General features: G+C 36.7%; 1 protein-coding gene and 1 pseudogene across 1 annotated transcript in view; both read left to right on the top strand.

Annotated features, from left to right (window-relative positions):
- Position 1, top strand: part of LOC141674594 (peptidyl serine alpha-galactosyltransferase-like) — a 13,852-nt gene extending 13,851 nt beyond the window's left edge. Inside the window, exon 7 of the mRNA XM_074481305.1 lies at position 1. This exon is cut by the window's left edge and continues 26 nt beyond it. Coding sequence (XP_074337406.1) covers position 1 — 1 coding nt within the window.
- A 21,896-nt stretch (positions 2–21,897) lies between these two features.
- On the top strand, positions 21,898–37,845 carry LOC141671700 (peptidyl serine alpha-galactosyltransferase-like; annotated as a pseudogene).
- The last annotated feature ends 34,244 nt before the right edge of the window (positions 37,846–72,089 follow it).

The following is a 72,089-nucleotide window of genomic DNA, read 5'->3' on the forward strand; positions in this document are numbered from 1 at the left end:
AAGATCGTCAGAATCCAAAGTCGAACACTTTGATTTTTCCCGAAATCTACCAGATACCGAAAGAATTGATATAAGGTAACAGGATAAAAAGAATTTAAATTCAAGGATTATAAGAGAGGATCATAAAAGGAATATAATGTATTGAGAAAGGTTAAGGAAACCCAAGTAATAAGATCCCGGTATGATCTCTCAAACGATCAACGAGAACAAAAGTTAAGTAACCGTATAACAGATCAGCAGTCATTAGCCAAGTATTAGGATTTAATCAATAGGTTAGTGATGATGATGTCATCACACCAACAAAGAAGGACAAGTTGTAACAAGATGACATAGAAGGATGACATAAGCATGACCAAAAGGGAAGGAAGTTTTGGTTGATTATAAACCACACAAATTTTACCATGGTTAAAAGGTAATCAAACAAAACAAAGGAAACAACCACAAACAAATCAAAACACCAAACATAAAGTTGACCTTCATTATCCAACAAGAAAGCTCTCGGCCTTCCTTCATTTTCAAGGAGAAAAAAATCAAAATCCAAGATCCAAGCATTGTTAAATCATGAGGTAATTATCTAAGGTTCCGTGTACATAGATATAATATCCTATGAATCTAAGCTTCAAATTCCTTCACAATCTCTTCCATAATTCATGAAGAAGAGAGTGAATAGTGTTTTTCAAGAACTTGAAATTTTGATCTTGTTTTTTGTTTAGATAAATCTTTAGTAAGGATTTTCAGGTTATTTCAAGCTCTTACTTACTCCTACTCACAAGGAAGGTATAATCTCTTAACCTAGCATTGTTATTGAATGTTAAGAGCTTATTATGATAGTATAGTTCATGAGAGGCATGATTATTGAATATTTAGAGATTGGTTGGTTTTGTAATGTTTTTTGGAGTTGTAAATCTTGATGATTAGTTAATGAACTTAAGTAACCTCTTAGTTCATGATTGAGAATAGTATAAGTTGGAAATATTGAGTTGTTGTGGCTGTTGTAGTAAAATGGATGAAGTTTGGTTGTAGTGGTGATTGTGGGTTGAATTGTGAATTGATTGGAATGGTTTAAATTTGGTAATCTCGTAACATAGTCGTCGTCTGCCCGATTTTACTTTAGACTGTTTTTGTTCTTAACATCAGACCCGAGAACTCACTGTTCGTATTTGGGCCATTGCCATGATTAAGATAGTTCATGTTACGAGCTTTGTTTTGATATATGGTTCGCTTAAATCCGATGTACGGTTTTAGGAGAAATGACCGTTTTAAGTAACGGCATTTCGCGACCAAACCATACCCCTCGCCTTACTTGAAACCTTGGTTAAGGCCTTTAAATGACTATTGGAGTAAAAACATTATGTAAAGTGGATTAGGCAGTTCGTAGGGTACTCGCGAAAGAATCGCCTTAAACCCTTATTGGTTTAATTTATAAAAATGGTGGAATCGAGGGTACTCGCGACTTAAGTGAATCGTTAAGCGCAAAGCGAACGTTAGGGTCTAATTGGTTAAGGTTAGATTCTTAAGCGACTTTGGTTTAATTCCAACTTATATGTTGTTTATAGGTTACCAGACTCGTTCCAAGCCTTTTATCACCCCCAGTCGCTCAGGCAGTTTTCTACCCGTTATACTGTTGTTGTGATGTATATATGTTATATGCCTTATCTTGTGATAGATGCATGTTGGTTAATTAGCAAATTTTGCGATATATTGAAGCATGCTGATATGGTATATATAGCATGTCTGTTTCGTAATCTGGTTATCTATCTGTTGATTTCAATGCTTATAATGCCATAATATCTATGCTAGATAATAAGCAGTAGTTGCGTATACCTTTCGTATAGGGACCCAAAGGTGAACATTTCTAAAACCGGGAGTCGATGTTCCCGATATAGTATATATTTTATATATGTAGATAGATAGATATATAGATATAGTTTTTCAAAACTATTAATCGAATAAGTTTATTCGATAACTTTATTTTTATTAATGAATATTACTTTGAATTTCATTCGAGGATTTATGACTCCGTTTATTTTATTTAATGAATATTACTTTGAATATTCATTCGAGGACTTATGACTCTGTTTTATTCTATTTAATGAATATTACTTTGAATATTCATTTGAGGACTTATGACTCCGATTATTTCTAATTAATCTGTATTTTATTAAAGAATAATATGTCGATATCAAAGTTATTTTTGATATTCAATAAAGATAGTACTTTTGTATAAGTATATCTTTGGTTATTTAATACCCATTTCAAGTATGAGTTTTAACACTTCTACTTCGATTATTTTTAGAGATTATCCTTTTTGGGAATATATTTAAATAATAATATTCAGATATTTTCTACTATATTGGGACTGATTTATTTTAATATCAGCATACTCCAACATCTTAAAATGTTTCGAGTCTTCAAATGATTTTTAAAAGTTAGAGCGGATCCCAAACTCATTTTTATATTTAAGATCTTCCTTTCAAAGGGGATTTAAATACTCGCTCAAAACCTGAGGGATCCGGCTCTGTGGTGTATTTTATTCACAACGAGGTTGTTGTTGGATAAAGATTGATTACTTACCCAACGTTCGGAAGTAGTCCATCTATTGAGTCTCATAACAACATGGCTCAGTGGGCATCCATGAAAGTGTAAGTGGCTCAGTGGGATCCCATCAAATGCGTAAGTGTTGAGTGGCAGTCCTAGCATAAGGTCCTATTGCGGCCAAGTGATGACCAGTGGGGACTTCGTCCATCTACTAGTAAAAAGGTTACTTATTGGATCTCTTCCTAGTCAGCAAGATATCAGGTTTATGCCAAGGTTTTCTCCTTCCAAATTCATTGGATTTACAACTCTGTTTATAATTTTCATAACAGTTTTCAAGGAGTGTATGAAATGTATATATATATATAGGTGTATATATATATCGGGACTTAATGATATCTCGTAACTTCATTATTTATAATGATATTTTCAAGGATTGAATCTATTCAAATCTTATCTTGTAGTCTCATCTATGTGATGAACTTTTGAAACGGATTATACCTTGAACGGTGATAGTTCAAGTAGTATTCGGAAAAGATATAAGTAATATGGAGTATCTCGTAACTTCACCTTTTCAACTTATATCTGTTAATGATTATATTACATGACAAAATTTTCATAAAAACGTTGAGACAAGGTTAGATATATGAGATCACCTTGCAACGATATTTTTATACAGTTATAAACTGGAACTCTGTGTATATTATGCATGGCAGAGTATTTCAAAGATTTTGAAAGTATATGTAAATATATACTAATATTTTGCGACTTGGTCGCATTAAGAGGTCAAACTTCGTTCAATTCTTCTTGACCAAGACTTTCATGAGTGCTATGAGAATGCTCATATATTGTTAATCATTATACATATTATTTTGGTGGGCTTGTTGCTCACCCTTGCTTTCTCTTTCATCACACAACATCAGATAGACAAGATGACAGGACCAAGCTCCCAATTCACGAGCGGATAGGAAACGTTCCGCAGTTTCCTATAGGCGTTGATGTCGTTGTAGCTAAGGTAGAACTACCAATAGGCTAGGCTTTCAACTTTTGATGTACCGGACTTATGTCTTTATGAATTGTAATAATGGCAAAGCAATGTAAATTATTCAGAATCCTTTTAAGGTGTAATGGCATATAATTGTGGAATAAATGACTCGTGTTATTTTTGGATATTCATCTCCGAGACTATACCTTGTGGTGTGTGGTTTATTATGGGTCACAGTACGGAGTAATTGATTGTTTATTAAGATTGGGTGTTATTAAGGAAATGGAACTTGTGACACCCGGATCTCCGACCCCGGATTTGGGGGGTTACAGAAATGGTATCAGAGTTAAGCGTTATAAACCTCAGAGATGATTGTTCGGAATATGTGTATTAGTTGATGATAAGTTAAGCAAAACACTTAAGTAGAAATCTAGTGTTTGTAGCCTCAACGGATAAGACCATCTTGGCTATCCGTTGAAGGAGTAGCCTTACTTAGCAATAAGTTTGGTATTGTAGCACATTTCACTCTCTGGTTTCAAGCTGTAATTCTTAGATGTTGTTAGGAAATAATCAGTCATGTTGACTACTAATGGATGTACAAATAGGAGGGCTAATTGTAAATATTTCATGCCTTGTAATTTTGTATAAGTGAAGAAGTGTCAACGGATATGAAGACCTTCAACGGATAAGAAACAAAGCTTCAACGGATGTCTCTTAATGCTTCACGGATAATATCCATCAACGGATAAGTGCTTCAACGGATAAAGCTTCAACTGCTAGAGCATCAACGGATAAAGCCATCAACGGATGAAAGCTTCAACGGATGCTCAGTCTCATAGCAGTTGATAGTGACAGTTAACAAAGCTGACAGAGGCACATGGATTGACAGAGATGTGGTAGCCTATTTCAGGAACAGCAGAAAAAGCAGCCATTTTTAGTCTGGTTCAAAATGGAAAGTCAACAGATAATTCCATATTACACTGGATAAAAATGGAATAGAAACAAGTGGAGAACTATTTTCTTATTGTACTTTATCTTTGTCTTCACTTGTAAACTTGGTGATATATAAACCAAGTAGTAGCTAGTAATTAGATGTGAATTTTCCCTGAGCTGTTTAGAAATATCAAGAGAGAAAATCATCTAGTTTGTACTAGGAAGCAGCTGTGATTTAATTTTGAATCACAGATTTTCTGAAATAACACATCTCTGGTGGAACACAAATCCACCAGAAAAGTTTTTAAGTTCTTTGTGTTCATTACATTTGTGTTTGAATATATATCTGTCTGCATCAGCTCCAAGCAATTCACACACATTTGATCACTCAAACACTTAGCCTTACAAACTGCTCAAAACTTGAAAAAGTTTTGAGATTTACATTCAACCCCCCTTCTGTAAATCTCATTGTTAGTCCACTGGGAATAACAATTGGTATCAGAGCAAGCTCTTAACATATAAAGAGTTTAAAGATCTATTCTGCTAACATCATGAGTGCACAGAAGAACTCTCCTGTTACCATCATGAATAGGAAGGATATTGGTGTAAAGATTCCAGTCCTGGAAAAGGATAATTATCATCACTGGAAAGTGAAGATGCATTTACATCTTCTTTCTCAAGATGAAAGCTACATCAACTGTATTGAAAATGGTCCTCACATCCCTCACAAGGTAGCCACAGCTGCTACTGCAACAGTTGCTGTTGGACAGTCTATTCCCAAGCCAAGAGCAGAATGGACTATTGAAGACATGGAAGAAATCCGCAAGGATAAGAGAGCCATGAACATTTTGTTTAATGGCTTAGATCAAGATATGTTTGACAATGTCATCAATTGCCAAACTGCAAAGGAAGTTTGGGACACTGTACAAATCATCTGTGAAGGTACTGAGCAGGTCAGAGAGAACAAAATGCAGCTTCTTATTCAACAGTATGAATATTTTCACTTTGAAGAAGGTGAATCATTAAATGATACCTTCAACAGGTTTCAGAAACTGTTGAATGGATTGAAGCTGTATGGTAGAGTGTACCAAGTCAAGGATTCCAACTTAAAATTTCTTAGGTCTCTGCCAAAGGAATGGAAGCCCATGACTGTCTCTTTGAGAAACTCTCAAGATTATAAGAACTTCACACTTGAAAGATTATATGGAATTTTGAAGACTTATGAACTTGAAATGGAGCAGGATGAGCTGTTGGAAAAGGGAAAGAGAAAAGGAGGAACAGTTGCTCTTGTAGCTGACTGTGAGAAGATGGAAGCCAGGAATGAGGAGAAGACAATGCCAAGTCTCAAAGTTGGCACAAGCAAATCAGAATCAAGCAAGGGTAAAGAGCAAGTTGCTGAGGATGAAGACAATTCCAGTCAGGATGAATCTGATGATATTGAAGAACATTTGGCCTTTCTGTCCAGGAGGTTTGCAAAGATGAAGTTCAGGAAAAACACAAAGTTCACTAAGCCAAACAAAAACATGGTGGACAAATCAAAGTTCAAATGTTACAACTGTGGCATTAGTGGACACTTTGCAAGTGAGTGTAGGAAGCCAAATTCTGAGAAAAAGAAATTTGAGCAAGTTGATTACAAAAAGAAGTATTTTGATTTGCTCAAACAAAAGGAAAGAGCATTTCTCACTCAAGATGATTGGGCAGCAGATGGGGCAAACGAAGATGATGATGTGGAATATGTCAACCTAGCCCTGATGGCTAATTCTGATGAAAATGAAACTAGTTCATCAAGCAACCAGGTAATTACTACTGATCTCTCTCAGCTCTCTAAACATGAATGCAATGAAGCCATAAATGATATGACCAATGAATTATATCATTTGCGTGTTTCCCTTAAATCTCTAGCAAAAGAAAACACTAGGATCAAGGAGAATAATGTGTTTTTAAGTGATAGGAATGCTGTGTTAGAGGATCAGGTAATTGAGCTTGAAAAGATAAAACTTAAATGCCTGACTGTTGAGAGTGAACTAGCAGAAGCTGTTAAGAAAGTGGAAATTCTTTCTAAACAGTTAGAAAGTGAGCAAGAGGTAATCAAGGCCTGGAAAACATCTAGGGATGTCAGTGTTCAGATTGCAAAGGTCCAGGGAATTGAATCATTCTGTGAGGATGCCTGGAAGAAAAACAAAAAGAAGTTAGAATTAATTGATGGATTGTCAACGGATGTGGAATCAACGGATGATGAAAGTTATCCGTTGAAGGAAGAAAAGGAGCATCCGTTGAAGGCTCATCAATTAAAACAGGCAAGTTCTTTTAAAAATAAAAATCTAAATAAAAAGAATGATTCAACTCTCAAGAACTTTGTCAAAGAAGGAGCTAGCACATCCAGAGATGTTAGTAAGGTGAATATAGGACATATGACTTTAGATCAGCTAAAAGATCGACTTAAGTTGGTTGAGGATAAGAAGGAAACTAAAAGAAAATCTAAAAGAAATGGGAAGGTAGGGATTAATAAACACAACAATTACACACCTGATAGGTATGCTCCTAGAAAAAGCTGTGTGCATTGTAAAAGTGTTAATCACCTATCTGATAATTGCAAATCTGTTAAAAATGCTCCCATGCCTTCAAATCCCTCCATACCTAACATGTCTATGTCATCTCTGCATGCTATGCCTGTTATGTCTCACCAGAATCCCCATGCACATTTTGCAAACATGCCATACATTAACAATCCTTATTTTACTGCATTTAGTATGCCTCAAATGCCATACAGTATGCCTATGTGGAATAACATGCTTGCACAACATATGCCTTATCAAATTCAATCAAATGTGTTAAATGATTCTGTGACTAACCCTACACTTCAACCAACCACATCTGAGACCAAGGTTGACCCAAAGTTACCTAAGTCAAAAGATGCAGGAGGAATGAAGTCTAGGAAAAAGACTAACAAGGGTGGACCCAAGGAAACTTGGGTACCAAAATCAACTTGATTGATTTTGTTGTGTGCAGGGACAAAGAAGGAATCTATGGTACTTGGACAGTGGTTGTTCAAGACACATGACAGGAGATTTCACCCTGCTCACAGAGTTTAAGGAGAGAGCTGGCCCTAGCATAACCTTTGGAGATGACAGCAAAGGATTCACTATGGGATATGGCTTGATTTCAAGAGAAAATGTCATCATTGATGAAGTTGCATTGGTTGATGGTCTCAAACACAATTTATTGAGCATCAGTCAACTATGTGACAGAGGGAATACTGTTTCCTTCAATTCTGAAGCCTGTATTGTCACAAGTAAAAAGGACAATAAAGTGGTTCTAACTGGAGTTAGAAAAGGGAATGTGTACTTAGCTGATTTCAACTCTACAGATGCAGAATCCATTACTTGTCTTCTCAGCAAAGCAAGTCCAGTTGAAAGTTGGCTATGGCACAAGAAGCTGTCCCATTTGAATTTCAAGACAATGAATGATCTAGTCAAAAAGGACTTAGTTAGAGGAATGCCTCTAGTGGAATTCACAAGGGATGGACTGTGTGATGCTTGTCAGAAAGGAAAGCAAAAGAAAGTATCATTCAGTAAGAAGCTTGAATCTGCAATTGATGAACCACTGCAACTTCTACACATGGATCTTTTTGGACCAGTCAATGTATTGTCAATTTCAAGGAAAAGATACTGCCTAGTGATTGTAGATGATTTCTCAAAGTTTTCATGGGTTTATTTTCTTGGATCAAAGGATGAAGCTAGTGAAATCATCATCAATCATATCAAGCAAGTCAACAATCATCCTGATTTCAAAGTAAGGAATATTAGGAGTGACAATGGAACTGAGTTCAAGAATTCAACCATGAAGATGTTCTGTGAAGAAAATGGGATCATGCATGAGTTCTCAGCTCCAAGAACTCCACAACAAAATGGTGTGGTGGAAAGGAAGAACAGATCACTAATTGAAGCTGCAAGGACAATGCTTGAGGAGTCAAAACTCCCAACTTATTTTTGGGCTGAGGCTGTTAACTGTGCATGTTACACTCAGAATATTTCTCTAATCAATCAAGCAAAATGCATGACTCCCTATCAATTATTCAAGAGAAGAAAACCAACTTTAAACTTTCTACATGTCTTTGGTTGCAAATGCTACATCTTAAGGAATCAATCTGATCACAAAGGAAAGTTTGATGCAAAGGCTGATGAAGGAATATTTGTTGGTTATTCTGCTGGAAAATCATATAGGGTCTACAATCTAAGAACCAACATTGTCATGGAATCTGTACATGTTGTGTTTGATGATAAAAAGATTGATGGACTAACAGATGAGGGACATCATGAAGGACTCAAATTTGACAATATTGAGATATATTGTGATGATAGTGAAGATGAGAATGATGAAGAAGGCATCTCAAGAAGAAACCAGAGTCTGCCTTTGGATAATGCACAGAATGCTGCATCCGTTGAAAGTCATAATTCAGCTTCCGTTGAAAGAAGCAATGCAGCATCCGTTGAAAGACAAAGTGCATCATCCGTTGAAGTTCATAACGAAGCATCCGTTGATCACAGTCTGTCAACGGATAATCAATTCACCTCATCAGTTGATAGAACTCCCAATTCCTTTCAAAGGATCAGCAACTCAGGGGGAGTTTCAACAAATCAACATTCTATCTCACATCATGACAATACTGAGGCAACCTCATCAAGGGCTAATCTACCACCTCAAAGGAAATGGACCAAGAATCACCCTTTTGAACTGATCATTGGTGATGCTACATCAAAAGTACAAACTAGAAGGGCTACTCAAGATGAATGTCTGTATAGTAGCTTTCTATCACAGGAGGAACCTAAGCGAGTGGAAGAAGCTCTTTTGGATCCAGATTGGATTTTAGCAATGCAAGAGGAGCTAAACCAATTTGAGAGGAACAAAGTATGGAAGCTGGTACCCAAGCCAAAGAACAAGAGTTCTATTGACACAAAATGGGTATTCAGAAACAAGATGGATGAAAATGGCATTGTCATAAGGAATAAAGCCAGATTGGTTGCTAAAGGCTACTCTCAACAAGAGGGAATAGATTTTGATGAAACATTTGCTCCAGTTGCCAGACTTGAAGCCATCAGAATCTTTCTAGCCTATGCAGCTAATGCCAATTTCAAAGTCTATCAGATGGATGTCAAGAGTGCATTTCTAAATGGAGAATTGGAAGAAGAAGTTTATGTAAGCCAACCTCCAGGTTTTGAAGATCCAAATTTTCCAGACCATGTGTATTATTTGTTGAAAGCACTCTATGGACTAAAGCAAGCACCTAGAGCCTGGTATGAGACTTTATCAAAGTTCCTTCTAGATAATCACTTCACAAGAGGTACTGTTGACAAAACTCTCTTCTTTAGAAATGTTAATGGCTCTAAGATACTTGTACAAATTTATGTAGATGATATTATATTTGGATCTACAGATGATAAACTTTGTAAAAAGTTTGCTAAATTAATGCAAAGTAAATATGAAATGAGCATGATGGGAGAGCTAACTTACTTTCTTGGTTTACAAGTTAAACAAGTTAGTGGTGGAATTTTCATTAGTCAAACTAAATATATTTATGATCTTTTAAAGAAGTTTGACTTAATGGATTGTTCACCTGCAAAAACTCCCATGGCCACTGCCACTAAGCTTGAATTAAACAAGGCTGAAAAGTCTGTGGATATTACAAGTTATAGAGGCATGGTTGGCTCACTTTTATATTTAACTGCTAGTAGACCTGATATTATGTTTTCTACTTGTCTCTGTGCTAGATTTCAAGCTGACCCTAAAGAATCTCACTTAGTGGCTATTAAAAGAATTTTCAGATATCTCAAGGGGACTCCAAATCTAGGAATTTGGTACCCTAGAGAGTCTGGTTTTGATCTAATTGGCTACTCAGATGCAGATTATGCAGGTTGCAAAATAGACAGGAAAAGCACAACAGGCACCTGTCAATTTCTAGGGAACAAGCTTGTATCATGGTTCAGCAAGAAGCAGAATTCTGTTTCCACATCAACAGCTGAAGCTGAGTACATTGCAGCTGGTAGTTGCTGTGCACAAATACTATGGATGAGGAACCAGTTATTTGACTATGGTATAACTGTTGACAAAATTCCAATATTTTGTGACAACACAAGTGCCATTGCCATTACTGAAAATCCAGTGCAGCACTCAAGAACCAAGCACATTGATATCAAGTACCACTTCATTAGGGAACATGTGATGAAAGGTACAGTGGAACTTCATTTTGTTCCAAGTGAAAAGCAGATTGCAGACATATTTACCAAGCCACTTGATGAATCAACATTCACAAGATTAGTAAGTGAGTTAGGTATGCTTAACTATTCATAATCTATGTCATCTATGTAATCTGTCTTGTAGCCTGAAATGAATTTGCTGCAAGAACAAAGTTGGCTTTAATCAAGACTTATCCTGTCAACGGATATTCCCTATCCGTTGAAAGCCAAAATTGTTCTATCAACGGATATTCGTCATCCGTTGAAAGACAAATACATTTCTGGTAATTTTATCCTTCAACGGATAAAATGGTGTTGTTCATCAACGGATAACTATTTACCTTATCCGTTGATGTGTCACGTCAGTGAGTCACAGCCGTTGATTCTTTTACTCAACCGTTGATACAGATATACAGTGTTGTATGTATTTGTATTTACGGTAGTTTTCAGAATTTCTACAGTTTTATTTATTCCTGAACGGCTGTCACTTACTTAAAAGTATCATTTAATTATTTTATTTATGTTTTAATTCAAGAAAGTATAAAAGCCCAATTGAATTCTTATTTTCACTTTACGCTTTCTTGCAATTATCATTCTCTTTCTCTCTCAATTCTCAAGTTTTTCTCTGCAACCTCTACTCACAACAATGGCACCAGTAGTCAAAATTATGTCTCAAACAGGATTTGTTTATGAAAAGAATAATTTCATAGTCTTGGTTGAAAAGAATGAAGCCCATTCTGATTATCACAAGATGATGGACTTCATCAAGAACTGCAAACTGAGCTATGCAATGCTGGAAGCCCCAACCATCTACTGTGAAGTGATTGAGGAAATTTGGACAACTGCAGAGTTCAACTCCACAGATATGACTATTGCCTTCTCTCTCAAAGGTAAGGACTATTGCATTAATTGTGATGATATACAATCTTGCTTTAAGTTGCCTGAGAATAATGCCATGACACCACATACTGATAAAGATGTCTCTGCAATGCTAGATTCCATAGGCTATGCTTTTGATTCTGCTAGTTTAGGTAGTATTAGAAGGAAAGGCCTTAGGAAAGAATGGAGTTTTCTTGGAGATGCCTTTATTAAGGTTTTCTCTGGGAAGATTAGCAATTTTGATGCTATCACTTCATCTCTTGTTAATATGCTCTATATGCTAGTTTCTGATAGGTACTTTAATTTTAGCAACTGTGTTATGCTAGAATTAGGTTCCAGATTAGGCAACAAAGCTAATAGACCACATAACATCTACTTTGCTAGATTCTTTATGTTATTGGCTAACCATGTTGCTGAAGGTTTGGTTATATCCAATGAGAATAATAAACTCAAATGCTGGGCACAAGAGAAAAGGGTCCTTGCAGACCTTTTGAGAATGAACCTCAACAGCCAGGTGCCATTGGTATACTTGCCAATCATGAATGCACCACAGGTAAGTGAGGTAAATGTTTCTATAACTCCTACTATTTCCAACCCCAATGTTTCTTTGCCTTCTAGTGTGGCTATGGAACCTGTGTCTTTGTCCAAACAGGCTCCTACCAAAGCCACCAAATCTAAAGTTTCCAAAGTCAAGTCAAAGAAACCTACCTCTGTTGTTTCTCAAAAGACAACAGTTGTAACAACTACCATAAACCCTGAAGGGAGTGAACAGGGTGTGAGTGGTGAGGGGAGGGGTGAACATCAAAAAGCCCCCCAGGATAAGGTGGGAGAGGTGAGTGGTACCCAAACCAGCCAAGCCACAGTCTCTCAAAAGACTGTGGTGGTTCAAAAGGAGTCCAACACATCCCTAGTTGCATCCTCCCAAAAGGTTGTAACTATTGAAAATAGTCCCCAACCAGGGACACAGAACAAAAGAGGGAGGGACACTGAAGCCACACATTCACCATTTAAAGCCTTTTCAAGGAAGAAGAAGGCCAAGACCCTAGTTTCCACACAAGGGACACACACAGCACAGATACATCCACCTGTATCTGTGCCTTCTCAAATTCAGCTTGATGTGATTCCAGCAAATGTGGAATCACAGCCCCATTCTCTCAATATAGAAACACACCATTCATCAAACTCTCCAACACCCTCTCTGGATGTGGATATGATATTCACATCAATTCCTGATTCTCCCTCATTAAAACTCAGGGAGGAGCCCCACTCAAAACCTGGTGATCATCATCTTTTAGATGATTTGTTGGATCATCAGCCAATTCTTTCAGATGTAGTTGCAGAATCTGTGTCACCACACTTAAAATCAATCCACACAGATTCAACAATTATGTCACTTTCTATATCTACATCTTTTCCTTCTTCAACGGATATCTCTCATCCGTTGACAAGTGGTTGTTCTTCAACGGATAAGCTTAACAGCAGTTATCCGTTGATACCATCAGTTTCCACTTCAACGGATACTCCCTATCCGTTGATGGCCTCTACACACTTAACAGAAACAATTCCAACTGTAGAGGACATGGCAACTGTACAATCACTTTTAGGCTTGAGGGAAGGGAGTGATTTTTTGAGTGAGAGGCTGGGTTGCTCCCAGGCAAAAGGAGAGGTTGAGAGTCACCAAATGCATGCTATTTCTTCCAGCATGGCAAAAGTAAGTGAGAGGAGTGCCACCTTAGAAGGTGAAGGTGAGGGTGTGAGGGTGTGTGTGAGCCAGGGGGAGCCCCTGATGCAAGAACAGAGAGAAATTGAGAGAAAGGCAGGTACAGAAGCTATAAGGGTGGATCCAGCCATTGCTAGTGAGTTAATGAAAGTGGATGATGCAGATAAGGAAAGACAATTTCAGCAACATTACAAAGCTGTCATTGATAACATTTCCTTGGATGCTGACACTTTTACTCACCCTGTTTCAGCCTTTCAATTTTTGGCTGCTCAGGGCAATGTGGAGGCAGAACAGACACTACACATTGTACACACTTCAGAATCTCTTCTCAGAGACAAAGCTGCTGTCAACAGGCTGCCTTCTCAAGCTGGTGAGCCATCTGAAGAATTTGGAGTAAATTCTAATGATGATGACTCTAATTCTTTGAATGAGAGCATGAACTTAGGGGGAGTAGAAGGCCCAAGTTCTGCTCCTGCTCTTCCTGAATGGGCACTGGCCAAATCACCAACACCAGGAGAATTTGGTGTCACTTTGGTCAGACAAGTCATGACAATTCAGAAGGCCTTTCAGGAGACTCAAGATGCTGGTACCAAGGCAATTCTTCAAGCTCATCTGGAATCTCTGCATCTCTTGCAGTTGCAGCATTACCAGCAAAATCTAAGTGTGGATGAGCTCAAGCAGGACATTGCTGATCTGAAATCCTACAATGCTGAGAAATTGGATTCAGTTATACCCTATGGTACTATGCAAGATTTGTTGGGGAGACTGAGGAAAGCATCTGATGCTGACAAGAGGCTGGCCAGATTGGAAGATAGGGTTCAAATCATTGAAGACTCTATGGTCACCATTCTTCAGAATCAACAAACTCAAACAAATCTACTCATGCAGCTGGCAAAAGCACAAGGCTTGACCCCTACCCTTGATGATAACAAAAAGGGGGAGAATAAAGGGGAAGGGGAAGGAGAGCCATCTACAACAGTTCAGATTTCTCAAGTGCTAGTTCCTGTCATCACAACTTCTCCACCAATTCAAGTCAAAGGAAAGCTAGATGGAATTGATCTAATCCAGATAGCAGCAGCTGAATTGCAAGTCAAAGAGCAAAGGAAGAAGATTGATGAAAAGATGCAACTAATATTTGGTTCTACAACTTCTCAATCACAATCTGTGAAGCATAGCACAAAAGTGGAATCAATTATTATGGAACTCAAGCCAGTAGGGAGGCATAAGGATGGAGAAACTTCTTCCAAAGATCTGCAACCTATGGTTCTCAAGCCCAACAACAGCTTCAACAAGGACTCTACAAAGAACCCTCTAAGCCTTGCTCAAATGAAAGGAGTGGATTTTCCTCTTCCAAAGCCTGATGAAGACAAGCTTTTGGGTAGAAGTATCATAAAGCTCAAAGAGAACATGGATGAGGCTGTAAGGAGGAACATGGCTGTTATCTTTAGAGAGGGAAAGAGCATCTATGTGATGCAAGGACATCCCAAATTCTCAATAGCCAAGAGGGAAGAAACCAAGAGGTTGAAGGAAGAAGCCAAACAGCTAAAGGCTAACAAAAGAGCACAAGCAAAGCTTGAAAAACAGCTAAAGTTAAGTCAGGCTGAAGAACAGAAAGAAATTGAAGACAAAGGTGAAGATAGAGCTATGGGGGACATGGTTGGTACTGAGATGGAGGAAAGAAGTAAGGAAGAATGGCAGAAAGGGAATAGAAAGAAGGTCAATGCAAAGAGAAAGATGGTAGATGAGACTGAAGAAAACCAATCAATATCCAAACCACTACCCTCTATTCCTGAACCCATTGTGCCTGACCCCTTCATAAACATTCATGGTGAACCAATCATTCCTAAGGAGGAACCAATTGATTGGGACACCATCAAATTGCCCACCTTCCTAACCTCTTTTACACCATCAAAGAAGCAGAAAAGAAGAATCAAATCAACACCCCCTAAAGCCTCAATCAAATTCACACAGAAGCCTAAGCCTAAACCTCAAACCTCTAAAGATGATTATGTTCACATCTGTGACATAAAAGAATTTTCAGACATTGAACTCTATCTGGATGAGCTGGAGGATGTAAGGGGAATAGCTGCCTACAGACAGCTACCAGAAAGACTAGTGTTCAAATACAAAGGAGCTGGGGAAAGAACATGGCCTCTTCACAGAATTCTGAATGAAGGCTACTCTACCTTGATTAGAGTCTACTCAGCCATACAAAAGGATTCTGGCTTTACCAGGACTGCCAGGACTGAGATTCTCAACAAGATTGCCAACATAAGGAAAACTTGGAGGGAGCCCAATGCCTTGCCTAGAACTTTACTCATTCAAGAGAGAGGTATTACAATTCACAAATCACCTCATTGGTTGATGGAGTTCAGAGACAACAAAGGAGTCAGAAGATTTTTCAGAATTGAAGATCAGCTAAAGATTGCCAGTAATGAAACTCTCAAGGATATGCAGTCTAAGTTAGATATCAATGAAGAAGATGAAGCTGAATTCTACAGACAACTTCAACTTCAAATAGAGGAGAATGACAGGAGGCTAGGAAAGAAAACCAGGGATCAAAGGAAAAGAAAGTAATTTGCTCAGGCTAAAGGAGCACCCTTGGAAACAATGTATTTCTTCAATTTCATCTCAGCATATACACTTTTGTAGCACTTTTGAATTTCTGCTTTGTTACAGTTTATATATTTGTTAAGTGTTTTGTTATCATCAAGCTAAACCCAAATTTATGCCTACAGTTCTAGTAGACATAAATAGGGGGAGATTGTTAGGAATATGTGTATTAGTTTGATGATAAGTTAAGCAAAACACTTAAGTAGAAATCTAGTGTTTGTAGCCTCAACGGATAAGACCATCTTGGCTATCCGTTGAAGGAGTAGCCTTACTTAGCAATAAGTTTGGTATTGTAGCACATTTCACTCTCTGGTTTCAAGCTGTAATTCTTAGATGTTGTTAGGAAATAATCAGTCATGTTGACTACTAATGGATGTACAAATAGGAGGGCTAATTGTAAATATTTCATGCCTTGTAATTTTGTATAAGTGAAGAAGTGTCAACGGATATTGAAGACCTTCAACGGATAAGAAACAAAGCTTCAACGGATGTCTCTAATGCTTCAACGGATAATATCCATCAACGGATAAGTGCTTCAACGGATAAAGCTTCAACTGCTAGAGCATCAACGGATAAAGCCATCAACGGATGAAAGCTTCAACGGATGCTCAGTCTCATAGCAGTTGATAGTGACAGTTAACAAAGCTGACAGAGGCACATGGATTGACAGAGATGTGGTAGCCTATTTCAGGAACAGCAGAAAAAGCAGCCATTTTTAGTCTGGTTCAAAATGGAAAGTCAACAGATAATTCCATATTACACTGGATAAAAATGGAATAGAAACAAGTGGAGAACTATTTTCTTATTGTACTTTATCTTTGTCTTCACTTGTAAACTTGGTGATATATAAACCAAGTAGTAGCTAGTAATTAGATGTGAATTTTCCCTGAGCTGTTTAGAAATATCAAGAGAGAAAATCATCTAGTTTGTACTAGGAAGCAGCTGTGATTTAATTTTGAATCACAGATTTTCTGAAATAACACATCTCTGGTGGAACAACAAATCCACCAGAAAAGTTTTTAAGTTCTTTGTGTTCATTACATTTGTGTTTGAATATATATCTGTCTGCATCAGCTCCAAGCAATTCACACACATTTGATCACTCAAACACTTAGCCTTACAAACTGCTCAAAACTTGAAAAAGTTTTGAGATTTACATTCAACCCCCCTTCTGTAAATCTCATTGTTAGTCCACTGGGAATAACAATTAGGTATCAGAGCAAGCTCTTAACATATAAAGAGTTTAAAGATCTATTCTGCTAACATCAGTAGTGCACAGAAGAACTCTCCTATTACCATCATGAATAGGAGGATATTGGTGTAAAGAGTCCAGTCCTGAGAAAGGATAATGATCATCACTGGAAAGTGAGATGCATTACATCTTCTTTCTCAAGATGAAAGCTACATCACTGTATTGAAAATGGTCCTCACATCCCTCACAAGGTAGCCACAAGCTGCTACTACAACAGTGGCTGTTGGACAGTCGATTCCCAAGCCAAGAGCTGAATGGACTATTGAAAGACATGGAAGAAATCCGCAAGAAGAGAGCCATGAACATTTTGTTTAATGGCTTAGATCAAGATATGTTTGACATATCATCAATGCCAAACTGCAAAGGAAGTTTGGGACACTGTACAAATCATCTGTGAAGGTACTGAGCAGGTCAGAGAGAACAAAATGCAGCTTCTTATTCAACAGTATGAATATTTTCACTTTGAAGAAGGTGAATCATTAAATGATACCTTCAACAGGTTTAGAAACTGTGAATGGATTGAAGCTGTATGGTAGAGTGTACCAAGTCAAGGATTCCAACTTAAAATTCTTAGGTCTCTGCCAAAGGAATGGAAGCCCATGACTGTCTCTTTGAGAAACTCTCAAGATTATAAGAACTTCACACTTGAAAGATTATATGGAATTTTGAAGACTTATGAACTTGAAATGGAGCAGGATGAGCTGTTGGAAAAGGGAAAGAGAAAAGGAGGAACAGTTGCTCTTATAGCTGACTGTGAGAAGATGGAAGCCAGGATGAGGAGAAGATAATGCCATCTCAAAGTTGGCACAAGCAAATCAAATCAAGCAAGGTAAAGAGCAAGTTGCTGAGGATGAAGACAATTCCAGTCAGGATGAATCGATGATATTGAAGAACTTTGGCCTTTCTGTCCAGGAGGTTTGCAAAGATGAAGTTCAGGAAAAACACAAAGTTCACTAAGCAAACAAACAGGTGACAAATCAAAGTGCTCACAGAGTTTAAGGAGAGAGCTGACCCTAGCATAACCTTTGAAGATGACAGCAAAGGATTCACTATAGGATATGGCTTGATTTCAAGAGAAAATGTCATCATTGATGAAGTTGCATTAGTTGATGGTCTCAAACACAATTTATTGAGCATCAATCAACTATGTGACAGAGGGAATACTGTTTCCTTCAATTCTATACCATATCAGGCAGAATGCTATACCACTGAAGTATTTTGAGGAACTGGAACATGTTCTATTCCTACTTCAAGTGAAAGACAGATTAACAGATAATGCTGCAGGTTATTTAAAGTCACAAATTCAAAGACAGAAGAAGCTTTATTCTGTAAAGTCTGACAGCACATACTGTCCCAAGTACAGAGATCATAAAGGTGATATTGTCGAAATGAAGCCTAACTCTGCTAAGATCATAACTACTTTTCTGGGTTATAAGGTTGTGGAATTCAATTTAGAGTCTGGAAAGGCACATCTGATCAGACTAGATCAGGAGATAAGAAAAGCTAAGATAAATGATCTCAGAGCAGCTATTTTCAAACTGGTGAAGATACACCTGAATTGATAAATGCTAAAAGGAGGATGGTCAATGAACTTGAATATGTTGAGAGATGTCTTTGAAGAACTATCTTAGAACAACTCCTGACATCAAAGAGATCAGAAATTGAAGCAAGTCAAGATCTACAACTGCTTAAATTCTGAAGTGTATACAGACTGAAACTGTTATCAGAAGTTAAAGATGGTAAAGCTGAAAGGACTGTAAGTTATAGTAATCTAGTCAAATTCTCTTGCATTTGTACTTAATGTTTTTGACATCATCAATATCTGTTGAACTTGTATATTATGCTAATTTACAAGTTGGGGAGATTGTTAGATATATTTGTGATGTCATGTCTAATATGATTGTGTTAAGTTTTCAGATCTTACTTAACAGGACAAATCAGTCCTTAACTAGAAATCAGTACTTATACTGAAGTCAGGACTTAAGATATCAGAACTTAAGTTATCAGAACTTAATTATCAGAAGATATTTATCAGGAGATAATATCAGGACTTAAGGAACTTTCAGATAAGGCAGGCGGCTGATTGAAAAGAAAGAAGATAGAGACTAAGACAGAAAGAATATACATGAAGAAAGAATTTATGAAGAATAGAATACTTGGAAGAAAAGATACTAGTTGATATATTTTAGAAGCAGAATTATATTCCATATCAATTAGAACATTATCTTGTAAATGTGTAGTATATAAATACAAGCATATGGTTTACACTATATGTGTTATCTTAATCGAAGTTATTAGTCAATATAACCCTGAGCAGCTCTCGTGATAATTTGTTTCATTCACTGAGAGAGGACAGTTCCATATTGTAACATAGTTTATTGTGTTGAATAAAATCTGTGTTATGTTACTTGAGTTCTTATATTCGATTTGATTGTAGTAAACACTATATTCAACCCCCTTTACAGTGTGTGACCTAACAGATTATAATCTAGTGTTTAGTAAAACCGTACTTTACAACGACCTTATATACCCTCGGATTTTGGAGCTACTCACGATATTCATCAATTTAATTGAACTGCGTATTATTTGCTTGTTTATGATCTGTTGAGCAAGATTGGAAGCAGAATGTTATTCTTAGCAATGTTGTTTTGAATACTCAACATAGAACAAAGGACTTGCGAATAATCTATGTTCAAACTGGAATCAATATAGATTGATTATTGGGTATATACATGATGATCTTGGTATCTGTAGTGAAAAAGACGTCAACAGAAGTCTGTATGAATTTTTATTAAGATGTTCAGGCCATGGAGGAATAGGGTTGAAGTCATACGAAGCAGTTACTAGGATTAGTGGTGAAGACCTGAAAGATTCTAGTGAAGTTGATTGTATATGAATGAAGACTTAAAAATGTTATATGGAAATATTATATGTACGAAGGCCTGATAACAGAACTGGTCGTCTGTGAACCAGACCATATACTACGACGTTAATTTCGTGAAGTGGAAACTAAGTACTATCATTAGAAGGATGTTACGTGAGGGATTTCCCATCTGAATATGAAGGTTATATTGGTTAATAACGAAGACTCGGAGAGAAGACATGAAGGACGCGACCGTTTAAAGGGTTAAAGCATCTACAAAAACCAAGTCAAAGTGATCACTACCATGTAAGTCGGGGAGTCACCCAAGGCTACATCTATTACCTAGTAGGAGACCCCCAAGTACCTTATAATAAGGCTAAAAAATAAGTAAACCAAAGTGGTCTTGACCTAGAGGAGCAATTAAGAAAGAAATGATATCAAAAACTAAGTCAAAAGTGTACCTTGTTCACGTCTTGCACAAGTAGCCTCCCTTGTACATTTAGTAGGCGCAAGTTGGCTTATTATTTTAAGATAAACACTCTCTACATGCTATTAGGCGCAAGTAACATGAAAATCTAGGGCAAATTAAATATTCATACTCTTGATTCTCTCCTTGGTAGTGCAAATGTGTATAAAAACTAGGTACAAAGAGCCCTTGCGCAAGTAACATGTCCATAGTTCCTTGGAGGCGCACAAGTTACAAAAACTAAGACAAATCATCTCTTGTCCACCTCTAGGAGCAAGTAACACTTCCGTTGTACCTTGTAGGCGCAAGTAGTAATTAAAACTAATTAAATAGTATTCTTGCAAGCTGAAAAATAAATCATAAAACACAAAATAAAGTACATTCACACTTCAATCACACTATACAATCAAAATAATTTTAAAATTAAGAGTTTATTTAAGAAACAACACATATACAGCACATATTCACAACTTCAATCACACCATACAATCAAATAATCATAAAATTAAGAGTTAATATTCAGAAACAATACATATGCATACACACAGATATAAAAGGAATTTTTTTACTTTTACTCTATTTGTAAATATTTTGAAGCATTCTTTAAACTTGAAGAGAAAGTTTAGAAAATAATAATAATTTTTTTTTATTTTCCTATGACTTGTTGTGCAAAATTAATTCTTTTTGACCTGAAGAGAAAGTTCAGAAAATATTAAATATACTTTTTACTTTCGCCCTATTTGAAGTTTTTAATATTAAAATATTAAAATTTAGTAAACCTTTTGAAGTTTTTTTTGACTTAAAAAAGAAAGTTTAGAAGGATATAGGTGATTATATCTTTTATTAATACGATAATTTTTTTTTGACTTGGAGAGAAAATTTAGAAAAATATTATAATATATTTTTTACTTTTCCTTTGTTAGTAAATCTTTGAAGTTTTTTGACTTAAAGAAAAGTTTTAAACAATTGTAATAGATTTTATGAATTTTTATTTTAAAAATTGAGAAAAATTCGAAAATAGAAAAGGCGCTGTATAGATAACATCGACTTCTCTATAGATATATTGATGATGTAAAAGTTATTTGTAAATAGTGTTTTTGTGCCTAAAACAGATTCCCTTTTACTTTTATAAAGAAAACTGTCTTTTATTTAATTAATAATTTCACCATCAAATTTTATCAAAATTTTTATTGTTTTTACAGTTTTAATCATCAATTTGGAAGGGAGCCCAAAATTAGTAAGGAAAGCAGGCCCTAGCTAGCCTCCGATTCACATGGGTAGATCGGAAGTCCATTTTCATCCCAGTATGAAACACACGTACGTACGTACACGCGCACATGATAGATTAATAAGTTTGACTTTTAAACTAATAAAACATCAGTTTGTTTGTTTTCAATTATTTTAATAATGATATTCCTCCCATCTCCTCTGTCTGTCACCACCCCCAAAACAAGATTACAAAATAACCAATGTTGTGTATTGACCTTTGAACAAACCAGATGAAATTCAGATCGATACTCATTTGAAATCAAGGGGTCTTCTGTAATGGCTAAATTACGTGTGTTTATATTAGTATGTGTGTTTTTATTAGGTGGTTTCATTGGGTGGGCCCCGGCTCAGGCCCAGGCTCAGGCTCAAGATGATGAAGAAGAAGAAGGCGCCAAAGGAAGGAGGATCCACACATTGTTTCCGTCGAGTGTCAGAACTACTTCGACTGGCAAACTGTGGGCCTAATGAATAGTTACAACAAAGCCCAACAGCCTGGCCCAATTACCCGTCTCCTCAGCTGTACTGATGATGAGAAAAACTTATATAGAGGCATGGATTTGGCTCCTACTTTTCTGGTCCCTTCTATGAGTAGGCATCCTAGGACTGGAGACTGGTACTATCATTATTGTTATTATTATTATTATTATGCCTTTTCATCCTGTGTTTTTTTTTCTGTTTCAAGTATGCCAATATATATTATCTTTTATGGACACAAATATTCGGAGTTGTAACAAATTAAGTGTTCACCAGGTATCCTGCAATCAACAAACCAGCTGGGATTGTTCACTGGCTTAAACATAGTGAAGAATCACATAATGTTGATTGGGTGGTCATTCTAGATGCTGACCAGATCATTCGAGGACCTATTATCCCCTGGGAACTTGGCGCCGAGAAAGGGAGGCCTGTTGCTGCTTATTACGGGTAATACTTGCCTCTCATCTATACCTGTCTTCCAAATATTTTTCTACCTTTGAAATCTCACCAGTATACATTATTTACAATTATGTGTAAGATTGTCTGAGCATGATTACAGTTTAATGATTTTTTTTTTTACCTACGATGTTAATTCCCTTCTCAAGAATAAACTTTTAGATGTTTACCACATGTGAATTTCATCTTCATGACCTTAAAAGCTCTGTTTCTTCAGGAGTATCTAACTTCTATTATATAGACCCCGTGCAATGAATGTTAGGTATTGGTGGTTGGCTAATACTTAATAGGGTATAAAGTTGGAAGTATTCTTACATCCCTTATACTTTGTGTTACTTCATTTCTCTGGTAAATCCTTCCAAGTTTCAGGTAAACGGAAACTTATATTTTGTTTCTTTGCAGCTCATGCAATATATATAAATGTCACGGTTAGTTAAGTAGCTAGATTTTATGCTAAGAGGCTCCTATAGTTAGGAGCTGATACGTGCGCACCCTAGATTTATAGGTGCACACCTTTTGTTGATATTCAGACCAAAATAACCTTGTGTATATATATATATATTTAACTCAAACCTACTTTCATGTTCAATGAGGATAAATTTGGTCATTTAATAAATGGGTGTGCACCAATAAATCAGGGTGTGCACATATCAGCTCCCATTTTAGCAATAAGCGTCTTACTAAAGATAGTTGAGGACATTATTAGTGGCATAAGCCACTTCCCGGAACTCATTTAATGTGAGCATCTAGAGTTGCTGAAATTATCAAAGAAATATGTTAGCTGTTAGTCAAGTTTTAACAGCTTTATTTTTACCAATGTTGCATGGATTTATGAATAGCATTTCCTGTCCAATGATTAGCGCACAGGAAACTTGCCGAATAAACTACAGATGAAACAACATTCAGCATTTAATTGTCGCGTGCTTTGACATATCCACTAATAAGGGTTTCTTATTGTTTGATTTAATTTCCTCTATTATTAAATATGAAAAAAATTAGAAAAAAGGTTAAGTTCACAAGGCCTTGCTGCTACTAAGAGGAAAGGTTTGAGATGGTTATAAATTACTACCTTCTGAGTAATGTTTTTTTTGCTAAATCGAAATGAATAGAACTAACAAGAGAGTACACAGTCTAGGGGGCATACCCCGCAAGAAAAAAAAAAGAAAAGGCCTCAGCCAAACAAAGAAAGAACTAGCAACCAGGAAACAATACAAAGAACTAACAGATCTTTCACTAATATAACAGAGGAATTAGAGAAGGGTCCCTTGCAACATGCTGTTTGAAACCAGCACAGGAAAATAATTTCTCCCTCACCATGCGATTAATATTAATTTTCATTTAGACTGTTGGCCTTAGATGCCCCACTTTGTGAGTACTATTGTTCCATTCCTGCCAGACAAGTTATATGACCACTGAAATATATCAATGCGGCAAGGTATATAACTTTTAACATCCAATTATCACCAAACTACCATCGCCATCATCACTATTAATCTTCACAAACACCAAAAACACCGGAACCACAAAAATCAACTGCGTCATCACAACTAGCACCACCACACCACCATCATATTATTACCACCACGGCCTAATCTAAAATCAAGTCATCACTGAAATTTTAACCACAACCACCTCGAAATCACCAGATTAAAACTAAAAATATTAATAAATTTAACATCACCATATATAGAATCACCTAATTTTAGGCAGAATCGCCAAAAATTTAACACAAATCACCAAAAAATTTGAGCGTTAATTACCAATAAATCACAAAAAAAATCAGATATGTGAGCAACACTGCTGTTAAAGGAGGAGAAAGGAATGTTGTGTATACAAGTATCACAAGAATTCCAACGATTTTTTTTTGTCGCATTCGTAGTCAATTTCAAATCTAGGAAGAAATGTAAGCGACAACATAATTGCAAATCTAAGATATGATGCAGTTTCGAGGAAGATGATGTGAAAACTAGTAGCTAGAGCGGAATGGGCAGAGAGAGAGTGTGTATATATATATATATATGTAAGTAAAAAAGAAGCGGTGGTTGATGGCCGGAGTTATAATCAGAGTAGAGTGCCGTCGATGGGTGAGTGAGTGGGTGGATGGGGGACAGGGAGGTAAACAAAACAGATATTACAGGACAGATCGGGAAAGTGAAGGAAAAGAGAAACAAAATGCTGAGTTTAGAGGGGTTACTATATATTGGAGGGCTGGGATGTAGTCTCAGTTCTTATTTTAAGATGGATTCTCATTTGAGCACCTCCCTATATATATACTGTTGCTCACTTGCTCTAAATATGTGATTAAATTAAAATAGTTATGTGATATTTAATTAAGATTGATTTTAAAAATATTTAGGCCCAATAAAAACAAATATATAAAATAAGTAGAATTAGAAGATGCGTTTTAATGTAATTAGACCCGTTAAAATAGGTTTTTTGATAAGTAGAATTTAAAGATGTGTTTAAAGTAGAATATTAGGTTTTTATAAATATTAGGCCCATTAGAATAGGTTTTTAATATAAATCAGCCTTTACGCAGCTTAAATATCAGTGAACGATCGACTACCAAAATTTTTATGTTTAAGATTTAAAAGTACAGTACATTTTAAGAGTGTTGCTATGTATATTTTTATAATTCTATTGTGAAATCCTAGCTAAGATCTCAGTAATTCCGTAAATTCGTAACCTGTTAAAATTTCGAGTCCTTATTAAAGTCGGGTCTAATTCTGAGTCCAAATCAAGCATATAAACTTAGTGCACTGACCCAAATGCAACAACTTGAGTAATATACGAATTGACCACCACATACCCCCAAAAGATCATGATTTGTTTGTGTATTTGGAAAATGACCCCCGGAAAATCATGATTTTTTGGTGTATTTTGTAGTGTTACTGAAGTTATATACTAAATAAATTGCTCCACATACCATGATGGAGTGTTAAAACTCCTCCATATAAATTCTTGATGTCTTTGTTAGGCTCGAACAAAGAGCTTATAAGCTTAGATTAACGCCTCTCTGGTTATTGTCGAATAATATCGGTTGGTTTCTTGTCCCCACCGCTGGACATTTCCATTAATGAATGATACCACCAAACCCGGTGAAATTTCGAGTTTCTTATACTTTTTTGAAAATCGATCTAATCCTGAATTTGAATATAGCATAAACTAGTGCACATACCCAAATGCAACAATTTGGGTAGTCTAAAAGTTCACATATAATATAAACCCAATGCACTTTCCCAATATGCAACAATTGATAGTCCACATGCTCAAATGTAACATATACCCGATGCATTTTCCCAAATCCAAAAATTTGGATAGTCCACAAGCTCACACAGGTCCACCAAAAGATTAAAGTCTGTGTATTTGGTAATGTTAGTGAAGCTTATAAACTGAATAAATTGCCCAATATGCCACTGTGTGGGACGGCTGTTACCAGCCTATTCTAATTTAAACCTATTCTAATTTAAAGTAATCTTAGTGGTTATTATTGGCATCACTTTGTAACCGTCTAGTAGCTCATACGCTTCTTAAGGTTAACATTTTGGCAAAAATTTATCTTGAATTCTTGATTGTATTTTAATTTTTATATATTTAAGTACATGGAGATAAATGCATTAAATTATTCTAAAATTACATTTTACTCCTATATAAAACTATTTTTCTTATAATTGAGGCTGTGGATGTTAAATTAAATAGTTATATGTTTTTAGCTAATTAAGATCTTCATAAGTTCACCTTGGTCCATCAAATATCATACAAATTATAAAGTAATTATCAATGTAATTAAAGTAGAGGAAAACGACTATCTTTATCTTAGCAACCTTATCATGATTCATGTCCTTAAAATGTGCACTTCCTCTGTAGGTACTTGGTTGGCTGCAATAATCTTCTTGCTAAATTACATACTAAACATCCTGAACGCTGTGATAAGGTTGGTGGGCTTCTAGCTATGCACATAGATGATCTTCGAGCTTTGGCACCAATGTGGCTTTCTAAAACAGAAGAAGTACGAGAAGATAGAGCTCACTGGACAACAAACTTAACCGGTGACATTTACGGGCAAGGGTGGATCAGTGAGATGTACGGATACTCCTTTGGTGCAGCTGAGGTAACCATATATCCATTTTTTCCATTAAAACACACTTTCCTGGTATCTTTACCTTCCTTTGTATGCAATATCTTCTTTGAATGGTCCACTAAATTTTTCAGGTGGGGCTTCGCCACAAGATTAATGATAACTTGATGATATACCCGGGTTACATTCCTCGGACTGGCGTTGAACCCATTCTTCTACATTATGGCCTGCCATTTAGTGTTGGCAATTGGTCATTCAGTAAACTAGATCACCATGAAGATAATATTGTTTATGATTGTGGACGGCTTTTCCCTGAACCTCCTTATCCTAGAGAGGTACAAAGACTTCCTATTTACTTAAATCATTGAACTTTGTATTTAGCTATATGGACACACTCAGTCTCAATATGTCTCATTGCTCATTTGGTTTTATCTAAACTGATCCCTGTAGATAAACCTATATCTCTGAGTTTGTTTTACTTGTTATATTGACTACAAAATTTTATAGCTTACCTTGAGGTCGCTGCACTAAAAAAAATGGCTGAACCGCTTCAAGCTAAGTTGAACATGGCTTTTAAAATTTAACCTAAAGCCAATTTAACTTCTATTGCAAATATGGGCATACATTATGCATGCGTGGCGGTGTGAGTGTGTAAACACGGGAAATGGTCAACAGTGAAAGAAGTAAAGATAACTATTAGATATCATGCTTTAAGTAAAGTAGACTGAACTAATTTTAAATTAAGATAAATGAACAAATATGAAATTAAAAATGTAAAAGAAATATCAAGGTTTTGTAGTAAAACATAAATTCAAAGAATAATGGAAGTTCTCATTTATACTTCTGTAATGAACCATTTCCAGAAATAACAAACTACAATAGAATTGAGATAATAATTATACTGAATAGAGCTAGATTGGCATAGATCTGGTGATTAAAAAAGTACAAATGGAACAAGATAAATCGGGGCTTCGAGAGGCCCGTCTCTCCTAAGAACCCTAATTTAGAGATTACACAATTGATCGATGATAAGATTACTCAGCCCTATCCTCAATCACATATCCCCTCTTTTCCAAGTACAATTCCCTTCTTGCCCTTTGACTCATTCCCCTGTTGACTGTCACCACCTGAAACATTATTATTTCCCCTATTTGCCTCAATTACTCTTTTGCCCTTTTTCCTCTTATAAACCTTTAATGACTTTGAATTATTCGGGTGCATGACAATACCCCCGCCCGAAAGAGTCACCTTGTCCTCAAGGTGAAAAGCAGGAAATTGGTTGTTCAAAATATGGACGTATTCCCAAGTTGCTTCAAATGCTGGTATATTTTTTCATTTGATCTAGGCTTCCAGTCGTAATGCATTACCAACCTTAACTTGTCGTACTTGAAGAACTGACTCAGGCTCCACTAGCAATTCTAGTTCACTAGATAACTGCAATGGAAGCTCCTGGGATACAGCTGTTTGTCCAAGGGAACGTTTTAATTGTGACACATGAAACACAGGATAGATTTTGCAGATTCTGGAAATCGCAGCTGGTAGGCTAACTTGCCTATTTTTTCATGATGTGATATGGACCATAGAAGCGGGCAGCAAGTTTCTCATGGGTCTTCGGGCCAAGGACTGTTGGCGCCTGGCGGTATGGCTGCAATTTTAAATATACCAGATCATCAATCTCGAATGATTCTTCCCGGCGTTTAGGATCAGCAGCTGCTTTCATAATTTGCTGGGCCTTCATTAGATTGAAACGAAGATCATCTAGTATTGCATCTCTCTATCTTAAAGTAGTTCATCCAAGCTACACACTGGGGTTTGGCCAGTTCGAATTTGCACCAAATGTGGTGGATCCCGACCATAATGCCTTAAACAGACTGATATTAGTCGATGTGTGAGGGGATGTATTATAAGAATATTCAGTCCAATATAATCACTTGGCCCATGAAGTAGGTTTATTGTCACTGAAGCACCTCAAATAGGTTTCCAAGCTTTTATTGACGATCTTCGACTGTCCGTCGGTTTGGGGGTGATAGGACGTGCTTTTCTTAAGTGCCGTCCCATGTAATTTGAACAATTCTCTCCAAAACGTGCTAAGAAATATACGATCTCGATCAGGAATTATTTAGAGGGAAACTCATGCAAACGGACCACCTCCGTAATAAAAACTGTTGCTACCTTTAGGACTGTAATTCGAGCCGGGCGGCTGGGCTCGACTCGGCTCGTTTAGTTAAAACGAGCCGAGTTCGGGCAGAAATTCCGGCTCGTTTAATTAACCGAGCCGGCTCTACTCCACTCGTAAAATTAAATGAGCCGAGTTCGGGTAGAGTTTTAAGCTCGATTAAGTGTAAAATTAAACGATCCGGCTCGACTCGACTCGTGAAATTAAACGAGTCGAGTTCGGGTAGAGGTTTAGGCTCGATTAGTTAAACGAGTTGGCTCGGCTCGACTCGATTAATCTCGGCTCGAATTACGCCCGGCTCTAAACTCGGCTCGCTCGGCCTGAATTATAGCCCTAGCTACCTTGAAGGCATCAAAAGGATGTTTAAGCCCTACAAAATGGGCATATTTTGTCAATCTATCCACTACAACTAAAACAACATTAACACCATGCGACATTGGAAAACCTTCGACGAAGTCCATACTTATATCACTCCAAACCTGTGTAGGAATTGGTAATGGCTCCAACAGCCTGACTGGAGATCGTTGAGACACTTTATTTTGCTGGCAAATTGCACACTGCTTGATATAGTTAGTGACTTCCTTTCTGATTCCGGCCCAATACCAATCGACAGCGAACCGTAAGTAAGTCTTCAATTCTCCTACATGGCCCCCTACCACACTATCATGATATTCCTTGAGTAAGGATGCCCTGAACATAGATATCGCAAGAATCACACATCGACCTTTGTAGTATAGCATGCCATACTATATCCTGGGTGTTCTCGTGCAACCGTTATTAAATCATCTGTCAGTAATTGCAATACCTTGTCATCAACAATCTCCCTCTCCAACTTTTCCCAAGATATCACCGGTGTGGTTACCATTGCATTTAAAATGAACTCTCCCTCTGTTTCCCTCGAGAGTGCATCAGCCACACTATTCGAAGCACCACTTATGTACTGAATCTCAAAGTCGAAACCCAGCAATTTCGTGACCCACTTTTGATAGTCAGGATTGATTTCACGTTGTTCTGTGAGATACCTCAAACTCTGTTGATCACACCGCACAATAAAATGTCGTCCAAGCAAATACGGTTTACATTTTATAACGGCAGTGCAGATAGCGATCAACTCCTTCTCATATATTGATTTTTGTTGAGCCCTCATACCCAAATAGTTTGCTGAAATATGCCACGGGTCTGCCCTCTCAATTCCTTCAAGTTCCGAGGGGACTGCCATTCCAACATTGACTTCACCTTGGTTTGATCCACTTCAACCCCCTTACACGAGATCACATTGCCTAAATAACCAATTACAGCCTTGCCAAACTCACACTTCTTAATATTTGCAAACAATTGATTTTCTTGGAGTTTATCAAATACCAATGTTAGGTGGTGTTGGTGCTCAGCTTGTGACTTACTATATATTAGAATGTCGTCGAAGAAAACAAGTACAAACCTCCGCAAGTAGGGACATAACACATCGTTCAACAACGATTGGAATGAGGCCGGTGCATTCATTAAGCCAAACAACATGACGAGGAACTCGTAATGCCCGTCATGTGTGCGAAAAGCCGTTTTGGGTGTGTCACAAGGTCTGACCAGAATCTGATGATAGCCGGAGCGAAGGTCCAGCTTAGAAAATACCGAGGCCCCATTGAGTTCGTCCAACCATTCGTCAATAACGGGTATCGGGCCAGGACTGTTTCTTTATTTACAGCCCGATAATCCACGCAAAAGCGCCAAGACCCGTCTTTCTTCTTTACTAACAACACAGGGCTTGAAAACGGGCTTATCGAAGGCTTGATAATCACTGCATCCAACATTTTGCCTATCAATTTCTCAATCTCCGCTTTCTGGCTTTGGGGATACCTATAAGGCCTTACACTAACTGGGTCACTTCCCTCTTACATGATGATAGCATGTTCGTGGTTCCTCGAGGGAGGCAGCCCCTTGGGCAATTCAAATACTCGCTTATACTTCTGCAATATAGGGAGCACAAAATCAGGCTGTTTATCCACATCCTCTCCCTCTCTTTTCTGTTGGGTTGCAACCAGCTTCTCCACACTGTTAAATTCAACCCAAAAGCCACATACCTGCTTCTTCAAAGTACGTCTCATCGCTTTCAAAGATATTTGCGAATGCACCAATGACGGATCCCCAGCCAAGGTTATTGGCTCCCCTTTCACCTTGAACTTCATCACTTGGGACTTCCAATCTGTGAGCACCATACCCAATTTTTCCAGCCACGCAATTTCTAAGATCACATCTGAACTTCCGAGCTTTAAAGGTAGGAAATCCTCAGTTACTTCCAACCCTCCATCCAACTGCACAGTGACATTTCTACAAACTCCTCCACGTATAGCTTCTCCATTGCCCAACGACACACCAAACCCAACTGTTCCTTCTACTGGTATTCCCAACGCAGTCACTGTCCCTAATGAGAGGAAAATATGTGTTGCGCCAGGGTCGATCATTACAATCAGCTCCTTATTCCCAATCAACCCCCGTAACTTCATAGTTTTCGGGTTAGAGATTCCCACCACAGAATTCAAGGACACCTCAGTTAACACTTCTTCAGTTGGTGATGCTGGTGGTTCACTTTCCTCCCCTTCCGGCTCTCCTTCACCTTCAGCATCACACTCAACTCCCTTTTTTTACATTTGTGGCCAACAGCCCATTTGGCGTCACAGCGATAACAGAGCCTTTTCGCTCTCTTTTCCTGTAATTCATTCTCAGTTAATCTCTTCACGTCCCCGTGGTTCTGTGGGCTTAAATTAGAGTGTGGAGGTGACATCACTAAAGCCTGGGATTCTGCTGATAATCTGCTTCCCCACGCGTGAGATAGTGGGGGACTGGTTGGAGGAGCTAACAAATAAGGGCCAACGAGTTAACTCCCTTTCTGTAACTGGAGTAATTACTAAACCGAGAGGTACTAAAATTTATTCTCCTTGAGCTAGTCACGGGAAGCTTCTCCTCATCTCTCATGGCTTGTTCCATTGCCTGCTCAAGACACATGGTATTCATCAATCTAATTTATGCTTTTATATCCTCTCTCAGCCCATTAATAAAGTGTCCCATCAGCATATCCTCTGACACTCGCTCCAGTGGTCCTGCCGTTCCAATAAATTGGCAACGATACTCACTAACCGTCGTAGTTTGAACGGTAGACAACCATTGCTCGTAAAGTGAACCACCACTGAATGAGCGAAACTGTCGCAGTATAAACTCTTTAAAATTTGCCCATCGCCTAATGGGATGTCTTTTATTCTCCTATTAAAACCAACGCAAAGCATCCCCCTCCATAGCAATAACTACCGCTTCTAGCATCTCCTCCTTTGTCAATTACTTTGACCCGTACTCGGGATTTGACCTGATCCACCTCCGAAGCTGTCCCCATTCCACTTACCATTTATCCCCAAATTCGAACTAGGGCTTGTATTGAATAACTCACCTCGGTTCACACTGGGTTTCATATCGTGTAACGACGCCTAGGCAGCTTTGAATCCAGTTAGGGTCGACTTCATTTCCGTTTGAAATTTCAGTTGGTCATTCCTCATCGTGTTAATGAGGGTATCATGATATTCCCGGCTCCGATTCACTCTCCCTTCTAGCCTTCCAGACAATGCTTCAAACTCCGCAACCATATTCTTCGCAGCCATGGTCTGTCTCTCCATTAACGCCTCCATCAAAGAGGGACGCATCGCCTCCATCGCTCTGTCCACAGCCTTCGCCACTAACTCCTTCATCAACTCTTCTAAACAGTGTATCTTCTCCTCAATCGAATCAACCCTCTGTGGGACCGTCGGCGGCCCCATGGATGTGTCTCGCGCTGATACCAATTTGTAATGAACCACTTCCGGAAATAACAAACTACAACAGAATTGAGATAATAATTATACTGTATAGAGCTAGATTGACATAGATCTGGTGATTAAAAGAGTACAAATGGAACAAGATAAATCGGGGCGTTCGAGAGGCCCGTCTCTCCTAAGAACCCTAATTTAGAGATTACAAAATTGATCGATGATAAGATTACTCAGCCCTATCCTCAATTACATATCCCCCTCTTTTTCAAGTACAATTCCCTTCTTACCCCTTGACTCATTCCCCTGTTTGACTCATTCCCCTGTTGACTGTCACCACCTGAAACATTATTATTTTCCCTGTTTGCCTCAATTACTCTTTTGCCCTTTTTCCTCTTATAAACCTTTAATGACTTTGAATTATTCGGGTGCATGACAACTTCCATACAAATATCATTATTGTAAGTTTGCTGCAGAGGCTGATTCATATGAATAGATTACCAAACATTCATTTTATGCGATGCAAAAATTACTGAAGCTGTAAACAAGTAATTAGTGAATAATGACCATACAAAGGTATTTGATTCTTTGGATATCACCTTTTTACACTTCTTATATATTGGAGTAACCCATTGGTACAACTAAAATTTTAATGTTAGTCAAGTAAGATGAACTCCATTACAGTAGAGGGTGATTCATACAAGTACCTTGCCAGATATTGATTCTATGCAAAGTGGTTAATATTGGTCAGTTAAGGTCTACACAATTAATACTTAGGGATTTTTGATGTGGAACATAATATAGTTAAATTAGTTGTTAATTAGTATATAGTATTATTTAGGTGTAAGTACGTTTTTATTTAGTAATTATATTATCTAGTTAGGAATATTCTAGAAAATAAATATATATATATATATATATATATATATATATATATATATATGGTAGTAGATAATTAACAGGTATGAGTTATTATTAAAACGATTTGTTTCCTTTTATCGTTGATTTTACGTAATCTCCATGTTACTTGTTCACCAAGTCTCAGGAATACTTTATAAACACATGTAATCACTTTTTATTGATAGAGTTGAATGATTATGAATTAAATCTGCGGATTTTGTGTGTTTCTTGCTGATTCTCTGCGGAGATAGGGCCCATATTACCTTGTTTTACCCTATCCGTAACCCTGGTCCTACATCAATTTTAGAGCTATATGATAAATTTGCGTATAAGCTGAGAAAAATGTGATCATATCAATGAAGAGCTAAGTAATGGATGATAACCATACATTAATATTTTTTATTGGATATCACAGTGTGCTCTTCATATATATTGCTCTAATCAATAGTTGCAACTGACAGTTTTATACCCTTGATAAGTTATGTGTGATGAACTGCAGATTACTGTATTATGTTATAGGGTTAATAAAAAATGCAACAAACAAATAACAAATGAATCTGCCTACCTGCAGGTGAAAGCAATGGAAACTGACCCTAATAAAAGGAGGGGTCTATTTATGAATATAGAATGTATCAATACTCTCAATGAAGGTATACTGTTACAGCATGCAGCAAATGGTTGCCCTAAGCCAAAATGGTCCAAATACTTGAGCTTCTTGAATAGCAACACATTTTCTCAACTTACTCGTCCGAAATATCTTACTCCACAAACTCTACAAATGAAGGAGACTAAGGTCCAAGATCAGGTTTTAGATGAACCTGAGAAGCCACATCCAAAAATCCATACCATATTTTCCACCGAATGTATCCCGTATTTTGATTGGCAAACTGTTGGGCTTGTTCACAGTTTCCACCTGAGTGGCCAACCGGGAAATATAACAAGACTTCTCAGCTGTACTGATGAAGACCTGAAAGAATATAAAGGCCTGGACCTTGCCCCCACACATTTTGTCCCATCTATGAGCCGGCATCCACTAACAAACGATTGGTAGTTATACATTCCTGTTGCTTATCTATCCATTTCTCTTTCATAGGTCAAGTCTGAAATTGTAGTTTAGTTCTAAATCTTCTTGTTTATTTTTGTTTTTTTGGGTATCCTGATCTTTTTTAAATCTTGTCCCGACTTGGTGGCGTCAGTTATGTAGTGCCATTTTTACAATACGCAAGGATTTTGATGAAACTGCCTTCTGAATATTTATATAAACGGTTTTTCTATTGTGTGCCCATGAGCACATGATAAGCGCGGAAACTAATGATTTTAGGCCAATTTGATTGGCGGAGTTTGTGTGAATGCAGGGGGGTCCAATACTATTATAAAAAAGGAACCAATCAAGATGAACTAAAATTATAAGTTTCCGCGCTTATGATGTGCCCATTGGCACATAAGAGAAAAACCGTAATATAAATTACTACCTTCTATAGATACTGTCTACAGATACAAGGCCTATGTTTTAAGATGCATGACATAGAGCTATGTACTACTGTATACACTATGCCCTATGTCATAGTAAAATGAAAAAAACGCGAACCATTTTTTAATGTTAGTAACACCAAGTCTGTGTATAATATAGTCTTGATCTTCCTTGTCTTGATACATTGTTGATTGTTGGCATTTAAGCGTCTTCCATATTATGTAAACTCATCTCTCCTAGCTTTGGAAGAATGTTGAGAACATATTCAAATAATATAAAACCATGATCCTCTTTCTGTCATATCAGGTATCCAGCAATCAATAAACCTGCTGCAGTCCTGCATTGGCTGAATCATGCAAAAATTGATGCAGAATTTATAGTAATTTTGGATGCAGATATGATCATGCGAGGAACGATTACACCATGGGAATTTAATGCAGCCCGTGGTCGACCTGTTTCCACTCCTTATGAGTAAGAAAATATGATGTTATACATTAAACTATTAATTCGTGTTTAATAATGTTTCTATATTGTTAGTTTGCATTAAAGAAATGGTGGATCTACTTGTCTATAGACTGTACATTCTTCAAACTGAGTTACCCGTCAGTCAACTTATACATTCATGTTTGCAGCTACCTTATCGGTTGCCATAATGAGCTTGCTGAGCTCCATACTCGGCATCCTGAAGCTTGTGACAAGGTTGGTGGTGTGATCATTATGCATATAGATGATCTGCGGAAGTTTGCGTTGCTGTGGCTGCATAAGACTGAGGAGGTTCGTGCTGACACAGCTCATTACGCTACAAATATAACTGGAGATATATATGCTTCTGGATGGATAAGTGAAATGTATGGTTACTCCTTTGGTGCAGCCGAGGTACTTTGCTAGTTATCACATTGTCGAATTCTTGATTTCATATGCTAGAATTGCTTCAAGTATCATGTGCATCTTGTTCGAAGTTCCAATGCTGTTAAGTCTGGGTTATCCAGAAGCCCAATTTACCGAGAGGTTTCTAGTTTTATTGAATATAGTATATGATTCAATGAGGACATCCTTCTATCACCTTAAGGTTTTGGGGGAGGTTGTTATGTAGTCCAGGTCTTGGTTTGAACCCTCCCACCCCCAATATATATGCAATTGTCTGTTTGGTACTTTCTGTTGTCTGTTTGTCCACTCGTTCTAGTGAGGGGAACTGTTGTATATATAGTATGTGAATCATTTAAGGCTCTTTTTAGCACCATAAGGTTTTGGAGAGTTAATTACATAACAAATTTAAATCCTTACTTCCAATTATCCCATGCCCGTGCTATTACGAAATTAACTAATGTTGAATAATGCCCTAAAGTGGTCTGTAGTGGATGTAAAAATGTTTGATATGTATATCTGTCTGTGTATGGATTAACTTGTGATAAAACAAGGGTTAGTCATTTAATGAACACATTTCTTCTTTAACATTTAAAGGACCAAAGATGTCTTGTAATCTACTTCTGATGTCCTGACTTTGTGCAATCTAATGTATAGAGACTAAAGTTTAATTTACAATTTCTTTGCTAAAAATTAATTTGCGTTGGATATTTGTTTTAATGGAGTTAGTTTTTTTGGGTTCTTTTTCTTTGTGCAGCTAAATTTGCGGCATAGCATTAACAGTGAAATATTGATATACCCAGGATATATTCCTCAACCTGGTGTCAGATATCGAGTTTTTCATTATGGTCTCGAGTTTAAAGTTGGAAATTGGAGCTTTGACAAAGCAAACTGGAGGGATGTTGATGTGGTTCACAAATGTTGGTCCAAGTTTCCTGACCCTCCTGATCCATCAAGTCTTGATCAAACTAATGAGGAAAGTTTACAGCGGGATTTGCTTAGCATAGAATGTGCAAAGACATTAAATGAAGCTCTACATTTACATCATGATAGAATGTGCTCCGAACCCAATTCTCTGTCCACTTCCAACTCAAAGTCTTACAATGAAGTAAGAACTTCAAGAAAATTTGGCAACATTGATGAGAGTCATACCGTAAGAAGTAAAAATGTCCCCATGAATGATTCTCGAGAATCATCAGATGCGGTGGAGGATAACCAAATGCACGGATCTTTCAGGATTTGGATAATCTCTCTTTGGGTGTTTTCTATCTTTGGGTTTGCTTCTATAATGTGGATATTGTTGGCAAGTCGCAAAGGACAAAGGAAAAGAGGTAAAAGCTACAAAAGCAAGAGAAGGCCATTGTACACGGGATTTGGGGATATGAAAGGACTTGATAAGCATATGAGAGGTGTTGAAATATTGTAGAATTATTTTGATCTAGTAACATATAGAAAATACTAGTCACCATGTATATGCACTGCCAGTGGGCGGGAGTCGGCTAAGAATGTGTGCATGATGATGAGTTTGAGACTTGAGAGATCCATTGGAGTTTGCTTACATCGAAACGGTTGCAAAATCATACAGGATAAGTTAACATTGAACGAGCTTTTAGAAAGCTTGCTTTTGCTAGGGAAGAACTCTGCCATGATTTCAGCTTCAGCAATTAGTTTTTTGAGGTGGCTAGGGTTCGTTGTTAGAATAATACATAACATTAATTATAATCATAAATGTTAGATGAAGTCGAGCACTTTAGTTTAAGGTGAAATTGCAAGAATGAGCTAGTGTGTTCAGTGTTCAGTATGTTCATGCTGTTATTTTGAGATTTGATGGAGAAATAAGCCGTGTCCTTTTGAACATGACTCCTTTTATATGGAAATATATAGTTTCTTTTACCACGGCAGTCGTCGTGTATAATTTTATTGTTATTACCAGATACGGCGCTTGTATTGTCTGCATATAATATTTCTCCTTAAGACTGGACAAAAACTATATAAACTGGGATTTATAGTTGTTTCTTTGTTGGTGAATGAAAACTAAGGTCCCATTTGGTACTGAGGTTGCAGACAAATTACATCAGTTTTTTACTAAAAATCTGTCAGAGAGGTGTTTGGTAAATTTTAAAAACAAGCGTGTTTGGTTAAAAGCTGCCGTTAGCAAAAACATGTCCTTTCATGCTTTTGGAAAAAACTGTTTTCAGCTTTTGTAGAAAGTAGCTATCAGTTTCACCTTCAAATCTTCTCGAGAACATTATTTTTATATATTATATTTCAAAATATGCATAAATTAAAAACAATTATCAAGCAATCATCTAATTTTTCTCACAACACTTTTTTCACTAGCAGCACATCACCAATTTTTAATACTACCAATATTAGATTTCATTTATTGGTGTGTATTTTATAATTTTATTTTTGTATGTCTTATGATTTTACTAAATTTTTTTGTTACATTTTTATTCCTGTATATTTTATACTTTAGCCTATCTTATAATTCTTTCTATTCAATTTGGTTTTATTTTTGTTTTAGTAACTTCTATTTAATAAATAAAGTGAAGCCCATTTTTAAGTGGTACACAAATTTTAATTTTATCAATTTTTGGTAACACCAATTTTTGGTTTCGTTTATTCGTGTATATCTTATAGTTACACCCTTTATTTCTGTACTAACATAAAACCCGTGCGATGCACGGATTATTTTTAACATTACATGAATTTTTTGAATTTAATTTGAAGTAAAAATTTTAAATTATGAAACTTATTTATTTGAAATTTTAATAATATGATTTGATAATATTTATTAATACACACATAGGTGTATAAGTTAGTGATACTACAGTTTAAAAAATAATGTAATGGTTGAAATTTATATTTTTACTAATATTGATAGGCATGTTTACGGAAGATTATTATATTTAATTAAAAGGTAAATTTTAGCTGAGATCAATATTATACGAATTGTCATTAGTCTATTAACCGACCAAATCCAGCTAGCTATTTTCAGATTTATGTTAGTTTAATATTTTTAAACACGCCTGCAAGGGTTGGCTTAGTTGGTTAAAGAGGGGATAACTATCCTCTTGGTCACAGGTTCGAATCCCCACGGGAGGAGAATTTATGATTTATGATTATGCCTCCTGAATCAGAACTTGTCGCTTAATTGCAGTTTACCTTGATTCAGATGATTTGCAGGTTGCGTGAGCCCGTAGGGTTTACCCAGTGTGCACCCGAAGGGTAGCGGCTGCGTGTTACCTACGATAAAAAAAATATGTTTAAACACGGATCAATGGTAAAATTCTATGTGTCAATGACATAAAACTTATAACGTAGCAAATTCCATTCACACAAACGTACAATCATTAAGTATATTAATAATCGGCTCTAATATTATACAAAGTTCACAAATAATATTACACAAAATGCCGGTCGTAACAAGGATATAAGAAAAGCTAAAATAAATGATCTCAGGGCTGTTATCTTTCAAACTGGTGAAGATACAGTTGAACTGAAAAATGCTAAAAGGAGGATGGTCAATGAACTTGAATATGCTGAGAGAAGTCTGTTGAAGAACTATCTCAGAACAACTCCTGATATCAATGAGATCAGAAATTGAAGTCAAGTCAAAGATCTACAACTGCTTGAATTATGAAGTGTATACAGACTGAAGCTGATAACAGACTTTAAGGATGATAAAGCTGTAAGGACTGTAAGTTGTAGTTATCTAGTCAAATTCTCATGCATTTGTACTTAATGTTTTTGACATCATCAAATATCTGTTAAAACTCGTATATTATGCTAATTTACAAGTTGGGGGAGATTGTTAGATATATTTGTGATGTCATGTCTAATATGATTTGTGTTTAGTTTTCAGATCTTACTTAACAGGACAAATCAGTACTTAACTGGAAATCAGTACTTATACTGAAGTCAGGACTTAAGATATCAGAACTTAAGTTGTCAGAACTTAAGTTATCAGAAGATATTTATCAGGATATAATATCAGGACTTAAGAAGATATTCAGATAAGGAAGGCGACTGATTGAAAGGAAAGAAGATCAAGACTAAAACAAGAAGAGATATGCATGGAGAAGAATTCTATGAAGAATAGAATACTTGGGAGAAAAGATAACTAGTTGATATATATTAGGAAGCAGAATTATATTCTATATCAATTACAAGATTATCTTGTAACTGTGTGTCTATATAAACACAACATAGGGTTTACACTATATATGTGTTATCTTAATCGAGAATATTATTCATTGTAACCCTAACAGCTCTCGTGATATTTGTTCATCACTGAGAGAGGACAGTTCTATTGTCACAGAGTTTATTATATTGAATACAATCTGTGTTATGTTACTTGTGTTTTTAATTCGATTTGGTTGTAACAAACACTGTATTCAACCCCCTTCTACAGTGTGTGTGACCTAATAACATTTGTAAGCTGTATCCTGTAGCATTTCTCTGCAAGTTTAGTTGTTCACTTATAAAGCAGCTGTGAGCTATTCAAGCTTAACAGGGTTCTCTTTATATATATATATATATATTATATATATATATATATATATATATATATGGTGGATACATTCAAATCCACCAGAAAGTTTTAAAGACTTGAGTTTTTATTACTTTATGTTTGATTAACTTAACTCTGTATTCCGTACTTTGAAAATCAAACAGTTAGATATAATTTGAGTTAGAACCATTTTTCATAAATCTCAAAAAAAAGGAAGCTAGAATTACATTCAACCCCCCCCTTCTGTAATTGTTGTTGTATTGTTAGGGAATAACAATTGGTATCAGAGCAAACTCTTGAAGTACAAAGAGTTCAAAGATCACAACAAAATAGCAAGATGAACAAGAAGGATGTTGAAGTCAAGATTCCATTTCTGGACAAAGGCAATTATCACCACCGGAAGGTGAAGATGCACCTACATCTTCTTTCTCAAGATGAGGCCTATGTGGATTGCATAGAGAGAGGTCCTCATGTGCCAATGAGAGCTGCAACAGGCAATAAACCATCTGTTCCCAAGCCTAGGCATGAATGGTCCGATCCTGATATTGAGCAAGTCAGGAAAGACAAGAAGGCCATGGTTATATTATTCAATGGAGTTGATGGTGATATGTTTGATAACATCATTAACTGCAAAATAACCAAAGAGGTTTGGGACACAATTCAAATTATCTGTGATGGTACTGAGCAAGTAAGGGAGAATAAGATGCATGTTGTGTATATGTTGTGTACTTGATGATTTCATGAACAAAACACCTTGGTAGATTTTACTTAGTGAAATTATATAGTACTCGATGGATAAGATCTATAGTCCCGACGGATGACTAATTATAGTCCCGACGGATGATAACTCATTATCCATCGAGTGAGTAGCTTATGTAACAATAAGACTCTAGCACATTTCTGCATACACCATTGTATAGAATCTGTAAGTAGTATTCAAGTCATGTTGACTTCAACTAGATATGCAGAATAGGTTGATTAATTGTACATAGATGATGTCTTGTAATTCTGCATAAATGAAATGAAGTCAAGTGCCGGATTGCTACCCGACGGATAAACTACATTGAAGTCGACGGATGATCAACTAGACAACCCGACGGATGATCAATAACTCGACGGATGATCATGAACCCGACAGATAAAGAATTCAAATATCTGTTGACAGTGACAACACAGTCACATGCGTCGAGTGGATGCAAATGGAATGTGGTAGCCTATTCAACTGGGTTTTCGAGAACACAGAAGCATTGCCATTTCCATGCTATTATGAAGATATTCAAAGATGCTGGAATAGAGTAATGAAGTAGCATTATAATAGAATAGATAGTTTTGTTTTATTATCCTTTCTCATTACTTTGTAATCTTGGTGATATATAAACCAAGTAGTAGCAACTAAGAAACTATCGATCTAAGCAACATAGCAGAGAAACATTTGTAAGCAGAATTCTTAGCATTTCTCTATAGTCTTAGTTGTTCAATTTTTGTAAGCAGTTGCGAGCATTTTGCACACAGGGTTCTCTCGATATATAATATATATCTCTGGTGGAATCATTCAAATCCACCAGAAACTTTTTAAAGACTCTTGTTTTTAATTACTTGTGCTTTGATTCATTTAAGTTTTTATTCCGCATTCTGCTAATCAATTCACACTATATATATATTTGAGTTAGAACATTTTTATTGTAGAAAAAGTTTCAAGAATTCCTTTCAACCCCCCTTCTGTAATTCTTGTTATATTGTTAAGGGACTAACAATTGGTATCAGAGCAAGCTCTTAACTTACAAAGAGTTTAAAGATCAAAACAATACAGCAAGATGAACAAGAAGGATGTTGGAGTCAAGATCCCTTTTGTGGATAAAGATAGTTACCATCATTGGAAGGTAAAGATGCGTCTTTATTTGCTTTCTCAAGATGAGGCCTATGTTGACTGCATAGAAAGAGGCCCTCATGTTCCAATGAGAGCAGCAACAGGAAACGAGCCATTAGTCCCCAAGCCAAGGCATGAATGGTCTGATCCTGACATTGAACAAGCCAGGAAGGATAAAAAGGCCATGAGCATCCTGTTTAATGGAGTTGATGGAGATATGTTTGACAACATTATCAACTGCAAAACTGCCAATGATGTTTGGGATACAATACAGATCATCTGTGATGGCACTGAACAAGTCAGAGAAAACAAGATGCAACTCTTGATTCAACAATATGAGCATTTTTATAATGAAGAAAGTGAGTCTCTTACTGACATTTTTAGTAGGTTTCAAAAGCTAATAAATGCTCTAAAGTTGCATGGAAGGGTCTATCAGACAAAAGACTCCAATCTGAAATTCCTTAGATCTCTTCCAAAGGAATGGAAACCAATGACAGTGTCATTAAGAAACTCACAAGATTATAAGGAGTTTACTTTGGAAAGACTGTATGGCATCCTGAAAACTTATGAGCTTGAAATAGAGCAAGATGAGAGGATGGAGAGAGGAAAGAAGAAAGGAGGATCCATTGCACTAGTTGCTGAGTTGGAAAAAGAGAAGGAAGTGAAGATGGAAGTTGTTGAATCAACTTCAAGGGTCTGTGAGAATAAGGGCAAGGGGCTTGCAGTAGAAAGTGAAGACTCTTTGAGCCAAGATGACATGAAGGGCATTGATGAATACCTAGCATTTCTTTCCAGGAGATTTGCCAAGCTCAAGTTCAAGAAGAACTTTAGAGCAGCCAAGCCAAATAGAAACATGATGGATAAATCAAAATTCAAATGTTTCAAATGTGGCTTGGCAGGGCATTTTGCCAGTGAGTGTAGGAAGTCAGATTCCAGCAAGAAAAAGTTTGAGCCTGTGGATTATAAGCAAAAATACTTTGAACTGCTCAAACAAAAGGAAAGGGCTTTCATAACACAAGAAAATGACTGGGCAGCAGATGGAATGGATGAAGATGAAGATGTCAGCTACATCAATCTAGCCCTAATGGCCAAGTCTGATGAAACAGAGACAAGCTCTTCAAGTAATCAGGTAATTACTACAAACCTTGCACATTTATCTAAAGCTGAGTGTAATGATTCCAGAAATGACATGTCTACAGAGTTATATCATTTGTGTGTTACACTTAAGTCTCTTACTAAAGAAAATGCTAAAATCAAATAAAACAATTTGTTTTTAAGTGAGAGAAATAATGTGCTTGAGTCTCAGTTCATTGATTTTGAAAAGTTAAGAATTGAGTGTAAGATTGCCAAGGAGGAATTAACTGAGTCCTTGAAGAAAGAAGAAATTTTAAAGAAGCAGCTCGAGCGTGAACAAGAGGTGATTAAGGCATGGAAAACATCCAGGGATGTCCATGCTCAAATCACCAAAGTTCAAGGAACTGAGTCTTTCTGTGATGCAGCCTGGAAAAAGAACAAAGAGAAACTAGAACCAAATTTGGTAGATGGAGTGCTGACAGATGTAGACTTGACGGATGATGAGGATCATCCGTCGGATAACAAAAATGGTTATCTGTCGAATGATGAAAATCCTCATCCGTCGGCTGTGAGCAAGCCTATTAGTAAAGCCAAACTTGTTAAGCTAAATGAGAAGTATGGGCCTGTTTCCAAGAACTTTGTTTCAGGAGAATCGAGTCAGGTTAAGAAAGGGAAAAAGGCTAATGTTGGTCACATGACTGTCAAACAGTTAAGTGACAGACTTGAAAGATTGAGGTAAAAATAGAGACTAAAAAGAAATACAATAGGAATGGTAAAGTAGGGATTAACAAACACAATAACTACACACCTGATAAATATGCTCTTAGGAAAATCTGTGTCAAGTGTGGTAGTGTAAATCATCTGTCTGTTAATTGCAAATCTGCCATGCCTACTTTCATGTCTGTGCCACCTTAATTTTCTAACATGAATGCCATGCCTCCCATGCCTATGAATGCTATGTCTACACAGAATATGAATGCACAGTTTGCTAACATGCCATTTACACCTAATCCTTATTATGCGGCATTTAGTATGCCACAAATGCCATTTAGCATGCCATACTAGAATAACATGTTTACTAATAGCATGCCATTCCCTGTTAATAACAATATGTATGATAATTCTGTTGTAATGAATGGTTTCAAAGGCCAAACTCAAATGACCAAGGATGAATCTGATATCCCTAAGTTAAATGAGATAAAGCCTAAGAAACAGAAAAAGAAAGCTAACAAGGCAGGACCCAAGGAAACATGGGTACCAAAATCAACTTGATTTGATTTTGATGTGTGCAGGGAAACAGAAAGAATCTTTGGTACTTGGATAGTGGTTGTTCATGACACATGACTGGTGATTCTACCCTGCTCACAGAGTTCAAGGAGAGAGCTGACCCAAGTATTACTTTTGGAGATGACAGCAAGGGTTATACTGTGGGATATGGCTTGATTTCAAAGGACAATGTCATCATTGAGGAGGTTACCTTAGTAGATGGTCTCAAACACAACTTGTTGAGTATCATCCAGCTTTGTGATAAAGGCAACTTAGTAACCTTCAACTCAGAAGCCTGTGTTATGACTAACAAAAGAAGCAACAAAGTGGTTCTCACTGGTGTGAGAAAAGGAAATGTGTACCTAGTTGATTTCAACTCATCTAATGCATAATCTGTTACTTGTCTTCTCAGTAAAGCAAGTCAAGATGAAAGTTGGCTATGGCACAAGAAGCTATCCCATTTAAACTTCAAGATAATGAATGAGCTAGTAAAGAAAGAACTGGTTAGAAGCATTCCTCTAGTGGAGTTTTCTAAGGATGGACTGTGTGATGCCTGCCAAAAAGGGAAGCAGATTAAAGCATCATTTAGGAAGAAACTTGATTCAACAATTGAAGAGCCTTTGCAACTGCTTCACATGGATTTGTTTGGACCAGTCAAAGTGTTGTCCATCTCAAGGAAAAGATTTTGCCTAGTAATTGTAGATGATTTCTCAAAGTTCTCTTGGACATATTTCCTAAAGTCTAAAGATGAGGCTAGTGAAATCATCATCAATCACATAAGGCAAGTCAATAATCATCCCGATTTCAAGGTTAGAAGAATCAGGAGTGACAATGGAACTGAGTTCAAGAATTCTGTCATGAGAGCATTCTGTGAGGAAAATGGGATTTTGCATGAATTTTCAGCAGCAAGAACACCACAACAGAATGGAGTAGTGGATGAAGGGTTTTTAGCACATAAACGCAGCGAAAACGTAAATTTAAATCTTAAAAAAAACGAAACCCTCCGCAGGATCCATGCGAAAAATAATATTTAATTAGTAGTTCAGTATGTTTACCTTAAGAAGCTTTACGTTAATGGAAAGATGGAGGTCTTTAATGGCGATCCAAAAACAATGAACGGAGATCCTTAGCAGCTGCTCCTCAAGTGTGAAGCACTCCCCCGGTATCCACCAAGAAAACGATGTAATGAAGGAGGAGGAGATGGAGAGAATTAGGGTTTTGTAAATCTTTTTGGTTGAGGCAAAAATAGGGTCTATAATAGTATATTTATAGGCAAAATTTTCGGCTGAATTTTTTTCCATAAAATATTATTATTATTAACCCTTTATTATTCTCACTAATAATTAAAACACCTTTTAATTATTAATCCTTTTTCTAAACTCTTTAGAAATAATTCTCTCACTTGATTTAATTTCCAAAAATTAAATTCTTAATTAATAATATTAAGAACCTTTTCTTAATTAATTTATAATCAATTAAATCTCATTAAATCAAATTATTAAATTTGCCAATTAATTATTTATTTCATAAATAAATAATTATCAGCCATTATTAATTAATTCCTCCACCATTAAATCATTCTCTTTTATGGTGTGACCCTGTAGGTTCAATATTAAGCCGGTAGTAGAAATATATAATAATAAAACTATTTTATCATTATTTATATAAATTCTCTAATTCATTAAATATGATTAATTAATTAATCATATTTATTCTACATCGTGAGGGATACTTCTCAGCATATCGCGACTATCCGGTTAATACGAATTCACTGCTTAGAATACCAAGAACCTATTGATTGAGTAGTTACCGTACAATCAATTCCTTATACCCTGCAATGTCACGATTAAATACAAGGCATGGAACTTGTGTCAAGCCTATCTTATTTATTCACTTGCTTAGTTCTATTTAATGTAAATTAGAAACTCCTTTCTAATTTCAGTCACTCTGGCCAGAGATTCCTGAACTAGCATAAGTGGATCAGCATTGAACATTCTCTTCCTTCACTGGAAGGGGTAGATCCTTTATTGATGATATACTATCTTCGTGTACAAATTCCTATACCCAGTAGAGTCCTTATAATTGTCCCTTGAGACTAAGAACTAAATCAAAGCATAGTTCAGTGTATACAAGAAGACTATGATGACCTCAAGTCTAAGGATACTTGTACAACTATCACTATATGAACAACTGCTGACATGTGAGTGAACTCCATCAGCTGTTCAGCTGTGTGAGTCATGTTCAGTAAACTTATTCTATAATAAGCACCTACATACTAGCTATAGTGTCACCACACAAATGTCTATGAGAACATACATCCTTCATAATGAAGCAAGCATAGTATGTACCGATCTTTGCGGATTATTAATTACCAGTTAGTAATCCTACGACCAGGAACTATTTAAGTTTAGAGTTATCATCTTTTAGGTCTCATTATTATGATCTCATCAAAATCCATAAAAAGCTTTACTTTAAACTGTGGTATATCTTATTTAAACATTTAAATGGATAGAGCCCGCAATAAAAACAAAACAATCATTTTATTAATATCAATGAAATCAAAACAGATTACATAAAAGTTATTCCTAAATCCTCATACATGATTGGACTTAGGACATATCTCTTTCAATCTCCCACTTGTACTAAAGTCAATCACTCTGGTATCTAATACCCATCTTGTGTTTATGACGATCAAAGTGACTCTGAGAAAGTGGCTTTGTGAGTGGGTCTGCTACGTTGTTATGTGTGTCAACTCTCTCGACGTTGACATCTCCTCTTTCAACAATCTGAATTGCACCACCATTCAGAGTAAACACGTACCCTGACATGGATTTGCTATCACTTTCTGATTGAAAACTAGAGTCAGTATAACCCTCTATTTTCAACTCAGATTCACCACCAAAAACAAGAAAAATGTCCTGAGTCCTTCGCAAGTACTTAAGGATGTTTTTCACTACTTTCCAGTGGTCTTCACCTGGATTGGACTGATATCTGCTCGTCACACTAATTGAATAAGCAACATCAGGCCTTGTACACAACATCGCGTACATGATAGATCCTATTGCTGAAGCATAAGTAATCTTACTCATATGCTCACTTTCCTCAGGTATCTTAGGAGACATTTTTTCGGAAAGGGACACTCCATGGCTCATCGGTATGAGACCTCTTTTGGAGTTTTCCATGCTAAACCTTTTAAGCACTTTCTGGATGTATGTACCCTGGGTAAGACCTATCATTCTTCTAGATCTATCTCTATAGATCTTCATACCGAGAATGTAGGATACTTCTCCCAAGTCCTTCATGGTGAAGTTCTTTGATAGCCATACTTTGACTGATTGTAGCATCGGTATATCATTTCCTATAAGAAGTATGTCGTCCACATACAATACAAGAAATGTTACCGCGCTCCCACTAACCTTCTTGTAGACACATGGTTCATCTATGTTTTTGATAAAACCAAACTCTTTGATTGTCTCATCAAAACGGATGTTCCATCTACAAGAAGCTTGCCTTAAACCATATACGGTTCGCAGCAGCTTACACACTAGGTGTTCATTTCCCTTGGAAAGAAAACCCTCTGGCTGTGTCATATACACTTCCTCCTCAAGTTCCCCATTGAGGAAGGCCGTTTTCACGTCCATTTGCCAGATCTCATAGTCGTAGTAAGCAGCAATCGCAAGCAAAATCCGAATTGATTTTAATAGGGCTATAGGCGAAAAAGTTTCATCAAAGTCAATCCCTTGCCTTTGTTTGAATCCTTTTGCCACGGGCCTGGCCTTATAGGTCTCCACATGGCCATCTGCTCCAATCTTTCTCTTGTATACCCACTTGCACCCAATAGGCTTAACACCTTCAGGCGCCTCAACCAGAGTCCATACTTGGTTGGTATACATAGATTCTATTTCGGATTTCATGGCACTATGCCATTTCTCCGAGTCAACACTACTCATAGCCTCATTATACGTCACAGGGTCGTCATCATCAATGATTGACAACTCATTGCCATTCTCAATGACAAGGCCATAATACCTCTCAGGTTGGCGAGACACTCTCCCTGTCCTACGAATGGGCTGTTCTACAGAAGGTTGTTCAGTCTGAACAGGTGTTTCCACTTGATCCGTAGTAGTTTGCGCTTCTTGAACTTCATCAAGTTCAATTTTGCTCCCACTGTTTCCTTCAAGGATAAACTCCCTTTCCAAGAAGGTAGCATGTCTGGAGACAAACACCCGATGATCGGTGTAAAAGTAATACCCCAAAGTCTCTTTAGGATATCCCACAAAATTACATTTTACGGATCGAGATTCCAGCTTATCTGGGTCAACTTTCTTGACATAAGCTAGACATCCCCAAATCTTAACGTGTTTAAGACTCAGTTTCCTTTCTTTCCATATCTCATATGGTGTTTGAGGAACAGATTTGGAAGGCACCTTATTCAGTAAATATGCTGAGGTTTCCAATGCATAACCCCATAGGAATACTGGAAGATTCGCATAGCTCATCATGGACCGAACCATGTCTAACAAAGTTCGATTTCTCCTTTCAGATACCCCATTCAACTGTGGAGTATATGGAGGAGTCCACTGGGAGACTATACCATTTTCTTTGAGATAATCTATGTAATAACCCCAAAATTTTGAACTTTTTTGTAACCCTTATGAATAGTGTTTTGCTGATATTGCTGAATTAGAAAACTGTTCATGCCACACTATGTAGGGGTTCTTTTATGGATATTCTGAGATTTTATTGGTACTCTATATGATATATGTGTATGTAAAGATCGTCAGAATCCAAATTTGAACCTTTTGATTTTTCCCGAAAATCCACCAGATATCGAAAGAATTGAGTATAAGGTAACAGGCTAAAAAGGATTTAAATTCAAGGATTTTAATAGAGGATCATAAAAAGGAATATAATGTATTGAGAAAGGTTAAGGGAACCTAAGTAATAAGATCCTGGGTATGATCCCTCAAACGATAAACGAAAACGAAAGTTAAGTGAACCGTATAACATATCAGCGGTCATTAGCCAAATAATTAAAAGCTAATCAAAGAGATTAGTGGGGATGATGTTATCAAACCAATGAGAAGAGGACAAAGGAGGGAGGGTGACATCACATGGTGACATAAGCATGACCAAGCAAGTGTGTTGTTGGTTGAATTAGAACCACACAAAAGTTACCATGGTAAAAAGGTAATAAAACAAAACAAAACAAATCAAAAAAATCAACCAACCAAGCCAACAATTCATTTTCATCAAAAACACAACATTTTCTCACCTTTCTTCTTCCATGCTCTCGGCTTTTTCTTCTTTTCCAAAGCAAGAAAATCAAAAATCAAGTTCCAAGCATTGTTAAATCACAAGGTAATTATCTAAGACTCCTTATGAATAGTTATGGATATCCTATAAGTTTGAGCTCCTAAATTATTCACAATCTCTTCCTAAAAATCATGGAAGAAGATGGTGAATAGTGTTTTTCAAGAACTAAAATTTTTGTTCTTGAAGTTTTGTTTAGTTTAAGCTTGGATAAGGACTTTAAGGGTGATTCCAAGCCATTCTCTTGATTCTCCACTCTCCGAGGAAGGTATAACCCCTCCAAACCCTAACTTTATTTTGAGTAATTAGGTTTAGTTTTTTTGATTTTAATTCATGGTAGGCTTGCTTGTTGTGAATGTAGAGATTAGTTAGTTTTGTGAAGTTTTGGAGTGATAATTCTTGGATTGTTGATTAATGAACTTAAGTGTAGTTAAATTCAAGTTTAAGAATAAGTATAAATTGTTAATGTTGAGTTGTTGGGGCTGTTATGATGTAGTATGGATGGAGTTTTGATTGGGTTGTGATTGTGGATTGATTGTGGGTTGAATTGGAGTGTTTTAAATTTGGGTAATCGCGTAAACATAGCCGTCGTAATATCCGATTTACGTTAGACTGTTTTTGTTCTTAACATTAGGACCCGTTAGCTCACTGCTAGGTTTTGACCGTTGCCATGGTTAGATAGTTCATTTTACGAGCTTCGTTTTGATATGTAGTTCGTTTGATTCCGATGTACGGTTTAGGAGAAACGGCCGTTTTAAGTAACGACGTTTCGCGAACGAATCATTACCCCTCGCCTTACTTTGAAACATTGGTTAAAGACCTAAAGGGACTAATTGGAGTATTAAACATTTATTTAAAGTGTGTTAGGCAGTTGGTAAGACACTCGCGAAAGAATCGCCTTAAAACTCGTAATGGTTAATTTATTAAAAATGGTGGAGCCGAGGGTACTCGAGCGACTTAAGAGAATCAGTAAGCGCAAAGCAAGCGTTAGAGTCTAAATTGGTTAAAGTATAGATTTATAAGTGACTTTGGTTTAATTCCAACTTATATGTTGTTTATAGGTTACCAGACTCGTCCCAAGCCATTTATAACCCCCAGTCGCTCAGGCAAGTTTTCTATCCGTTATACTGTTGTTGTGATGTATACATTTGTATATGCATTATCTTGCGATAGATGCATGATGGTTAATTAGAAAATTCTTGCGATATATTGTAGCATGTGATATGGTATATATGCATGCCTGTTTCGTATTCTTGACACATATATCTGTTGATTCAGTTGATAATACCTATGCTAGAGATAAGCGATAATTTGCATATACCCTTAGTATAGGGGACCCAAAGGTGAACCTTTTCTAAAACCAGGAGTCGAGGCTCCCGAGTATAATATATATATATATATATATATGAATAGTTTTCAAAACTATGAATCGAATAAGGTTTATTCGATAACTTTATTTTATTAATGAATATTATCTTGAATATTCATTCGAGGGCTTATGATCCCGTTTATTTTATTATTGAATATTATTTTGAATATTCATTCGAGGTCTTATGACTCCGTTTATTTTATTAATGAATATTATTTTGAATATTCATTCGAGGACTTATGACTCCGATTATTTACTAAATAATATTCTTTATTTTATTATAGAATAATGTGTCGATAATCAAACTTACTTTTGATTATTCAAATAAAGATATTACTTTCGTATAAGTACATCTTTGGTTATTTAAGATTCATTTCAAGTATAAGTTTTACAACTTCTACTTCAATTATTTTATAAAGATTATTCTTTATGGGAAGATTATTTAAATAATAATATTCAGATATTTTTTAATATATTGGGATTGATTTATTTTATTAAATCAGCATTACTCCAAACATTCTTAAAAATGTTTTGCGAGTCTTCAAAATGATTTTAAAAGTTAGAGCGGATCCCAAAACTCATTTTATATTTAAGATCCTCCTTTCGAAGGGGATTTAAATACTCGCTCAAAACCTGAGGGATCCGGCTCTGTGGTGTGTTTTATATTCGTAACAAGGTTGCTGTCTTTATAAAAGAGTTTTTGATTACTTATCCAATACTCGGGAAGTAAAATTCTTGGAACAAGTTAATCCATTAACAGGCATCGCCTGGAAAATATCGGTGAGTTTTCCTTTCCAACTAGATACGACTTCTTGGTGGAGTCGTATCAACAAGTTTCTACTTGGGGAAGGTGAGGACGAGCTTTACGTTTTAGAGTCATGGATTTCATCTGAACTAGGAGTGGCGTAAGTGGTCGAGTGGCGCCGGCCCAGCCTTATTATATTGGCCCAAATGGCCTGGAAGTTCCGCAAGACGGTACATTCCTTAGGAGTCCAGTGTTCGGTTGACAAGTAAATTCGACAGGTTCTCCTCTACATGTAGAAAATGGTGGGGTTGCACTACTACGACTGATCATCGTAAGTGGTCTTCCTGGCGCGACAAAACTCCCGTAATGAGTTCATCATCCAGTTGGATGAATCTGCAACACTACCCGTAGCATTTCGATCGAAAGGCTACGAATGGGTGGTTGCCGAAGCATTGACAGGATCAAATAGTTTTAATGGTGTTCCCATTGAATGAAGTATCTCGTAACTTCATTTCCTTTAAAAATATTTCAAAGATTGAATCTATTCAAGTTTTAACTTGTGGTCTCATCTATGGGATGACCTGTTGAAACTTATTATACTTTGAACAGTAATAGTTCAAGGAGATTTCTAAAAATGGTATAAGTATAATGAAGTAATTGGTAACTTCATCTTCCTTAAAACTTATATCCAGTAAGTAATTACCTTACACTTGATAAAGGATTCTAGTAAGTTATCCATTTAGATACTTGCATTATTGTTTACACTATATATTATCTTGCGAGCTGTAATGCTCACTCTTGCTTCATTTCTTCATCACACAATAACAATTAGGAAAGATGGCCAGACTCAAGCAGACCCAGCACAAGCACGTGGGAAGCGTCCCGCGTCTTCCCGTTGATGTTGTAGCTGCTATAGCTGCAGAGGTAGATCTATTGGTAGATCAGGCATTCTACTTTTGGGAACCAAATATTGTATAATTATAACTTGTGACAGATAATGGCAATTAACTGTAAATTTATCAAGTAATCATTTTGGGTTGTAATAACTTTTAAATTGTGGATTCAAGGACTTGTACTTATTTCAATTTCATCTCTGAGACTATAACGGGTTGTGGTGTGTGTTAGTGTGGGGTCACAACATAAGGTTATTTATTATTAATTAAGTGAAGTGATATTGTGGAAAGAAAGACCGTGACGACCCGGATCCCTGACCCCGGATCTGGGGGTGTCACAGAAATGGTATCAGAGTTAAGCGTTATAAACCTCAGAGATGATGCGACGATGTAATAATAAACTCACAAAGATAATAAGAACTCTTGCCAAGTTCAAGGTCGGACTACTTAAAGTAGCGCTGACAGTTAAAACCCTTACGGGAACCCTTATAAGTATCTTGATAGTAACTTAGCTCGTTTAATATGTAGGCGCATGAGATAGAGGACCCTGAGATGTTCAAGCGTGAGCATGATGAGGCACTGCTAGATGCCGAGGATCAGGAGGAGCCGAAGATGAAGGAGGATGAGGAGGACCCCTCAGAGGAGTCAGAGACAGAGGTTGTTGCTATATCAGATGAGGAGGACCCGGATGAGGTCCCAGTGGCTGAGGAGCGTGTCGGAGCTATGGTAGTGTACACTGGTACCCCTTTATCCACACTCCCGGTGGTCAGAGCTCCTACCCCTCCACCACTATCCTGGAGCCCCTATGATGACAGCTCAGAGACCCATACTCCCGAGCCTAGGCAGACCGAGGAGGCACACAGCGGGTCCGGATTCACCACCTCTCGACCCTGCCCGTAGGCAGTCTTTGTTAGCCCACGGCTATGTTCAGGATGTACTGAGGACCCGAGTGGCTGTTGCTGAGGCCCGGCTGGATGAGGCCAGGAGGGAGTTGGATGCAGAGAGGGCGGGTAGGCGTACCCGAGCTTATGAGACTAGGGCTGCTATACCCCGATCCTTGAGGAGGGAGCTGACGGGGATAGAGCTCACGTCCCGAGCGAGACTCAGATCGCTCCAGGGGGACAGGCATGGTAGGATCTCCAGGCGGCAGGCCGACTATATCTTCCGTCATGCGATGGAAAGGGTATGGGAGCTGACCCGCTCCGGTGTGTGATTCAGGACTGACGATGGGATAGTCTAGTTGTCTAGTTAGTCGAGGCCTTAGTAAGAGCCAATTTTCCGGGATAGTTGACTTGTATATAGGATCCCTTTTTCTGACTAGACAGATAGACTCTTGTGTATCACTTAGTGACCTTGTCTTGTTTGAGTTAGGCTTTAAACTTGGAGAGTTAAATAAAAGAGGTAAGAATGTGTATTATGCTAGATTTCTTATGATGTTAGCTAACCACCTTTGTGAAGAGATTGTGCTTGAGAACCCTAACAACAAACTAGATTGTTGGGTTCAAGAGAGAAGGCTCATTGCAGATTTGAACAGGGCCAATCATCACAAGGATGTGCCAATGTTCTACTTTCTTGTAATGCAACCACCTCAGGTAAGTGAGGTAAGTTCACCCATCCCTACAACTATTCCAACCTCTACAATTTCTTTGATTTCAAGTGTGGTTGTGGCAACTGTGTCAATGACCAAACAGTTGCCTACCCAAGCTACCAAACCTACAATTATTTCAAAATCCAAATTAAAAAAAGCCCCCTCTGGTATCTCCCAAAAGATGCCAGTTGAAAAATCTACTAAAACCAAAGAGGGGAGTGTGAAGGAGGGTAAGTTAGGTGAGGGAAGGGGTGAACATAAAAGAAACCCCAAGAATAAGGTTGGAGAGTTGAGTGAATCCCAGCCTAGCCACACTGCAGTTTTTCAACAAACTGTAGTGCTTAAAAAGGACAAAAGCTCATTTCTAGCTACATCCTCCCAAAAGAATGTAGCTATTGAATAAAGCTCTCAACCAAGAGCACATGCCAAGAGGGTTAGGGACACAAGCTCACCCCAAACTTATGCCAGAAAGAAGAAATCAAAAACCATTGGGGATGCACAAGGTACACACAATGTGCAAACTGGTGCTAAAGACACAATCACAACACCTTCACAAATTCAGTTTGATGTGGCTCCAATAAATGTGGAGTCACAACCAAAATCTCTAGTTATAGAAGCACCACAAACACCAAACTCACCAACAAATTCTCTGGATGTGGATATGATAAATACATCAATTCCTGATTCCCCCTCTTTAACTCTGTTGGGGAAGCCAAAATCTAGTACAAGTGAGCATCATCTTCTAGATGATTTGTTGGCTCACTTGCCAATTCTTTTAGAAACTATTGTATCATCTGTGCCCCAAATATCCTCAATCAGCACAGAGTCAACAATAGTTTCTATTCCCAGCTCATTCATTTTTACTCTCTCGACGGATATTGCTCATCCGTCGAGTAGTGATTGTATCCTGACGGATAAGCTTGACAGCAGTTATCCATCAGATATCAAAACCACTCATTCGATGGATATCACTCATCCGTCGAGTATCTCTGCACAACTTCAAACTTTATTTATCTCAAGTGCAGAAGATTTAGTGGTTGTACAGTCACTCTTAAGATTGAGAGAGAAGAGTGTTTTAAGTGAGAGTCTGGGTTGCTCCCCGGAAAAAGGAGAGGAAATGAGTGAAACTCTACAATCCATTTCTTCAGGATTGGCAAAAAGAGAGTGAGAGGAGTCCCACTTTAGTAGGTGAAGGTGAGGGTTGGGAGCCAGGGTGAGACCCTGATGCAACAAAAGAGAGAAAACGAGAGAAATGCAGGTACTGGAGCTATAAGGATGGATGTCATTGCTAGTGAGTTAATGAATGTCCAGGATGCAGACATGGAAGGACTATCTCAGCATCCTAAAGCTGTTTTAGATTCTACTTCCCTTTATGCTGAGGCATTTACGCACCCTGTTCCAGCTTATCAACTTCTAGCTAAACAGGGCAATGACAATGCAGAAAGGATGCTGAATTTGGTGCATACCACACAGTCCATGATGAGAGCTAAGGATGGCATCACAGCTTTACCTTCTACAGCTGGTGATGTGAACTATGAGACTGGTGGTTCAGCTGATTTCTTTGGTGATGGGAGTGAAGATAGTGAAGATGAAGCAATGGATATAGGGGGAGAAGTAGGCTCAAGTTCAAGATCAGGTATGCCATCATGGGATTTTTCCAAGCACTGTGATGAGCATTACTTCAAGACAACCCTAATCCAGTTAATCAATCAGACAAATACTGCTCTTCAAACCAATACCAATGCAAGCACCAAGAAGCTCCTTCAGGCACATCTAGCCTACCTGCAACTTCAACAAATCCAAGGCTTTCAGCATGCCAGGGATGTAAACACCATGAAGGGTGATATTGAGGAGATGAAGAAGGCCCTTTCAGACATGATAGATTCTAAACTTCCAGAGGCTACAATGCTTGACATCAAGAGGCAATTAAGGAAAAATTTTGATCTGTCAACCAAGATAGATGCCTTGGACACAAGAATGTCAGCCATGGAAGCATCTTTAACTGCCATTCATCTTCATCAAGCCCAACAGACAAATCTACTTCAAAAACTAGTGGCTGCTCAAACCCCCTCCTCTACTCAACTTGATGATAACAAAAAGGGGGAGAAAGGATCAAGTGAGGGGGAGAGGCTTCAAATTCAAATCAGTAAAGTAATTGTGCCTTCAATTACTATCTCAAAGCCATCAGTTACAGATAGTATAGATCTGATCAATGCAGCAGCAGCCAACATAAGACCAGCTGATAAGGAAAAGTTGAGTTTAGTCAACTGGGAGAAGATTGATGAGGAAATAAAGAAGAAATTTGAACTTGTCAAGGAGCCAGTTAAGTCAACCATCCTCACTCTCAAGTCAAGCAAATTAGTGTGAATGAGATGAGCATGAACTATCTGGAAAGAGGACAGCCTTCCTGCATCAAATCTTCAAAGGCTGAAACAATTCTGAAACCAAGGGTAAATTACTCAAAATCATCATTGAAGAACCCTTTGGATACTGTGTATGAGACACCCAAGCCTGATGAAAAGAAGCTTCTGTCAAGATCAATTGTTTTCTACAAAGATCCAGCTGATTCAGCCTAAAAAAGAAGAATTGCCAAAATTTTCAGGAATGGGAAAGAAATTTGTGTGGTGGCTGGACATCCTCAATTTGCTCAAGCAAAGAGAGAAGAAAAGGCTAGATTGAAGCAGGAAAAGAAGCAAGCTGCTCTGGATGCTAAAAAGACTAAACAGAAGAAAGAGCAAATTGCTATCTTAGCCAAGCTACATGTTGTAAATTCATCACAACAAATTCCTGTTCAGCCATCTGAAATTACTGAATCAAAGAAGCAAGTTGAACAACAGAAGAAATCTCCAAGAATCAAGAAATTGGCTAAAAGAACTAAAAGTAAACTGGATATTATTGACAAGGAATTGGAAGATCAATTTCCTAAGGAATCCACACTATCTACAACTCAAGCATCAAAGCCCTCTGTGGTATTTGAAGATATCAGGGTGGTGGATCCCTACAGAAATATTCATGGTGAACCTATTGTTCCCAAGGATGAGCCAATAGAATGGGAGAACATACCAATTCCTGAATTCAATCTACCAATCCTCAGCAAGCCAAGGAGAACAAAGTCAAGAGCAGTCAAGAAAGTGAAGCTGTCACCTTTCAAATCCAAATCTGTAGTCAAAGCTCAGCCCAAAGTCAATAGGGGAGATTACATGTACTTGTGTGACATCAAAGAATTTTCTGATCTAAACCTCTATCTAGATGAACTAGATGAAGTGAGAGGAATTGATGCATACAGAAACCTACCTGAAAGGTTAGTGTTCAAGTACAAAGGAGGAAAGAAGATTTAGTGGCCACTTCATAGGATCCTTCAAGAAAGCCAAGCTGTACTGATTAAAGTTTATTCATCCTTCAAGAAGAATTTTGGGTTCAACATTACTGCAAGAAGATTGGCACTGAAGAAGATTGAAGAACTAAGGAGTGTTAGAGCCAAAGAGCCACTCCCAAAGACTCTAATCATCCCTTACATATGGAGAAGAGTACATCTAAGGCCCTACTGGCTGATATAGTTCATGGATGACAAAGGTGTGCGGAGATTTTTCATATTAGAAGACCAATTGAGCATCTCCAGCAATGAGACTCTTTTGGAAATGCAAGGAAAGCTAAATCTCTCAGAATCTGATGAACTGGAATTCCACAAGCAGCTCCAAAATCAGATTGAAGAAAATAACAGAAAGCTTGGAAAGAGATCCAGACCTTCAAGGAACTAGATAAATCTACTCAGGCTAGAGGAGCATCTTGAAAATGACCGTAAGCAAAACTTTGTACAATTTTTATTAATTGAAGCACTTTTCAGTAATATCTACTTTCTTTTAAAGTTATACTTTAGGGTGTTTTGTTATCATCAAGTATCTCTTAATTTATGGCTATAATTCCAGTAGACATAAATTGGGGGAGATTGTTGTGTATATGTTGTGTACTTGATGATTTCATGAACAAAACACCTTGGTAGATTTTACTTAGTGAAATTATGTAGCACTCGACGGATAAGATCTATAGTCCCGACGGATGACTAATTATAGTCCCGATGGATGATAACTCATTATCCATCGAGTGAGTAGCTTATGTAACAATAAGACTGTAGCACATTTCTGCATATACCATTGTATAAAATCTGTAAGTAGTATTCAAGTCATGTTGACTTCAACTAGATATGCAGAATAGGTTAATTAATTGTACATAGATGATGTCTTGTAATTCTGCATAAATGAAATGAAGTCAAGTGCCAGATTGCTACCCGATGGATAAACTATATTGAAGTCGACGGATGATCAACTAGACAACCCGACAGATGATCAATAACTCTACGGATGGTCATGAACCTGACGGATAAAGAATTCAAATATCTGTTGACAGTGATAACACAGTCACATGCGTCGAGTGGATGCAAATAGAATGTGGTAGCCTATTCAACTGGGTTTTTGAGAACAAAGAAGCATTGCCATTTCCATGCTATTATGAATATATTCAAAGATGCCCGAATAGAGTAATGAAGTAGCATTGTAATAGACTAGATAGTTTTATTTTATTATCCTGTCTCATTACTTTGTAATCTTGGTGATATATAAACCAAGAAGTATCAACTAAAAAATTATCGATCTAAGCAACATAGCAGAGAAACATTTGTAAGTAGAATTCTTAGCATTTCTCTGTAGTCTTAGTTGTTCAATTGTTATAAGCAGCTGTGAGCATTTTGTACATAGGGTTTTCTCGATATATAATATATATCTCTGGTGGAATTATTCAAATCCACCAGAAAGTTTTTAAAGACTCTTGTTTTTAATTACTTGTGTTTTGATTCATTTAAGTTTTTATTCCGCATTCTTCTAATCAATTCACACTATATATATATATTTGAGTTAGAATATTTTTATTGAAGAAAAAGTTTCAAGAATTCCATTCAACCCCCTTCTGTAATTCTTGTTATATTGTTAAGGGACTAACAATGCAGCTGCTAATTCAGCAATATGAGCACTTTCATTGTGAAGATAGTGAGTCTCTCACTGACATTTTTAGTAGATTTCAAAAACGGCTAAATGCTCTGAAGTTGCATGGAAGAATCTATCAGACAAAAGACTCCAATCTCAAGTTCCTTAGATCTCTTCCAAAGGAATGGAAACCAATGACAGTCTCATTGAGAAACTCTCAAGATTACAAGGAGTTTACTCTGGAGAGACTGTATGGCATCCTGAAAATTTATGAGCTTGAAATAGAGCAAGATGAGGGGATGGAGAAAGGAAGGAAGAAAGGAGGGTCCATAGCACTGGCTGCTGAGTTGGAGAAAGAGAAAGAGGTGAAGGTATAAGCTGTAGAGTCTACTACAAAGGTCTGTGAAAATAAGGGCAAGGGGCTGGTAGCTGAAAATGAAGATTCTTTGAGCCAAGATGACATGGATGATATTGATGAACATCTTGCATTCCTTTCCAGAAGATTTGCCAAGCTCAAGTTCAAGAAGAACTTTGGAGCAGCTAAGCCAAATTGAAACATGGTGGATACATCAAAATTCAAATATTTCAAATGTGGCTTGGCAGGGCATTTTGTTAGTGAGTGTAGAAAGTCAGATTCCAGCAAGAAGAAGTTTGAGCCAGTGGATTATAAACAGAAGTATTTTGAGTGCTCAAACAAAAGGAAAGGGCTTTTATTACACAAGAAAATGACTGGGCAGCAGATGGTCTGGATGAAGATGAAGATATCAGCTATGTCAATCTAGCCCTAATGGCGAAGTCTGATGAAACAAAAACAAGTTCTTCAAGTAATCAAGTAATCACCACTAATCTAGCATATTTATCTAAGGCTGAGTGTAATGATGCAACTAATGACATGTCTACAAAATTATATCATTTGCGTGTTACACTTAAGTCTCTCACTAAGGAAAATGCTAAAATCAAAGATAATAATATGTTTTTAAGTGAGAGGAATAATGTGCTAGAGTCTCAGTTTATTGAATTTGAGAAATTGAAACTAGAATGTAAGATTGCTAAGGAGGAATTAACTGAGTCCTTGAAGAAAGAAGAGATTTTGAAGAAGCAACTTGAACAAGAACAGGAGGTGATCAAGGCATGGAAATCATCCAGAGATGTTCATGCTCAAATCACCAAAGTTCAAGGTATTGAGTCCTTTTATTATGCAGCCTGGATAAAGAGTAAGGAGAAGCTGAAATCCAATTTGGTTGAAGGATTGCTAACAGATGTGGACTCGACGGATGATGAGAGTCATCCGTCGGATAATCAAAAAGATTATCCGTCGAGTGACACAAATCCTCATCCGTCGCCTGTGAGCAAACCTGTGAGCAAAGCCAAACTTGCCAAGTTAAATGAAAAGTATGGATCCGTTTCCAAAAACTTTGTTTCAGGAGAATCAAGTCAAGTGAAGAAGGAGAAGAAAGTGAATGTTGGTCATCCGTCTATCAAGCAATTGAATGACAGATTAGAAAAGATTGAGATTAAAACAAAAACTAAAAAGAAAAACAATCGAAATGGGAAAGTAAGGATTAACAAACATAACAACTATACACCTGATAAATATGCTCCAATAAAAATCTGTGTTAAGTCTGGTAGTGTTAATCATCTGTCTGTTAATTGTAAGCTTGCTATGCCTACTCCTATATTTGTACCATCTTCTTTTCCCAACATGAATGCCATGCCTTCTATGCCTATGAATGCTATGTCTGCACAGAATATGAATGCACAATTTGCTAATATGCCATTTTCTCCTAATCCTTATTATGCTGCATATAGTATGCCTCAAATATCATTTAGCATGCCTTACTGGAATAACATGTGTTGCAAACATCATGCATTTTCTTGTTAATCAAAATGTGCATGATAATTTTGTTTTAATGACTGGTTTCAAAGGTCCAACTCAGATGACTAAGGATGAATCTGATATCTCCAAGTCAAATGAGATCAAACCTAAAAAACAAAAGAATAAAGCTAACAAGGCAGGACCCAAGGAAACTTGGGTACCAAAATCAACTTAATTTGGTTTTGATGTGTGCAGGGAAACAGAAAGAATTTGTGGTACTTGGATAGTGGTTGTTCAAGACACATGACTGGAGATTCTACCCTGCTCATAGAGTTCAAGGAGAGAGCTGGCCTAAGTATTATTTTTGGAGATGACAGCAAGGGTTATACTATGGGATATGGCTTGATTTCAAAAGACAATGTCATCATTGAGGAGGTTGCCTTAGTGGATGGTCTCAAACATAATTTGTTGAGTATCAGCCAACTTTGTGGTAAAGGAAATTCAGTAACCTTCAATTCAAAAGCCTGTGTTGTGACAAACAAAAGGAGCAACAAAGTGGTTCTCACTGGAGTGAGAAAAGGAAATATGTACCTAGCTGACTTCAACTCATCAAATGCAAAATCTGTCACTTGTCTTCCCAGTAAATCAAGTCAATATGAAAGTTGGTTGTGGCACAAGAAGTTGTCCCATCTAAATTTCAAGACCTTGAATAAGCTTGTCAAGAAAAAGTTGAATAGACATCGCCTCAAAGACATCGGTTGTTTTTGGCGCTGATGTAAAAGGTGTTTTAGACATCGGTTTTGAGCAACCGATGTCTTTTCGTTTTATAAACATCAATGTTTTAGCTGAACCGATTTTATATATCTGTTTGAAAATATTAATCAGCGCGCCTTCCCCGTTCCCCCCCTAGAAAATATTTCATTCCCTCCATGTTTCCCCCCTCTGTTTTTTGCCTTAGCCAAATTTCCCCCCTTTTTTTCACACACATTTCCCCCTCTTTTTAATTAAAAATAAATCATTAAAAACATAAAACCAAAAACAAAAACTCAAAAACATCTCTCTTCACTCTATCCTCTCTCTGAAGAACACCCACACACCTCTTTTCTCTCTAATCCTGATTACGCTCTCTCTTTCTTCGCTCTCTCCTCTCTCTGAAGAACACCCATAGTAATTTCGTCAATCTCTACCGAGTTTCACTCCCCAAATCTACATCGTAATTTTTATCCGATTCCGTCCTCTTGCCGGAATTTCATTACAATGTTTATTTGGAATGATATTGTCCATCTCTACTCTTTTATAATTACGATCTCTCTCTCTCTCTCTCTCCCTCTCTCTCTCTCTCTCTCCCTTGATGTTATATTAATGTTTATATGTTTGTGCATGTGTGTATTTGATTTCGATATTGTTGATTTTGCAAGGTTTTCGTGATGTTGATGGCAAATAAGAAAGTAATATAGAGGAAAAGAGCCTCTGGATCTGTATTTGTTATTGCGATTCTTGTACCTTTTTCGATATTAGCTAAGTTGAAGTTAAAGTTTGAATTTGGTAAGTTTTGAACCATAATTTTAGAATTGGGGGTTTCAATTTGAAACCCTAAGTTATACGCTCTTTAATTGTATAATTGTAAATTATTGATTTTTCAGTTGGATTAATGTTCAATTTATTCGATGATTTGACTTTTGTATTGGGTATTGAATGACATGATCATACATCTCTCTGGTGTCAATGCTGTTCTTGTTCCTTATATTTGTTAGGGATTGAAATTCAGTAAACACTCCCCTTTCCGTCTTTAGTGATTTGAAAAATATTGGGATGATAATAGCGCAATTTCTATTCCTCTGTTGTCTTCCTGTTCCTCTAATATTTGTGCTGTATATATGCTTGTGATATGCATTGGAAGCTAGCATTTTAGGTAATAGCTTTTTGAAGTGTTGCTTAGCAGTTGGTATGACAGTTAAATTTGAAGTAAATAAAAGGCCCCTACATGAATCACAATATATACTTTGAATTAAAAAATTATACTTTTGCTATTTACCATAAAAATGATAGAAAAATATACAATTTCAATCTTCTTCTGTTGTATAAATGAAAACTAGGACTCGTATTAAATTTTGAAATAAATTTGACCCACAGGTAGGTTGCTCCGATGATGTATGAACTGGAGGAATGATTGTGGTGTTTTTTAATCTTCTACTAAAATGGCCTGTGAAAAGCCATACATGAGTATTTTTATGGTGCTATGATCTGTATTTTTGATTTTCTAGTTAAATTCCAGTTCAACTATCATGTCAAGAAATTCCCATTGGTTTACACTACAAGGTTTTGGGCAAAAATTGTAAGCCATTTTAGGTTTTCAGCACAAGTATTAATTGATATTCCTTAATTTGCTGAACTTGAAGCTGAGACCTCAGCGAGGTTGCTATGAGAGAAAAGAGGTCTGAAGCGTCTTTACATGATGTGTTAAGTGCCTAACATATAGTAATTTAAAGTCTTTAAGAGAGTCCATAACCTATGTTGTGTTAATTTTATATTCTTTTTCTCAATTTAACCTGTGTTATTCATGGCTTTCTCATATATTCCAATTCTTATCCTGATTAATATTAATGTGTTTGCTACATTTAGCAATGTTGTTGGTCATCACATTAGGCCACCATCCCCTAGCTACTGGCCCAGTTCAAAGTTCAGGTCTATGAGCTTTTATAAAGGGTTATCGAAACCTATAGGGTGCTAATCATCAAAGGGTCGATAACAAAGCTCTCACCATTTGGCTCTATAGAACCTCGGGTACCAGACTGTACATCATATGTAAAATGTGCCTGAATTTAGTATGATCTTAATATAAATTTATACATGCAGGGAGTGGATTCAAGTCTGTGACAAAGCATTATAAGGGCAAGAAAGATAAGTATATATTATATAGTTTATCTCTGTATTTTATGTACTAGTTATATTTGAAACTGTAACAAAAGCCGGGGTCTGTGGAATATAATGTGATCTTTCGGTGGTATATTGTAATGTAAATTCGGCGGTCTGACATATATAGCTTTGTAAAGCCAAGCATAAATAATTACATATCTTTTAAGATATCTCTATAATTTGTGCATGATGCAAGTACAGCAACTTTGAGTTATCATGTTTGACATAGTGCCTAATTTTTTTGACAGCCAAATGGGGCCTTAAAAGGAATATCATTTAACCGTGTAATGAAAAACTTTGTAATTCAAGGAGGTGACTTTGAAAGTGGAGTTACAGAAGACTAGACTTCAAAAGGAAAGCATTACGGTTATCTTGATGAAAGGTTTACCCTCCGTATACGTCTGCATAATTTTTAAAATAGTATTGAGGAGTCCTAATGGTTTTGATTTCATGCTTTGTTTCTATGATATGTACTTATCATATGTACCAGACTGTACATCATATGTAAAATGTGCCTAAATTTATTTGCTTCATCCAATGTCTCATTTCCTCGTAATGTATCAAGATAACATTTTAGAAGCTCTAGTATGGTAGTTCCATGGTAAAAGTTAAAAACGGATCGACAAGTTTTAATGTTTATACAACTTGATGCCTTATTCTAATTAGAATCTGTAGTTATTATGGATATTAGGACTACATGAGTTCTCAACCATTGAGTTCAGGGCTTGTACAAAGTTTGTTATAGGTTAAAGGTCTACCTGATCAAAGTTCCTAACCAAACAAACGTTATAGGCTGAAACTGATAATAAAATTTGTTCTATTCTATGGTCAATGAAGGATATGCCACAAAGGAAATAAGTGAGATCGAGTAAGTTCTTACAATCTGTCTGTGTTAGACGCATGGAGAATGATTTTGTAGAGTTCTTACAGATTAGTTTGTATTTTATACATTATTTTATGGAATGTTTTTTGATTATATCCGACTAGTTTGTGCATCATTCTGATATAAGCTGCTGATCAAACTTAAATGTGATAATTTATCCTCTGAATTAGTTAACTTGTAATTTTTGATGATGCCCAACATTACACCTATCACGGAATCACCCATGCTCTGCTAGTAGGATGATGCATGTTTATCTTAAAATAGGTGTGTGCATGTATGTGCAGACTTTGTGTGTAGATATATCATATATTAACTTTGTTTGGATGGATTGAATACTAGGTTTTGGCTGTGTTTCTATGGCTTGGTTTTTCTTGAAGGAATGAAGCCGCTACATCATTTAAATCCTGTCATTACACTATATTATATAGTGTAAAGTTGAACAATATACCCATCATAGATATTTTTGGCAACTACCCATCCTTGATTACAGTTATCAGGAACAAAACATTCCATACAACTACCTGATCTTACAGGTAGTTGTCCAAACTTTCTGTTTTATTGCTCTTCTTTATGATTGGCATAGTCCTATATAATTTAGTTATATACATTCCATACTCTGAGTTTTGGTTGATTGACAAATTGCAGCTTTTTGGTGGAGTGCATTGACATTACAATCTGGGGCTAGCTTTCAAGGAGATATCAACATCTTTCTTCTTGGCGATCCTCGAACCAGTAAGTCACAGTTGCTGACTTACATACATAAGCTACCCCCTTGCGGAATTCACACAAGTGGATGAGGGAGCTCTGTTGTTGGATTGACTGCCTATGTAGCCAAAGATCCAGAATCTGGTGATATAGTATGTTTGCAAACAGTATGCTACATAAATATATGTAGTACTTGATGTTTGGATTAGATGAAAGTATTGTGCCTGATGTTTGGATATTGTTATTGGATATATAGACAATTGGTATTATTCAGTAATTGGTTTTGTTAGTTTATTGGTTTGGCAAATTTTTGTCATCTATATTTATAAAATGTACATTAATGAAACAGGTAATCAGACATTATTACAATGGAAAATGATGTTAATTTAACACTTTAACAACTGTTATAAAATAAAAAACCGATGTCTATCAGAACTTAATACATCAATTTTAGTGAAACATTGACATTAGTAATATCAAATAAAACCGATGTTAAATACTACAACAAAAAAAATCTTAAAACAGAAAATCGATGTTATTAAGCTTTATAGACATCTGTTTGTCACCAATAGATATCAGTTTGAAATAAAGAACCGATATCAAAAGTTATGTTTACATCGGTTTATTTTGAAAACCATTGTTACTGGTATTAGTAACATCAGTTTAATGGGTAAATGGAAATATTTTGCTTATCTCATGTATGTTTAAATTGATGAAAATATCATATTATGATAATATATTAAGATTAGACATGCATTAGAAATTTAACATCTTTAAAAACTGATGTTATATGTCTTCTTTAACATCAGTTTAAAACCGATGTTAAATGGGAGGTCTTTAACATCACCCACGAAGACATCGATTTTTTTTGTTCATAGACATCGGTTTTTAGCCGATGTCTCTCCTACTTTTTCTAGTAGTAACTAAAGCACCATTCAGAAAGAAGCTTGATTCAACAATTGAAGAACCTCTGTAATTGCTACACATGGATTTGTTTGGACCAGTCATTGTGTTGTCCATCTCAAGGAAAAGATTTTGCCTAGTAATTGTAGATGATTTCTCAAAGTTCTCTTGGACATATTTGCTAAAGTCTAAAGATGAGGCTAGTGATATCATCATCAATCACATAAGGCAAGTCAACAATCATCCAGATTTTAAAGTCAGAAGAATCAGGAGTGACAATGGAACTGAGTTCAAGAATTCTGTTATGAGAGCATTTTGTGAAGAGAATGGGATTATGCATGAGTTTTCAGCAACAAGAACTCCATAAAAAAATGGAGTAGTGGAAAGAAAGAACAGATCACTTATTGAAGCTGGAAAGACAATGCTTGAAGAATCAAAGTTACCAACATACTTCTGGGATGAAGCTGTAAATACTGCATGCTACACTCAGAATATTTCTTTGGTTAATCAAGCAAAATGTATGACACCCTATCAATTGTTCTATAACAAGAAACCAACTCTAAATTTTCTTCATGTCTTTGGCTGCAAATGTTCTATCTTGAGAAATTAAACTGATCAAAATGGAAAGTTTGATGCTAAAGCAGATGAAGGAATTTTGGTTGGATATGCTATTGGTAAAGCATATAGAGTCTACAATCTAAGAACCAACATTGTTATGGAATCAATACATGTTGTGTTCGATGATAAGAAGATCGAAGGACTACAAGGTGAAAATTACCACGAGAGCCTCAAATTTGATAATGTAGAGATGGCTAGTGATGATAGTGATGATGAAAGTGATCAGGAAATAATGAAAAAGGATATTGCAGAAATATCTACTACTAATGAAGCACAAAATTCAACATCTGTCGAGTAGCAAAATGCTTCATCCGTCGGGAGACAATCTGCTTTATCCGTCGGGAGACAATCAACTTCATCCGTCGGAACTCAAAATGCACCATCCGCCGGGTCATCAAAAGAAGCTGAAACTCAGAATAGATCACTTACTGAAATTCCCCTTTCTCAAATCAAAGATCCATAAACTCAGGGGGAGTTTCTAATAATCAAAACTCAGCTACACATCAAGACAACAATGAGGCCTCTTCATCTAGAGCTAATCTACCTCAACAAATAAAATGGACAAAAGATCACCCCTTTGAGCTCATCATTGGTGATGTATCTTCTAGAGTTTAAACAAGGAGAGCAACTCAAGAAGAATGTCTATATAGCATCTTCCTATCTAAGGAAGAGCCAAAGAAGGTAGAAGAAGCTTTGCTGGATCCTGATTGGATTTTAGCTATGCAGGAGGAGCTAAACCAATTTGAAAGGAATAAAGTATGGAAGATAGTATCCAAGCCTAAAGGAAAGAATCCAATTGACACCAAATGGGTATTCAGAAACAAGATGGATGAAAATGGCATAGTGGTCAGGAACAAAGCTAGATTGGTTGCTAAGGGCTATTGTCAACAAGAAGGAATAGATTTTGATGAAACTTTTACTCCTGTTGCAAGACTTGAAGCCATCAGAATTTTCTTAGCCTATGCAGCCCATGCCAATTTCAAGGTAAATGGATGTCAGTAGTGCTTTTCTAAATGGAGATTTGAAGGAGGAAGTCTATGTCAGTCAGGCTCCTGGTTTTGAAGATCCAAATTTCCCAAATTATGTCTACTATCTTTTGAAAGCACTCTATGGACTTAAGCAAGCACCTAGAGCCTGGTATGACACTTTATCAAAGTTCCTTTTGGAAAATCATTTCACAAGAGGTACTGTGGATAAAACTTTATTCTTTAGAAATCTTAATGGCTCTAGTATACTTGTTCAAATTTATGTAGATGATATTATATTTGGCTCTATAGATGAAAAACTTTGCAAAAAGTTTGCCAAATTGATGCAAAGTAAGTATAAAATGAGTATGATGGGAGAACTAACTTACTTTCTTGGTTTACAAGTTAAGCAAGTTAGTGATGGAATATTCATTAGTCAAACTAAATACATTCATGATCTTTTAAAGAAGTTTGAGCTAATGGATTGTACATCTGCAAAAACTCCCACGGCCACTGCAACTAAGCTTGAATTAAACACTACTGAAAAATCTGTGGATATTTCAAGTTATAGGGGCATGGTTGGTTCACTTCTGTACCTAACAGCTAGTAGGCCAGATATAATGTTTACTACTTGTCTTTGTGCTAGATTTCAGGCTGATCCTAGAAAATCTCACTTGGTAACTATTAAGAGAATTTTCAGATATCTTAAGGGAACACCAAAACTTGGCATTTGGTACCCTAGAGATTCTGGTTTTGATCTAACTGGTTATTTAGATGCAGATTATGCAGGGTATAAAATAGACAGAAAAAGTACAACAGGAACCTGTCAATTTCTAGAAAACAAGCTTGTGTCCTGGTTCAATAAAAAGCAAAATTCAGTTTCTACTTCTACAGCTGAAGCTGAATACATTGCTGCTGGTAGTTGATGTGCACAGATTCTGTGGATGAAAAACCAATTATTGGACTATGGTCTACAAGTGGATAGGATTCATATTTTCTATGAAAACACAAGTGCAATTTCTATCACTGAAAATCCAGTACTGCATTCAAGAACAAAGCACATAGACATCAAGTACCACTTCATAAGAGAACATGTGATCAATGGTACTGTGGAACTGTTTCTTGTTCCAAGTGAAAAACAGCTTGCAGATATATTTACCAAGCCACTGGATGAATCCACCTTCTCAAGGTTGGTAAGTGAGTTAGGTATGTTTAATTACTCTTGAATCATTTCGGATATTTTGCAAGTTGCTATGCAACCAAAAATTTGATTGATTTTCTGTTTTGGATGAAATTTTGGCTAAGTCAAAATTTACATCCCGACGGATGATCATTATCCATCGAGTTTGATCATCCGTCAAAATACTATTTGTCAATACAATCAATTATTTTTCTGGAATATTTTATAACTCGACGGATAACTGATTTATCCTCATCCGTCGAATTATCTCAATCCTAGCCGTTAATTCTCTGAACATTATCCATTGAGTATGCTTACAGTTTGTAAGCATGACACGACAGATAAGTGACAGAATGTTTACAGTTTATTTATTTTTAAATGGCTATTTTGGGAAATTTTTATTGGTTACTTTATTTACTTTATTATTTTTGACAGTTATTTTCTGAGATAGTATAAAAGCAATTTCACTTTTATTCATTTCTTTTATCATTCTCAAGATTCAATTGCTCGAATTTCTTTCTTCTCAAAAGCAAACTCTCTCTCTGCAAATTCCAAATCTCTAACAATGGCACCTATAGTTGTTAGTCCCTTAACAATATAGCAAGAATTACAGAAAGGGGGTTGAATGGAATTCTTGAACCTTTTTCTTGAAATAAAAATGTACAACTCGATTATAGATATATTTGTTTTGATTAGCACAGTGCGGAATGTAAACTTGAATGACTCAAAACATAAGTAATTAAAAACAAGAGTCTTTAAAAACTTTCTGGTGGATTTAAATAATTCCACCAGATATATATATATATATATATATAATATCGAGATGACTCTGTGTGCAGAAATGCTCACAGCTTCTTACAAAATGGAACTACTGAGAATACAGGAAATGCTAAAGATTATGCTTACAAAGATTTCTCTGTTTGTGTGTTTCTCAGCAATCTCAGTCATTTTTCTATTTGCTACTCTCTTGGTTTATATATTACCAAGATTACAAAGTCAAAAAGACTGAACAAATATAAAATCTAACATTCTTGATCTTTGCTGGTTTTCGTCCTCTATTACCCAGTTAATGGGCTTCCACAGTGTGTTTGTATCCAACTTGACGGCTGTGTGTCAGCTTTCACTGTTCAACTGATGTTTGAATTCTTGATATGATCATCCGTCGACTTTCAGATCATCCGTCGATGACATGATTGATCATCCATCAACTGCTATGTTAAACATCCGTTGATAGTCATTTGATCATCCATCGAAGGCTTTGTTAATCATCCGTCGGTAGCTATTTTGGCACTTGACTTCATTTCACTTATACAGAATTACAAGACATTGCTTATGTACAATTAATCAACCTATTCTGCATATCTAGTTAAAGTCAACATGACTTATATGCTACTACAGATTCTATACAAAGGTGCATACATCACTGTGCTACAAACTTATTATTACATAAGCTACTCACTCGATGGATAATAAGTTAATCATCCGTCGGGACTATAATGAGTTATCCGGCGGGACTATAATTCTTATCCGTCGAGAGCTACATAATTTCACTAAGTAAAATCTACTTAGACATTTTGTTTAAGTGATCATCAAGTACACAACATATTCACAACAATCTCCCCCAATTTATGTCTACTGGAATTGTAGCCATAAATTAAGAGACACTTGATGATTACAAAACATCCTAAACATATATCTTTAAAGATAAGTAGATAAAACTGAAAGTGCTTCAATTTAAACAAAATGTACAAGGTTTGGCTCACAGTCAATTCAAGATGCTCCTCTAGCCTGACCAGATTTTTCTAGTTTCTTGAAGGTCTGGATCTTCTTCCAAGCTTTCTGTTGTTTTCTTCAATTTGATTCTGGAGCTGCCTGTGGAATTCTAATTCATCAGATTCTGAGAGATCTAGCATTTCTTGCATCTCCAAGAGAGTCTCATTGCTAGAGATACTCAATTGGTCTTCTAGTCTGAAGAATCTTCTCACACCCTTGTCATCCATGAATTCCATCAGCCAGTAGGGCCTTAGATGCACTCTTCTCCCTGTGTATAAGTGATAAGAGTCTTGGGAAGTGCATCTTTGGCTCTAACACTCCTTAGCTCTTCAATCTTCTTCAATACTAATCTTCTTGCAGTTACATTGAACCCAAAGGTTTTCTTGAAGGATGAATAGACTTTGATCAACACAGCTTGGCTTTCTTGAAGTATCCTGTGAAGAGGCCACTGAATCTCCCTTCCTCCTTTGTACTTGAACACCAACCTTTCAGGTAGGTTTCTGTATGCATCAATTGCCCTTACTTCATCCAGCTCCTCCAGATAAAGGTTTAGATCTGAGAATTCTTTGATGTCACACAAGTACAAGTAGTCTCCCCTGTTGACCTTTGGTTGAGCTTTGACTACTAACTTGGATTTGAGAGGTGACAACTTCACTTTCTTGACTGCCCTTGATTTTGTCCTTTTTGGCTTAGTAAGGATTGGCAAGTTGAAATCAGGAATTGGTAATTTATCCCACTCTATTGGCTCATCCTTTGGCACAATAGGCTCTC

This window comes from Apium graveolens, chromosome 7, assembly GCF_009905375.1.
Source record: "Apium graveolens cultivar Ventura chromosome 7, ASM990537v1, whole genome shotgun sequence".
NCBI lineage: Eukaryota > Viridiplantae > Streptophyta > Magnoliopsida > Apiales > Apiaceae > Apium > Apium graveolens.